The sequence below is a fragment of the Rhinatrema bivittatum genome, chromosome 1, assembly GCF_901001135.1.
Source record: "Rhinatrema bivittatum chromosome 1, aRhiBiv1.1, whole genome shotgun sequence".
Lineage (NCBI taxonomy): Eukaryota > Metazoa > Chordata > Amphibia > Gymnophiona > Rhinatrematidae > Rhinatrema > Rhinatrema bivittatum.
Genome location: NC_042615.1, coordinates 543,263,317 through 543,335,405, shown reverse-complemented (window position 1 = coordinate 543,335,405; position 72,089 = coordinate 543,263,317). Strand labels below are relative to the sequence as shown.

Here is a 72,089-nt window from a genome sequence, read left to right as displayed (position 1 = left end):
CCATTGACAGTCCAGGAGGTGGAATCAGGTCCCCCCCCAAGAGGGTGTGGATCTGAGCATTGGCACAGACCGCTCAGTGGAGCGGAAGGAGACTATTTAGATACAATGGATCTCTCTCTCCCCCCCCCCCCCCAAGCCAACACTGCCCACCAGCCCAGTTGCACCTTTTCACTTGGGTGAGACTTGGGGGAAAAATAAAGGGGGAGGATAATAATACTTGCTTAAGTGGGAATGAAAGAGGTCCCTTCTATTCTATATGGTGGTATACTGTGGGGGCCAACAACTCCAAATTACTAAATATTAAATGTTCTTCCTATCTTGTAGAAATGTATATAGTTGCATGGCCTACTAGCCATGAGTAGATTAGTGTGCTGTTTGATATCCTATTAGCAATGTACATAGTCATGTAGAAATGTATATGCTTGTATAGTCTAATAAACTTGTATACATTTGTAGACAATGCCAGCCTTATTCACAGTCGCATTTGTTTCCTGGGGTGATGTGAGGGAAATCCCACCCTCTAACACCTTCTTTCCCAGGTGGAGGCACAAGAAACTAAGAACATGAAAGGCAAGCACTGCAATCCTTGAAAGAAAGAGTATCACTGTCCTTTCCAAAGGATCTTTTACATAGGAAAACAGAGCAAGTTTGCTCATCAAAGACAGGGGCCAATGCAATATAGCGTGCTCAGCCTAGCACACAGATTTACAAAAGAAAGGAAGGGCTCAATAAAAAAATAAAAATAAAAACTTGTGGGCACCCTATATACACGCTGGAGGGATAAAATGTACGCTCTTATTCAGCATCCGTTTTCCTAACCCACGCACAGCCACGTCTCCAGGGTGACCGGTGCTTTTGACTGCTAGGGCTGCACAATTTGTCCCTTGTGTGTCCTTTCTAGCACGGCCACTAATTTACATACTGCATCAGGTGTCCAGGGGCTGTAGATGTGCGCACATTAGGAAAATGGGCACCCATTTTACCACGCACTTTTATTGCATCGGCCCCTCACTCTCTTACATACATAGCAGGATGAATTAGCCATTACATATTGGTGGCACCAAATGGACTTCTCTCACCTAGCTAGTAGAGTTTTTGCTCTGCTCAGCATATGCAAGAATTCCTGTGCAGACAATGCTTAGTAAGCACTTTCAGTAAATTTTAGAGCTAAATCTAGCTAGGTGATCAACTCTCCAAGGAGGCAGACGGGTGTTTAGTATGGCTGTCATTCTGTTATCTACAGAAAAATGCTGTTTACAGTAAGCAAACTTGCTTTTTCTCCATTAAGCAGCAGGGCTGAATTAGCTATTACATGTGGGGAGGCCCAAGCTGAGAGTTGCAGCAGAGCATTTACTGGACCCTACTGTGGAGAGTGGATTAATGGGAGAACAGGCTCGTAAAATTGCTTGTCTGAATTTACTGTCACTACTTGAGATATTGTCTAGACAGTAATGGGATGTGTAACTGATGACCATATTATAGTTTGGCAGATGTCTACAGGAGGAATGGCTCACCAGTGGTGGTAAATCCAGAGGGAACACAAGAGCAAGACTGCACTCAGAAATTATAGTACAACCATAACAAAAATAGCAACAAAAATAAAAATTTTTTGAACACCCATATGGACTATGCAACATTATCTGCACTTATTGTGGTTGTACTATAATTTCTGAGTGCAGTCTTGCTCTTGTGTTCCCTCTGGATTTACCCTCCTTATATGAGCACCTTGAATGGCTTCAATGGCCGACAACCAAAGCTTTAGTTATTCAGATGATGCTTTTAAAGCTGTTTTGACAGAAATGCCATTCTTCACGGACTCAGCTACAGGCGAACAATCAGTCTCTTGGCTGGATGCCATAAATTTACAAAAACACCTCACTCGTGCGGAGCTACATGCATCTACCCTGATAGAGTACTGTAGAGTAAGACGTATCCCTCTAGGTCTTCGAATTCAAAAAGAAACACGACTGCATGTTGAGAATTCTAGTTTTCTGACAAGATGGAACCAAATTCTCAATAAATGCTCCTTTGACCTCATGCTATTGATCATTGAGACGACAAAACAACTAACTACTTCTCTCAAGGACAAACTGGACATACAATTCAAAGCTATAAAAAATAGCTCCTCCATTGAGCTTTTTGAACAACAGCATTGATAATGATAGAGGTAGAAGTACTTTGTTACAGCACAAAGACCAATTGCTCTTGAGATCTTCGTTCCTGATAGGATAACAGTTGCATCCGGTCACTGTACTTAAACCTCTTATACGCCTCTTATAGGCTGTTAAGACATTGGCATGTGTTAGGCCTTCATAAGGTGTTTGAAGAGTTACTGTTATTTGCCACAAGCCAGGGCTCTAATATAAGAGACAAAGTTGTACAGGCTAGTTTGAACAAGGATAGCCATAGTGGGGAGAACATGGGTCAGCATAAACAATGTGGTGGTTGTTCAGTTTGTGCAAATACCATTGAAGGGAATTGCTGGACTGACATTAATACGGGATATACAATAAAACGCAGGGATACCACTGACTGTACATCAAATAACGTGGTATATGCCATTGTGTGCAATTGTCCTAAGGTGTATGTTGGGTGGGACAATGCTACTATTCTTCATACACATCGCGTAAGAGAGGGGTTGCCATCCTCATACATAAAAATTTACTATTTCAGTTTTTGAGAACATGTCAGGACGCTAAGGGGAGGTATCTCATAGTAGTGGGAACTTTATACCAACAAAAGGTGGCATTTTTTAACCTATATGCCCTGAACGTGCTTGCTTGCCGATTTTTCAGATTTCACATTAGTTGTGGGTGGGGATTTTAACTTAGTTGCCAATAAGCAGATGGATGCCAGCCCCCCTAAACTTGTCTCTGGGATGGATCAGGATGTAGGAGTAAGCCTCTTATGTCGGGAACTGCAGTTATTGGACGTTTGGAGGGTTCTGCACCCGGATGAACAGGATTATATCTTTTTCACTAATCCGCACCGCACATACTCTAGGCTTGACTATTTGTTAGTTTCAGACCAATGCTTTCCTAAGGTGATTGATGCTAGCATTGGCACCATCTCCCTCTCTGATCATGCCCCTGTGACCATGGTCTTGCGCTGTGGCCTGGACGCCAGGCCTCCATTCTTGTGGCGCATGTGGCTGGATCTGTACTTAGATCAACAGTTCCATCTTTATCTACAGGGCTGTTGAAAGATTATGTGGATACGAATACTACTGCTGTCACCCCTATGACGGTGTGGGAGGCAGGAAAGGCAGTCATGAGGGGGCCCATTATAGCATATATGGCCAAATGAAACAGGCAATGCAATGCCGAAATCCTGCAGCTAACCATGGTCCTTAAGGCTGCCCAACAGCACTACATGCTAGTTATGATGACGGATGCTAAGACTCAGGTAGACAAGGCCCAGGAAGCTTTAAGCTACTTGCTGCATCAGCAGGCATCTAAAGTCAGCCAGGTCATTACCAATACCAGCTCTATAAGCAAGGCAATAGGGCAGGCCGCCTTTTGACACACCTGGTGCGACCTCGGGGCCAGAGGGTGTCGGTGGTGGGTATCCAAGATGGTCAAGGCATCACCTGCAGCCATTGCGGAGTGGTTTTTGAACTATTATAAATTACTGTAAGGGGTCAAGTTAATGGGCGTAGACTGCGGACTCACTCTTTAGTACGATTCAGTGGCCGCAACTGACAAACACCCATATTGCCACTCTAAATGGTCCTCTAACCACTCAGGAAATTTTTGCTCTGATACAACATTTAAAGTTGGGCAAAGCAGCGGGACAGGACGGATTGGGTTCTGAATTTTTTAAGATATTGAAATTCACTGTCCTGTCCCCCTTGCAAAACTACTATAGTGCACTGCTGACCTCTAATCAGATATCTGAGATTTCCAACCATTCTGTTATTGTGGTACTCCCCAAACCGGGGACGGACCCCCCTGGAGGTGGGTTCATATCACCCCATCTCACTATTAAATGTGGATGTAAAATTTTTAGCAGCTATCCTGGCATCCCAGCTAAATAATATATTTCCATCAATTATTCATGACGATCAAACAGGCTTTGTCAAGGGCAGGCAGGGTGTTTGTAATGTGTGGCGCCTTCTGGCCATGCTTAGTTATCAAGCAGAGGCGGAGGCCCTGATCCTCAGCCTGGATGCCAAAAAGGCTTTCGATTCATTATCCTGGGAGTATATGTTCTGGGCACTGCAGAGATGGTTTTACTGGCGAATTTCTGCAATGGTTACGGGTCCTGTATAGCAAACCCAGTGCCGCAATTTTACTAAATGGGGCCTCTACAGATCCCTTCGCCTTGCACTGTGGGGTCCAGCAAGGTTGCCCGCTGTCCCTCTGTTGTTTGTGCTGGCCTTGGAACCTTTTGTCATTCGTCTTCGAGGCAAGAAACAGTTCAGTGGAATTAGTGTAGGGGGGACACCCCTTAAAAACTGCTTTCTTTGCAGATGACATTTTGTTAGGAAGCCCTGAGCCAGTGTGCCTGTCATTGTCAATCTTTTTGAGCGATTTCAGAGGGTTGCCGGCCTTACCATTAACTATTTTTTTTTATTTATGAATTTTCACAGTTTAATACAATATATATGATTGTTGAAATTACAGAACAAGTAGCAGGCAATATACAATTCCAATATTTATCCCAGGAAATCGTATAAATATTCTACTAACCACAGGAAAATAAGGGAACCCTTTCCTACTAAATATCATGAGCACAACTAATCGGTAATAAATCACATCAATAAGGTACAGTGAAATCCCCACTCAATCCATTCAAACCGGATTTTATTTCCCATGAAGTTTTTCCGGTTCTGGTTCCATAAAGGAATAGTCTCCCCCCCCCCCCCGAGTTTGACTACGCATCTACAGGGGTATTTTTAAAGGAAGAAACTCCCTTATCTATTACTTCCTTTTTTAAAACTAAAAAGTTTTTCCTCCGTATTTGGGTGTTTTTAACTAAGTCAGGGAAAATCCACATTTTCTGCCCATAAAATGTCTTGGTTCTGTTACAAAAAAAAGATTTAATATTATCTTTGTCAATTGTAAAGGCAAACTGAATTACCAGAGTGCCTCTACTTTTGATCTCGATTTCCTCTTGGGATTTCTGTAACAGATACATTAATTGATGTTTCTACTAGATATTCCTTCTCAGACTCTTGCACTCCTCTAGCTGTGGATGTAATTTGTTTATAGTCCAGTTCTTCCTGTCCTTTTTTCTTTACCCCAAGGTAAAAAGCCCTTACAATCACCGGGTGGCTCTGTTCTGGTATATTTAAGATTTTTGTTACATAAGATTTAAATAGTTCGATTGGACCCATATATCTAATAATTGGGAAGTTAGTTACCCTTAAATTTAAGGATCTAACAGTATTCTCCAGATTTTTTATTTTTCTCTGTAATTCTATTTCGCTTTTTATCTGATGTTCTTGAAATTTTTCTAGCTCCATAAATCTCTTATTTAAATTATTTTCCTCTGCTGATCTTCCGTCTTACTAATATTTTCTTTTAAAGAGGTATTTACTTTTCTCACTTCTTCAGTTAAACAATAGAGGTATCTAACTTTACATATATGTCCAAATTGTCTCTAGAGTTATATTACCAGGTTTAATACCACAGTTCTAATCAGATCTGATTTTGTAGAGTCTGTAATTTTAGTTATAGGTGTACTTGTTTCTTTGGGACTCATTTGAATACTTCCAACTATACTAGGTTCAGATTCTATGGATACTTGGGACTCTGTTTCTGTATGTAGTACCCGCTTTTCCTCTTCCTCCAACTTTCTTCCTTTATTTTCCATAACCTCTCGGATTGAACCGGCTCACTTCGAGGGACAAACCCTTCATAGCCGGATGGAGATGGAGTATCTGGTGCCCCTGGACTCAAAGATATTTCAGTGGCCCTTTGGAGGGGGTTTTGCTCTATAACCTCCCCCACAGCGGCCTGTACCTCAGGGGCTATTTGGGGAGTTCCCAACCACTCAGACAGTTCGTTGTCCAGGTTCTGTATTTGCAACACTAGAGATTGGCTTCAAATTTGCCTTCTTCTTTGTGTGTGGCATATTTTTAAGGACATTTTTTATTAAACCCTGGATATTTGAAATGCCTCAATCGGTTAGTCTTGTACCTTTGTCCAGACTGTAGGGGTTCTCTTATATGAAGAAGTTGAACCACAAAAAGTTAATATTCTTGCCTACCTGAGATCTTATTCACTTCCAGATCAATTCCAGGCTAAGCCTGTCATAACTGCGTGCTGCTTAGAGAGGACTGATTTTAAAGTCCCGCTTCGGGTTCCGGGCTCTGCCCCTCACAGCGTGTCACCACCATGTCACTCTGTCGGGGCGAGGGAATGCTTCTCTTACCCCCGGGATGGGTCCGCAGTGCAGGTAATAAAACATCTTTAGCAGCAACTTCTCCTACCATTAACTATTCTGTCAGAAGCTTTGGCTTTAAATGACCGGCTACCTGATACTTGGGAGGGCCCTTTCCCCTTTCATTGGGCCCCGAGTAAATTTAAAGACTTGGGCATATGGATCCCAAGGCACTTGGATCGTCTATATGATCTGAATATTACTGTATGTATTGCTCACCTTCAGGCACATCTACGATTGTGGACCCCTCTCCCACTGTCCCTTTGGTAGAAGTTAACTAACATGCGGTTAGTTAACAAGTACCATTTTAACTAACCATCATGTTAACTAACATGCGGCTGGATCTGTACTTAGATCAACAGTTAAAATGGTAAATGGTACTTGTGCCCAAGCTTTTATATCTCCTGCATATGGTTCCATGCTGGGTGATGGTCGGAGACCTCCGTCGCTTGCGCTCTAGTATACGTTTTCTATGGAAGGGGAGGTGAGCTCGACTAGCTTATACTGTATTAGAACGACCCCGGGAGCAGGGAGGCCTAAATATGCTGGACTTTCGGCTGTATAATGCGGCATGTCAGTTACAGTTCGTAGGGGAATGGATCACTGGGACCTATAAGTATTTTGAAAAAGGATTATTAGCTAGAATGGTTGCCCCTGGGTCTCCATTGAGCATTATTCAACAACGTCCGGGTGCTAAGTCTACAGTAGCTTATCTGTACTGCTGTATCCCTGCATTCGGGCTTGGAGGTGGCTCAGTCAACTCAGCGGGTGGACGGGCATTGTCTCCCTTCTGCTGCTCCTTCTGGGTAATGTGGATTTCCTGCCGGGTAGGGACAGTGGCGTTATCTTTCAGTCCTGGGTGGATAATGGGGTGGTCTTTGTATTTCATATGTATGATCCTGAATCTCATGTGATACTGGACTTTGCCACACTTGCAGGCACCTTTCAGTTACTGGTGCGCCAGTTTTATGCCTATCTGCAAGCACATCATTATGTGAAATCCTTTTCGTGGTCACCGGCAGAGCTGGTGGCTGAGACTGACTTCGCCACTAAAGTGTTCGACGTGGCTTGCCTTGCCAATTCCATTACTGGCTTGAAAAAGATGGGGCTCAAGGTGCAGCAAGCTGATCATCTGGACTATCTTGCCGCCCAATGGTCCTCTACTTTGGATTTTTTCGATTTCTACAAAACAGATGACCGTATTTTGTGGCCCTATATAAACAACTAGCTGATGTGAGTCTACAGGAAGAATTTAAAATTCTGCATGGCATTTACTATGATGATGTTCGCCGGTTCCAGATGAAGCTCACCCAATCTCCTCTATGTCTTAAATGTGGCAAGGCGGACGGCACGCTCTTTCATTGCCTGTTCGATTGTGAGCTGTTGAAATCCTTCTGGTCGTCCATCCTGGATACTATTACTCAATGTACAGACGCTGTTATACATAATATTGGTCGTGTGCTGTTGACGAGCTTGCTGTCTCACTCGCTTCCAGGGAGTAACTTGAAGGTGAAATTTGAGCAACTGGCTGTTTTGCTAGCGTGCCAGACTATACTGGCAGACTGGACAGATCCGAAAGTGTTGACTTCACTCGTGGCTTGGTTAGGCAGACTGGCATCTCTTCTACAGATGGAGGGAATGGACTTCCTAGCAGGCAAATGGAAGGATAAAAGTTACAGTGCCTGTTGGAATACCTGCTTTGCTCTTTTCCCACAAGAGCTATAGGATGGACTCAAAAATGGTTACATGTCTGTCTGGTCTTCAGGGTAGGTTAAGGGAGGAAGGGGAGAGAGTAGGGTGTGCATGGTGGATGTATGATTCTGGGGAGATTTCTTTATTATAAAATAATGGGGGTACACCCTTCCACAAATTTCTGAGTATATTTGTTACTGGCTAGTACTGACTATTCTATGTTCCTGTACTCCTGGATGTGTTTATGGCATGTGTTATTCATGGACGCTGTTCCTCTTACCAATAAAAATTTTGAAAAAAAAAAAAGAATACTTGTAGAATGGCCAGATCTGCCAGGTCCATGGCCTCAGCAACCTGGTGATGGTAGGCTCTTGGTGCTTGAGGAGTGGCTGGTGCAGCCTAGTAAGCAAACTCGCTAGGCTCACCTCTGTCATGTGGTGGATACACCCTGTGGTGTGACTGACTGGAGCTTTGTCTATACCAGTTGCCTTCCACACAAGTTGAGCCCTTGGGTTTTGACGGCCATCAGGTTTGGGTACGTTCCTAGGGTGGTGGTAAGAATGAGAGACCAAGGCCAGGTGAGGGCATAGCAGGCAGCAGACTGTGTAAAAACCAGTAGACAGGCTGGAGGTCAGGGGAGGCAGCAGACAGGTCTAAAGTGGAAAGTCAGGTCCAGGCGGCAAACAAGGAATGGTTAAGGATCCAAGCCAAGATCAGGAACTAGGAAGACAAGCAAAGGAAGGCAGGACAAGACAAGGGCCAAGACAGGACAGGGCCAACAACAACTAGGAATAGCAGGGAAAGGACTAGGCAAAGTACGGGAACATAGAAACAGGGCAGAAACACAGACACAGCAAGAAACAGGTCAGACAAATATGATTGATTTTTTTGATTGGATGACTAAAGAATTTGATCAAGAAAGAGTACTTAGTGTGATCTACTTGGATTTCAGCAAAGCTTTTGATATGGTCCCGAATAGGAGGCTTGTGAATAAAATGAGAAGCTTGGGAGTGAGTGCCAACATGGTGGCATGGATTACAAACTGGTTGACGGATAGAAGATAGGGAGTAATGATAAATGAAACATAGTCCAAAGAGAGAGCAGTGTTAAGTGAAGTGCCACAAGGATTGGTGTTGGGATTGGTTCTGTTCAATATCTTTGTAAGTGACATTGTGGAAGGGACAGAAGGTAAAGTTTGTCTATTTGCAGATGACAGTCAATGGATACGCCGGAGCCTCGGCGTATCCATTGACTGTCACCTTAACTGCAAGAAATTCATCAATAATACCCTCAAAGACTGCTTCTACAAACTGCACACCCTAAAAAGACTCAAACCCCTCCTACATCTCAATGACTTCCGTACCATATTACAAGCCCTCATACTAACAAAAATAGACTACTGCAACTCCTTGTTATTAGGCTTGCCTAAAAACACCATACAGCCTTTACAACTCCTCCAGAATGCAGCCGCCCGGATACTCACCAACACCCACAAAAATGATCACATAACCCCAGTTCTCAAACATCTACATTGGTTACCCGTAGCATCCAGAGTTGCCTTCAAAGCCCTCACCCTAATACACAAATCCCTTCACAACCAGAACATGCACTGGTACAAAGAACACTTCTCATTTCACAACAGCAATAGACCTACTAGAAAACAATATCTAGCTACACTTCACACCCCCTCACCTAAGCTCACTAAACTCCGCACCACAAACGAAAGGGCCCTATCCCTAGCAGGCCCGCTTCTTTGGAACAAGCTACCCACCTCCCTCCGCCAAGAAACTTGCCCAAAAATATTCAGGCAAAACCTGAAGACCTGGTTCTTCAAACACTCCTACACCTAATATTCACACATTCACCCTCACCCCACCCCCTCCAACTCCCTACCTCTCCCCTTCCCTCTCCCCCCACCTACTTTCCACCCCCTCCCTCTACTTAAAACTCCCTTAAAGTGAATTTTATCAGGACAACATATTGTATATAAAAAATTTGTTCCCAACCATGTGTATATATACCTCCTTTAAGTGTGGATACCCTCCTATATACCAGAATCTCCCCCCCCCCCCCCCCCCCCCTTTTTTAGATAACCTCTTGCTCGTATCCCACTTTGCTAATTTCTACTTGTATAATCTAATCTGTTATTTGTATGTTCTTAATGTTCCTTATTTAATTATGCAATAATTGTAAAGCCTGTTGCTAAGTTCTGTTATATGTAAACCGGCGAGATGTTCCCAACGTTCGTCGGTATATAAAAGTTATTAAATAAATAAATAAATGATACTAAGATCTGCAACAGAGTGGACACGCTGGAAGTAGTAAAGAAAATGAAACGAAATAGATAGCTGGAACAGTGATCGAAGATATGGCAGCAGGGATTCAATGCCAAAAAGTGCAGTCATGCATCTGGGATGCAGTAATGTGATGGGGCATGAAAGACTGTTGTGCATGGACCAAGAGAAGGACCTTGGGGTGATAGTGTCTAGCCATCTGAAGACTGTAAAGCAATGTTACAAGGCGATAGCTAAATCCAGAAGAATGCTGAGCTACATAAAGAGAATAACCAGTAAGAAAAAGGAGGCAATAAACCCCTTATACAGATCCTTGGTAAGGCCTCATCTGGAGTACTGTGTTCAGTTCTGGAGACCTTATCTCAAAAGGGAGATAGGATGGATGCAGATTGGCTGCAAGGCAGCTAAGAAAAAAAAAATACAAACCTGAAGGCCAGAAAAAAAAAACAGCTGCGTGTTCTCTTCAGATATCCTGAGGAGAAAATCATCTCTATTTTTTTTTTATTTAAGACTAGAACTTAAAAATGCCATGGGGCTGCTGATGTAGGAAGGCAACATTAAGACTAACTTTATCAAAATTTTTAGAAATAAATGAGCAGAGGTACATATCCAGGCTTGTGCTCGGATGAAAAAAAAAAAAAGACAGGGGAGGGAGACAGTGAGTGAGGACAGCACATGGTGCTGCTCCCTTACTTCTTCCCCCAAGGAGGCAAAGCACAGGATGCACTTTTGAATTTTAGGCCCTCCCCTACCCCCCCAAAGCAGAGAATAGCCAGTTGATTCCAACTGAAAGAGGTTGATACTGAAGAGCATAATTTTCTGCGATGGGAATTCGTAACCATCAGAAGAGTAAGGCATGAGTATCATCAGGTGGGTTTTGTTTTTACTTTATTTAGTTTTGGTTTTCCTCCTACTTAATATTGCAACAATTTTTTCTGCTTTTCTGAACTAGTTTTAAGAGTGCTCAGCTATTAACACCTTCGCCAAGCAGGTGTTAATTTCTGATCGCTAAATGAGTGACCAAGGATGGGCCACTAAGGCTTTTTTTTTTTGCATCAGGAGTGAATGCCTAATAGCCTCATTTACATGCATTTACATGTGATGAGCACTATTAGAATCACTCCGCGTTGGACGCGAGTTGCAGAGGCGCTAATCCCCCATATTGCAACTTCCAGCCACTCTGCTTGCTTGGTCTTCAAGGCAGACATGGCCTTGTCAGCCTGCAACTGCTACACCCATCACAGCCCAAACCGAAGCAAAAAACTGCTGCACACCGCAGCATGGATACCAAGAGCAGACACCTCAAAAATCTTTTTAAGATGGACCTCAAACTTTCTGTCTTGCAAATCCTTCAAAGGTGCAGAAATAGCCACCAGATATAGTTGGTTGTCTTCTTAGTATCTGCCGAGATGGAGGCATCCTCCTTCGAGACTCTCAAGGGTTCCACCGTGTCCTCACGCAAAGGATATAACTTACCCATTGCTCTACCCACTTTCAAGCCAGTCTCCGGAGTATCCCATTCCCTGACCACCATTTTAACTGACTTATGGAACAGAAAAGCCTTTGCTGGTCCCTCTTAAGCCATCCATGATCGGATCCATGTCCTTCTGATCAGACTCCATCTGCGGAACCTGGATGCCCAAATCCGCAAGGACACAGGGGATCAGGGGTCCCAACTCTTCTCTGTGGAACAGACAAATCACCTTCAGATCGTCCCCCTCCACAGCAGAGACCTTCTCCAGCCCCTGCCCCACCAGGGAAGGATCCGCCTCTAGAGAGCTCTCTCTAGACAGGAACCCATGTTCGGAATCAAAGAAAAATCATCCTTAGTGGCCCCATGTGGGCAACTCCAGGACTCTCCAAAACCCTGGTAACCCCAGAATTTCTTGAAACCCTGGACCATGGACCTTCCAACGCCCACTGTGGAAGCATGCCGCCCCATGGACTTCTGGGGTCAAATAAGCTCTGTGCAGCAAGAGAACAAAATTTGATAAGGAAGTGGAACAATCAAAGACCTCCATCAGGAGGTCCTCGTCCTCCCCCGAGTGCCCCTCCTAGGCCTCCTTAGGGCTCAAATCGGCCAATGACAGCGGTGGAGGAAGATCCCCCCTCCCCCCCCCGCAGCCTTTGAAGCAGCTGAGAAAGAATCAAAGATGGCTGCTGTTCCTGTACTCACCAGGAATGGAGCCGCTTCTTCCCCCGACACAGCTGAAGACCTCCCAAGTCCGCACTGCCTCATTGAAGCCACTGCAGTCGCTCCCGAAATGCCCACTCTCCCAGGAGGCACCAGAAACACTGGCCTGCTCGAGAAAAGCACGCGCTTGTCTCCCCATACACGGCGCATGCTTGAGGAAAAGCACCCGCAAGAGCCGTGGGAGTGAGCCCCTGTTCGGTGTCAGCCCCACTCTGCCACCATTGACAGGAAAAAAAAAAGAGACACCTTTTTTTTCAAAAGCTTGCCTCTTTTTTTTTTTTTTAACTTTACTATTGAGACAAAAAAGGTCTTCCCTGATATGAAGAGTGGCAGCAGGCTTTGCTAATGCTTGTGGAGGCAAGGGAAGCAGATTCACCAGCTTTCTGCCTCTAGCGTGGAAGGACCGAGCAATCAGGGGTCCCCAATCCCCTGCTCGTCCACCTCAAAACTAGGAGGGATGGCCCCACTAGGGTCTGCCAACCTCCTGGGAGGAATCCTCCAATCTTTTTCTCTCTTTTTTTTTTTAACAGATTCAGAATTGCAGGTTTTGCACCTCTACTATCTGCTGGAGACAAATACTGAAGGACTGCAGGTGACACACCAGGTTATGTGGCAGTGTCTGTGAAACTTTCTATGTCTCCATCTGCTGAAAGGGAGGCAAAAACATACAGGGAATAAACTGTTAAGCATCACAGAGTTGCACAATCATTAAACAAACCATAGCAATAATGGAAATAATAAAACGGTCCTGTTCAAAAGCTTGCATACACTTAGTTCTTAATATCATGTATTGCCCCCTCTTGTGCATCATGATGGCTTATTATTTTATTTTATTTAGAGTTTTTATATACCGGCAATCATGAAAACATATCTTGCTGGTTTACATAGAACGGGGGTGCAATAAATACAAAAAATGATAATAAATACATGGAACTAGAACTGTGGTGACAGAAGGTACAGTTACATTTAACAAGGGAAGCCGAACTTGGAAGGAAGAAGAGAGGAGAGACTAGTTAACAAAATACAATATAAATGTAGTATAGAATAAATATTAAATACAAACGGCAAGGTGTTTTATGAGTCATTGGATTGTGTCATTAGGTTGTGTCCGGAAAAGCTTGCTTGAATAACCAAGTCTTAAGTTTTTTCCTAAATGTTGGGAGGCATGGCTCCTGTCTGAGGTCTGTAGGAATGGAATTCCACAGTAGAGGGCCAGCTGTGGAGGTGGCGCGATCTCTTAGGGTGATGTGTTTGGTCGTTTTCGCTGGGGGAACTAGTAGGGAGCCTCTATAAGCATCTCTGGTAGGTCTAGTAGAATTATGTAATTGGAGAGGGAATTGGAGATCGAGAGTGGTGAGTTGATGTATAGTTTTATAGATGATGGTTAAGGCCTTATACATGATGCGGAAGTATATGGGTAACCAATGTAGCTCTTTCAAGACGGGGGAGATGTGGTCTCTTTTCCTTGTGCCTGTCAGAATACGGGCTGCTGAATTTTGCACCATCTGGAGTGGTTTGGAGTAGGATGAAGGTAGACCTAGCAATAGGGAATTGCAGTAGTCCAGTTTCGAGAATATGACTGCTTGGATGATCGTTCTGAAATCGTGAGCGTGGAAAAGAGGTCTTATCCTTTTTAGGACCTGGAGTTTATAGAAGCAGTCTTTAGTTGTTTTGTTGATGTGTGCCTTGAAGTTTAGCCGGTTATCTATTATCACTCCTAGGTCTCTGGTTTGTGTGGTAAGAAGATTGGAAGGAAGAGTACTGTTGTTTGTGTTTTCAGGCGAGATGAGTAGGATCTCAGTCTTGGAGGAATTTAAGATGAGGTGTAGGCTGTTGAGTAGTTGTTTGATTTTTTGGTGGCATGATTCCCAGTAGTCAAGAGCATTAGAGTAAGTGTCTTTAATAGGGATGATGATTTGAATATCATCTGTGTATAGGAAAAACTTTAGATTGAGGTCAGTGAGAAGTTGGCATAGAGGAAGAAGGTAAATATTGAATAGAGTCGGGGATAGTGAAGAACCTTGTGGGACTCCTATAGCAGAGTCAAATCTTGAGGATTCCTTGTTTTGGAGTTTAACTTTGTAACCTCTATTGTTGAGAAAGGTTTTAAACCAGGTTTTAAACCAGGAGGCTTGCAGCCTTTTATGATAATTTTGAATGAGGCCCTTTATTTTCTCATACACATGGTTACTGTGACTCCAACATCGCTCTAAGCTTCAACAGCAAGAGGAAATGTGGAAAAAAGGATTTGCACTCACAAAGACGGGAGTAGCTGGCTTGTTATGGCGGTTACTACCCCAAACCAAATAAGCCTGATACTTCACTTTCAATGCATATCCAGCATAGTTCTCTGCTTCAACGGCAGGGGAGAAGAAAAACTGATACTTCACACATCCAGCAGAGCTCTCTGCTTCAACGGCAGGGGGAAGAAAAAAGGGTTCGCACTCACAAAGCGGGGAGTAGCTGGCTTGTTACGGCGGTTACTACCCCAAACCAAATGTGCCTGATACTTCACTTTCGATGCATATCCAGCATAGCTCTCTGCTTCAACGGCAGGGGAGAAGAAAAACTGATACTTTACGCATATCCAGCATAGCTTCAACGGTAGGGGAGAAGAAAAAAGGATTCACACTCACAAAGCGGGGAGTAGCTGGCTTGTTACGGCGGTTACTACCCCAAACCAAATGTGCCTGATACTTCACTTTCGATGCATATCCAGCATAGCTCTCTGCTTCAAAAGCAGGGGAGAAGAAAAACTGATACTTCACACATATCCAGCATAGCTCTCTGCTTCAACGGCAGGGGAGAAGAAAAACAACCATAAGGGCTGTATAACATAGTCTGGGTAAAAACAAATAAGCATGGGTGTAGCTTGCTTATTGCGGCGGTTACTACCCCTACTACCCCTAACTAATCAAGCTAGATATTTCACTTGGATGCAGCTCCATCACTGCTCTCTACATTAATGGTGGGGGGGGGAAGGGAAATAGAACCAAGAGCTAAGAGAAACAGATAAGTATGAGAGAAAAAGGTGTGAAGCTTGCTGGGCAGACTGGATGGGCCGTTTGGTCTTCTTCTGCCGTCATTTCTGTTTCTATGTTTCTAAAGCTGCCCATTCCTCTTGACAAAAAGCCTCCAGATCCTGTAAATTCTTTGGTTGTCTAGCATAAACTGCATGTTTGAGTTCTCCCTAAAGTGGCTCAATGTTAAGGTCAGGAGACTAATTGCCACTCCAGAACCTTCACTTTCTTCTGCTGCAGCCACTGAAGGGTCAACTTGGCCTTATGTTTCAGATCATTGTCATGTTGGAAAGTCTAAGTGTACCCCCATGCACAGCTTCCTGGCTGATAAATGCAAATTCTCTTCCAATATTTTCTGATAAGATGCTGCATTCATCCTGCCATCAATTTTGACTAAATTCCCTGTGTTGATGTAGCTCACACCCCCCCAAAACAGAAGAGATCCACCTTCATGCTTTACAGTAGAAACAGTGTGTTTCTCTTCATAGCATTTATGGTTGTGACCATAAAGTTCAATTTTAGTGTCACCACTTTAAATTATTTTGTTCTATAAGTTTTTGAGGCTTCTCTAGGTGCTGTTTGGCATATTGTAAACAGGCTGTTTTGAGGAATCGGTGCAGCAATGGTTTTTTTTTCTGGTAACTATATCCTGCAGTCCATTTTTGTTCAAGTTATCTCCTTACTGTGCATACTGAAACACTCACACCACTATTTCAGTAGAAGTTGCTTGTGGGTTTTTCTTTGCATCACAACAAATTTTCCTGGTAGAACCCATAATTTTCTGCTTATTGATCAGAGTTTGAACAGTACTGATTGGCATTTTCAAATCTTTGGATATCTTTTTTTATCCTTTTCCTGTTTTATAAAGTTGAACTACTTTTGCTTGCAGATCCTTTGAGAGTTCTATTGTTTTCCACATACTTCAGTAACCAAAGTCAGTGCAGGCCTGGATGAAAGGCACAAGGGTTTGTCAAGAGCTAAGAAACACTGACTATACATAGACTCTAATTACAATCAAACAAGGCACAATGCCATCTCAACATGTTTGTATCACCTTAAATGTATATTATCAGCCCAAACATTCAAGGGAATGCAAACTTTTGAACAGGACCATTTTATTATTTCCCTTATTGCTATGGCTTGTTTAATGATTTCACAATTCTGTGATGCATAATAGTTTCATTTGAAACATTAAAAATAACAGATGTGTTTTATCTGATCACTCATGTTTTCTTAAAATGCTACACATCTTACAAATTCTGCCAGGGGTATACATACTTTTGAGCACAACTGTATATAGTAATAAAAATTAAAGAAAATACTACCATAAAGTATTCATAAAATATATCCAACTAACTTGTAAATAACTCATGCATAAATGTATCCAAAAACATTTATTCATTACATACATATTTAATAAAAACAATGCAGCGATTTCTAAACTATTTAGCATCCTAAGTACAAAATATCCTACGTCTAAATGTATCACTCAAATGGATTTTAATGAATTGTCATAGAATAAAATTCATTTAATTGTTAAACAGTTCTAACCACCAATGATATCCATGTGAATATCCCAACAAATATAATGAAAGTCCTTTTTATTTTACTTTTTTAAAAGGTCCAACCAGATCCTCGACAAACGCTGTTTTGCCATAGTTTGGCTTCATCAGGAGGATGAGATGGAGACCATGGACACAGAACTTGCAGATGAATACTGCATCAAACCAGTATGTCAAATTTAGTTTTTCTTCTAAAGCATTTCACTTCCTACTCACAGGTGGGAAACCCCAATATATAAATGTGGCCTGCCCTCAAGAATAGGTTATGAAGACCAAGAACTTCACTATTACTACTTAAATTCTTTATAAAATGAGAAATTACTTACCTGATAATTTCCTTTTCTTTAGAACAGTCAGATGAATCCAGAACAAGTGGGTTAAGCACCTCTACCAGCAGATGGAGACTGAGCTAACTGATGACACAGTACATATACCCCTGCAGTGACATCAGCCTGCCAGTATTGTCTTCAAAAGTAACTGTGGACAGACTAGCAAAACTGATTAAAAACAAGTATCCATTTCAATACTCAGCCAACAGGCAACACAGTCAAGAATGTATAAAACATTAAGACTAGGGATTGGATTAACACTTACCAGTAATCCCTGTAACACGTAGTCACACAAGAGGACCATAAAGCAATCATTCGACAGCAATGGGAGAGAAGCTGAATTCATTTGACTGTCCTAAAGAAAAGGAAATTATCAGGCAAGTAGTAATTTCTCATTTCTTAGCGTCCAGTCAGATGAATTCAGAACAAGTGGGATGTACCCAAGCCTCTCCCGCATAGGGCAAGAGGGTGCCTGCAGTCCAGTCAAAACCACATGTGCAAAGGCCACATCCTCCTGGGCCTGCACAACCAGACCTGGAAAAGGTGTGTAAGGACCACCACATTGCAGCTCGGCAAATGTCAACAATCTAACTTTTGCCTATGACACTGCTTGAGCCCTAGTGGAATGAGCCCTAATCTGACTAGGTAATGGCTTCCCTGCAACCGTGTATGCAGTTGTGTCTACTTCCTTAATCCAGTGAGCTATCTTAACCCATGAGACCAGCTCTCTTTGTCTAGTACTGCAGCGAAGAACAAGGTTTCCCCAACTCCAAGCCTTGTCTTGCCATAAACCTTTCCTTCAGATGACTCCAGGAGCGATACAACTGTGTACTGTTCGTTCCTTTTTACCGAAGGTGGTCTCCGAGTTTCACTTGAATCAGTCTAGTACTGTCGTGAAGAATAGTCAATCCGACTTCCAGAAAGGCTTAGAAACCTTCAAATACCTGACAATATGTCTCTTGACATCCAAGTGTCGCAACAGATGATGATACTCTACATCTCGCTGTCCAGAGATGGCTTGGAGTTCGAAAACCCTATGCATAGAGCAAATTACCACAAGGAACATCATTTTCAAGGTCAGTAACATCAAGGACAGGGTATACATAGAAACATAGACGCGACGGCAGAAGACGACCAAACAGCCCATCCAGTCTGCCCAGCAAGCCCTCACACCTATTTTTTTTCATACTTATCTGTTACTCTGACCGCTGAGGTCAGGGCCCTTATTTCTAACTTTTTGGTTCCAATTCCCTTCCACCCCCACCAACGATGCAGACAGCAGTGCTGGAGCTGCATCTAAGTGAAGTATCTAGCTAATTGGTTTGGGGTAGTAACTGCTGTAATAAGCAAGCTACTCCCACGCTTGTTTACCCTGCCTGTGCAATTCAGTCCTTGTTGGTTGTCTGAATATAAATCATCTTTACTTCATTCCCCCCTGCCGTTGAAGCAGTGAGCTGCGCTGGATATGTATTCCAAGTGAAGTATCACGCTTCATTGATTCGGGGTAGTCACCGCCGTAACAAGCAAGCTACACCCATGCTTATTTGTTTATCCAGTCTATGTAATTCATTCCTTGTTAGTTGTTGTCTGAATATAAATAATCTTTTCTTCATTGGTCTAAACATAGAGCCTGCCAAGAAATCCAATACCAAATTAAGACTCCAAAGAAAACCACAAGAGAGGATGGAGATGGTTCACTTCTTTCAGAAAACGGGCCACATCAGGATAAGCCGACAAGGATTCACCATTTACCTGACCCCCGAAACAGGTGAGAGCCACTACTTGCACCTTCAAGGAACTGAGAACCAAGCCTTTATTCAAGCCATCCTGCAAAAATTCTAAAATGAGCGGAATCTTGACTAAGAAAGAAAGAGTACCTCAATCCTCACACCAGGCCTCAAACACTCTCCAAACCCGCACATAGGCCAAGAAAATGAACATAAGAAAATGCCATACTGGGTCAGACCAAGGGTCCATGAAGCCCAGCATCCTGTTTCCAACAGTGGCCAATCCAGGCCATAAGAACCTGGCAAGTACCCAAAAACTAAGTCTATTCCATGTTATCATTGCTAATGGCAGTGGCTATTCTCTAAGTGAACTTAATAGCAGGTAATGGATTTCTCCTCCAAGAACTTATCCAATCCTTTTTTTAACACAGCTATACTAACTGCACTAACCACATCCTCTGGCAACAAATGGAGAACTCTCTAGCTCTCAGTAAGGTGGAAGTCACCACTGCAGAGTATCCCTACTATAGTAAGTAGGCCTTTTCAAGGGCCATATCGTAAGAGAAAATTGCGTCAGATCATCGTGAAGGACAGGTCCCTGCCGCAACAGGATCCTGTGTGCCAGAAGTCAAAGAGGTGAATCCACCAGGAACCTCCACAGATCCGCATACCATGGTCTCCTGGGCCAGTCTGGAGATACCAAGAGCACCATCCCTCTGTGTTGCTCAATCCTCCGAACCATCTGCCCAACATGGGCCATGGAGGAAAGGCATACAGAAACTTGTCTTCCAGCCACTCCTGTGCTAGGGCATCGATCCCCAATGACTTTGGATCTCTCCTGTGGTTGAAGAATCGCAGAACTTTCACACTGCGCAAAGTCACCAGGAGATCTAGGAATGGAAGATCCAGCAGTCCAGAATCAGCTAAAATGCCTTGTCCAACAACGTCCACTCTACTGGATCCGGACTCTCCCTGCTGAGAAAGTCTGCCCTTACATTGTCTCTTCCTGTTATGTGTGAGGCTAAGATCATCTGGAGATGCATTTCTGCCCATTCCATAAGTTGATCTATTTCCGGTGACAATTGTTGGCTCTTGGTACCTCCCTGCCGACTGATGTAAGCCACATTCGTTGCGTTGTCCGACATTATTCAGACCAATCGACCTTGCAGCCTGTCGCCAAACTGTAAACATGTCAACCATATCACCCTGGCTTGCAGCCGATTGATGTTCCAGAGAGACTCTTCTGCATTCCAGAGTCCTTGCATTGTCACCTCCCCAATCAAGGAGACCTGCATCTGTTGTCAGTTTTTGCCAGTCCAATGGGGCTAGGGAGACTCCCCTCCTTAGATGATCTGCCTGCAGCCACAACTGCAGTTGGGAGGAGACCTTCATCAGCAAGTGGAGTCAAATCAAATAGTCCTGAGACTGCAGGTTCCACCGAGACTGCAGAGAGTGCTGTAGAGGATGCATATACACCCTTGGCCCACAGTACCACTTCCAGGGTTGCCCCCATTAAGCCAAATACCTGCAGGTATTGGGAGCAGAGTGTTTATCAACCGATGGAGCTGCGCCAGCAACTTCTGAATTTGAGCTCTAAATTTGAGCTTTGAACTGAACCTCAAGATATTCCAATGACTGAGCAGGCTGAAGACTGCTCTTGGCCAAGTTTACTACCCAGCCAAGCTCCCGCAAGGGAAATCGCGAGTCACCAAGCAGCTCTCTCCCAGCAACTTGGCACGAATCAGCCAGTCGTCCATCCTCTCTCAACTCTGCCACAACTATTACCATTACCTTGGGAAAGGTTCTGGGAGCAGTGTCTAGACCAAAGGGCAGTGCCCGAAACTAAAAGTGGCATCCCAGAACTGCATTTCTTCTGGGTTGTAGAGGATGAAAGGACTGGAGTACTCTGAAAGGTATTTCCTCTATAGGGTCGAAAACGCTTGGATCCTCTAGCACGACCTCTCATGTTAAAGGACCGCTGCTCTTCCTTCTTATCCTCTGGAAAACAAGGAACCGGAGATTCACCCCACTTACTGGACAGTTTCTCCAACTCTCTGCCAAACAAAAATGAGCCGTTAAAGGGCAATTTGGTGAGGTTAGCCTTGGAGGTTGCATCAGTTGACCAATTTCTCAACCATAACAGATGCCTGGCTGCTACTATTGAAGCCACCCCTCTGGCTGAATTGCGTACCAAATCACAGCTCGCATCTGCCAAGAAGGCAGCAGCTGGTTCAATAACTGCTCTGGAGTTTACCCCCGAGTCATCAACCTCCTCGGAGAGAAGCAAACAAGAGTGAGCCATCAAGGAACAACAAGAAGCGAGCTGCAAGATCTTTGCCACTACTTCAAATGCTTAAGGATAAGTCTCAATCTTTTTATCATGAGCATCCCTCAAGGCCGCTCTTCCTTCCATGAGAATAATGGTCCACTTGGAGACTGCACACATAAGTGTATCTACCTTCAGAAAACATAAGTGCTATCTTACCACTGGATCCAGAGGGAACAGGCCTTCCAAAACCCGACCCCCTTTGAAGTTAGCCTCTGGGGCGCTCCTCTCAAGATCAATCAATTCTTGAATGGCCTCCATCACGGGGAAAACTTAAGAAGCTTCACACAAGGAAATGAAAATGGGATTTCTCTTTAGCTCAGACACTAAATCTGCCCCAGGAACGCCAAGCATTTTCAAGGTCTGGGAAATCAGAGCTGTCAGTTCACCTCTATGAAAGAACCATAACATAGTTCTAATCTGGGGGGAATTTCACCAACCTCAAGAGAGTTAGGATCGGCATCATCATTCGTATCTCTATTCGGAGGTCCCGCTGCCACTCTAGGAGTACTCCAGCACCTAACAGAAGGTCCACGCAAGAATTCTACCTGCACCTCTGCTCAGGGAGCATGGGAAAGGGCTGAGAACTGTGCCTGAGGAAAAGATTGCAACCCCTGGAAAAATTCTACCCATGAAAAAAGAGAAGTAGCCAGACCAGGAGGTACCTGAGGTGAGCTACCTTCCCCTGCTGAGGAACCACAACTAGGGGAGTTCCAAAATCAGGTGCTCCACCTGAGTCGTCTTTACCCAGACCTATATCCGGCTGGGAAGAACTAGGCTTAGTGAAATCAAAGGAAGACAATACTCGCTGAGAATCCAAACAGTGCCAGCACTCCTGGCCAAGACGCCCGAATATGACAAGCAATGCAAAAAGAAAGACGCTTAGGCTTCTTAGGTACAGGCGCCATTATGGCCGATAGTACGCTGAGCAGCGGCCAGAGGCGTGCATTTAGGGTTTTTTTTATGCGCACTCAACCTAGGCCCCCAAAAATTATGCATCCAACACTTATGTGTCACATACCTAGGTGCCCAATAAAACTTAAGTGCACAGTATTACTTGTGTGTAGAGGAAAGCAAACAGCCACTACAGCACTGCTTAATGTGGATGCACATACTACAAGGCCCAACTGTGCATCCAAAAACTGGGCGCACAACCAGGGTGCACAGCTAGATGTACACGCCAGACCAACAATCTTGTAGAGGGCAGCCTTAGAAAGCGTGTGAAATGCCACTGCAGCATACAGCAAAAATCCTCGGAGCGAGGCCAGCCTAGCCTAAGGAGGCTGTTCAACCCGCTAGACTGCCCATGTCACTTGACCTCCCACCGAGCGGATGAACGTTGGACTGGCGCACCAAGCACCAAAACCGGTTGAAAGTGGAAGTCCTACACAACAAAAACCTTTTAGGTCTCTATATAATTTTTTTTTTCAACATACTGGAGCTCAGCCTTACCTGGCTGAATACAGAGATGGTCTCCGTCTATGGGGGAAGAGGGCATGTACCGTTATTGCTGCGCTTGGCTTCCTGCACCCGCTGCCTTTCAGCTGCTCAAGCAGCTAATTCCATGCCAGCTGAAACCAGCTACCAGTCCAAGGCACTTGTCTGAGGGACCATGGAAATCACCTCAGGAATTCTCAACCTTGGGAGGGACCATTTGATATTACTGCAGGAGAGCAGGGCTAGTTTCCTTAATTCTCCTTTTCTTTAAAATGAAGCAATCCCCAGTGGGAAGATGCACGTCCACCATCTGCTGGAGACTGAGAATACTGGCAGGCTGATGTCACTGCAGGGGTATATGTACCGTGATGTCAGTTTGCTCTGTCTTCATCTGCTGGTAGAGGTGCATAACCCACTTGTTCTGGATTCATCTGACTGGATGCTAAGAAACAGCTTTCTTCCATTTCCATAACTTCCTTGGCAACTAACAAGCCTTGTTTATGTAGTTGCTATTTTTGATAAAAATCTATGCATGAATGCTCTTTACATGTTAGCTGGATATATATATAGTTTAAAAACACAGTAGGCAAAACACACACACTCAAGCCTTGCTCTGGGCTTCTCACTGATGAAAGAAGGCTGAGATGTTATAAATAAGCTGTTGAAAAAGCTTCAGAAAAGAACACAACACTTAACAGTTCAATTTCAAATATTCATAAATACAATCTTTTTGTGTCCTTAATGCCTTCGTAATCTTCACCCCTTGAGGAAGCCATTACTGGCGAAACAAAAGGCCTTTTGTCAGGGAATGATGAATTCTTCTCTTGCAAACTATGCTCCAAGCAAAATACAGGCACTTGGCACTTTTTCCTAATTCAAGTTAACATTTGGACTTGATACATATTCTATTTTGAGGCATTTACCTTTAATCTTTGGAGTTTGGTGATGTTCAAGCGGTATTTTAAATTTTGATATTTTGTAAATTTTCCTATTTATATACTTAGATTTATATAAATATCTTTTGTATAGGTGTACATGAGTTATTTAAATAAATTCCAATTCTAACAAAAAATTTTTTGAGATTATTATATTAGTGTTCCATTATTAATTGCACACAAACATACTGCAATTAATAATGGAAAGCAAATGTTGCTTACCTGATGTAACAGGTGTTCTCTCACAGGACAGCAGGATGTTAGTCCTCACAAATTGGTGACATCGAGGATGGAGCCCACCACGGAAAACTTCTGTCAAAGTTTAAACAGAACTTTGACTGGCCCCTACTGGGCATGCCCAGCAAGGCACTGACCCTGCAGCCAGCAGGGGTCTCCCTTCAGTCTGATTTTCAAAGCTACAGGCAGTGCCTAAAAAGTAAAAACAAAACAAACCCAACACCGCGGGGTGGCGGGCGGGTTTCGTGAGGACTAACATCCTGCTGTCCTGTGAGAACACCTGTTACATCAGGTAAGCAACATTTGCTTTCTCACAGGACAAGCAGGATGGTTGTCCTCACAAATGGGTGAGTACCGAGCTGAGGATGTCCTGACTTGCACCAAATGCACCCAATGACGTGCAACAGGCACAACAACTGGGGTGGAATTTGGTAAAGGGCATCCGCACCCTACCGGGAAGGTGGAAGGGTGTTGGTACATCACGTTGGAAAAAGGTTACGCAAGACAGATTGGCCGAAGATGGAGTCCTGTCTTCCAGCTTTGTCCAAACAATAGTGGGCTGCAAAGGTATGGAGAGAACTCCAGGTTGCAGCTTTGCAGATGTCAGGAAGCGGCACCGTTCGAAGGTGTGCCACTGACGTCGCCATGGCCCTCACAGAGTGTGCTTTCACACGGTCTTGAAAAGGAATGCCAGCTTGCTGATAGCAAAAAGAAATGCAGTCCGCCAACCAGGAGGAAAGAGCCTGCTTACCCACAGGATGTCCTAACTTGTTAGGATGGAAAGAGACAAATAATTGAGTGCTCTTCCTGTGAGCAACTGTACGGTCTAGATAAAAAGCTAGAGCTCGTTTGCAGTCTAGGGTATGCAGAGTCTGTTCCCCGGAGTTGGAGTGGGGCCTGGGAAAAAAGATAGGTAGTATGATGGATTGATTAATATGAAACTCAGAAACTACCTTAGGTAAAAATTTAGGGTGAGTGCGGAGTACCGCCCGGTCCTGCAGGAGCTTAGTGTAAGGCGGATAGGAAACTAGGGCCTGCAATTCACTAACCCTGCGAGCTGAAGTGATAGCCAAAAGGAATAACACTTTCCATGTGAGATACTTTAATTCACAGGAGTGCAGAGGTTCGAAAGGAGGTTTCATTAGACGACCAAGAACCAGGTTAAGGTCCCAAGATGGGGCCGGAGGACGTAAGGGTGGCTTCAGATGGAGCAAGCCTTTAAGAAAACGTGTTACCAGGGGTTGTACTGAAATAGGGACACCCTGTACACCGTTATGGAAGGCGGCTACCGCACTGACATGCATCCTAATGGAAGAGGTCTTTAGACCGGATTCTGATAGGTGCCATAAATAGTCCAAGAACTTAGAGATTGGACAGGAAAGGGGATCAAGGGACTGAGAAGTGCACCATGATGTGTACCTTTTCCATTTATATGAATAGGATCTTCTGGTAGAGGGCTTTCGTGAAGCTATCAGGACACGAGAAACCGAATCCGAAAGGTTAAAAGGCTGAAGGACTAACCTTTCAACATCCATGCCGTCAGGGACAAGGCTTGGAGGTTGGGATGGAGGAGGCATCCGTCGTTTTGAGTGAGCAGATGCGGATCCATTCCCAGAGGGATGTGCCTGCGGATGGAGAGATCCTGGAGTATGGGAAACCACACTTGGCGTGGCCAGTGGGGTGCTATCAGGATCATGGTTCCTCCGTCCTGGCGTAGCTTCACGAGAGTCCTTGACAGAAGAGGAAGTGGAGGGAATGCATAAAGCAGACCTGTCGTCCACTTGAGGGAGAAGGCATCTCTCGGCTGAAAGTGTTGGCTCCGAATGAGAGAGCAGTAATCGTCCACTTTGTGGTTCTGAGGGGACGCAAAGAGGTCTATGCGGGGAAAACCCCACTTGTGAAACAGAGAGGTCACTACCAGAGGATCGAGTGACCACTCGTGTGGCTTGAAGACACGGCTCAGCTGGTCTGCCAATACATTGTCTACTCCCGGCAGGTAAGTGGCCCTGAGGTACATAGAGTGGGAGAGGGCTTCCGCCCAGATCTGCGCAGCTTCCTGACACAGAAGGAAGGAGCCTGTGCCTCCCTGCTTGTTTATGTACCACATGGCCACTTGGTTGTCCGTCTGGATTAAGATTATCTGATGGAATAGATGATCTTTGAAAGTTCGGAGTGCATAGCGGATTGCGCGAAGTTCCAGGAAATTTATCTGGTGTTCGGCTTCCTCTTTGGACCATAACCCTTGGGTTTGTAATTCGTCCACATGGGCTCCCCAACCGATGTGAGAAGCGTCGGTGGTTAGGATTACTTGCGGATCCGGTGGAAGAAAAGGTAAGCCCTGAAGGAGGTTGACCTGAGTTGTCCACCAGGTTAAGGATAGGCGCAGGGCCTGTGTGACTGTGACTATGGAGGACAGAGGCTGAAAAGCTTGAATCCATTGGTGTCGTAGAGTCCATTGTGTTACTCTCATGGCTAGTCGGGTCATGGGAGTGACTTGAACCGAGGATGCCATGTGTCCTAGGAGAATGAGGAACTGGCGAGCCGTGGCAGTGTTTTGAGACTGGAGCTGGCGAGCCAGGGATATTAGGGTATGGACCCTCTGAAGAGGAAGGTAAGCCTTTGCCTGCAAGGTGTCCAAGTCTGCTCCAATGAAGGATAAGGTTTGAGACGGGACTAAGCAAGATTTCTCGTAATTGACAAGAAACCCTAAGGAAAGGAGTGTTTGAATTGTCAATTTTAGGGAGGATTGAGCTATGTGTTGGGAGGAGGCCCTGATTAGCCAATCGTCCAGGTAGGGGTAGACATGGACACCTTCCTTCCTTAGGAATGCTGCTACCACTACGAGACATTTGGTAAAGACTCGTGGGGCAGAAGCCAGACCGAAAGGTAGGACACGGTATTGATAATGGTCGTGGCCTACAAGAAACCACAGATATTTGCGATGGGATTGTGTGATCGCAATGTGGGTATAAGCGTCCTTGAGGTCGAGAGAGCACAGCCAATCCCCCTTTTGCAACAGAGGGAGCAAGGCGCCCAGGGTTACCATCTTGAACTTTTCTTTTTGCAGATACTTGTTGAGGGCCCGAAGGTCCAGAATTGGACGTAGCCCCCCTGATTTCTTTGGTATTAGGAAGTATCTGGAATAGAATCCTTTCCCTTGTTGACAAGGAGGGACGGGTTCTATAGCATTTGATTGTAGAAGAAGGGATACTTCTTGATGTAATTGAGTGAAATGGCTGGTTAGACTCCATGCCTGAAGGGGCGGGGAGTCTGGCGGAAGTGTTATGAAGTTGAGGTGGTAACCCTGTGCGATAATTGCTAGCACCCACTGATCTGAGGTGATCTGTTTCCAACGGTGTAAGAAGTGGAACAGTCGACCCCCCACAGGGATGTGTGGAAGAGGGAGATGGCATGTGCTCAATACAGGGAAGTCAAAGGCCCGCCGTAGGCCCAGGAGGTGGGGCTACAGTAGGTCTTTGCTTTCTTGGCTGACGAGGCTGAGGCCTGTTAGAGGACCGTGCAGGACGAGCCCTAGTTGACGGAGGGTAGTAGCGACGTGGTCGAAAGAATGACTTCTTAGAGTCCTTCTTTTGCGGTTGCTTGGAGGTCACCTCAGGTGGGACAGATGAGAGTTGTTTCAACGTCTCATGGTGGTCTTTTAACTCCGCCACAATCTGTTGAATTTGCTCTCCAAACAAATTGTCGCCTAAGCAGGGCAAATCAGCAAGACGATCTTGGACTTCTGGGCGAAGGTTGGATGACTTTAACCAAGCCCAACGTCTGGCTGAGATGGCTGTGGCTGAAACCTTCATGGAAGCATCGAATATGTCATAGGCAGTCCTAATCTCGTGCTTCCCAGCCTCAAATCCCTTGTGAAGAAGGGCTTGAAGCTGTGGTTGGTATTGGTCCGGCAACGTGTCAGCATAGTCTTGCATCTGCTTAAAGATGGCTCTGTTGTATTGAGTCATGTAAAGTTGATATGAAGCTATGCGTGAAATCAACGTAGCTCCATGATACACTTTCCGTCCTACACTATCCAGGAACTTGTTGTCCCTGGTAGGTGGGGTAGAAGAGTGCGGCTTAAGACGCTTGGCCTTCTTCTGCGCGGACTCAACCACAACAGAGCGATGATCCAGTTGAGGCTTTTGGAAACCTGGTGCTGACTGGACAAGGTATGTGGAGTCAGCTTTCTTGTTAACTGGTGACACCGATGAAGGAGATTCCCAGTTTTTCTTGAGCAGATCCAAAAACACCTGGTGTATAGGGATGGAAGCGATGATTTTTGGAGCATCCAGAAATTGAAGTAGTTCCATCATCTGGTGTCTATCATCAGCTTCAGATTGTAGTTGAAAAGGTACAACTTCTGACATTTCTTTCACAAAATTAATGAAAGATAGATCCTCAGGAGGAGATCTTTTTCTACTCTCTGTAGGAGATGGTGGCGAAGGCAGATCTGTGTCAGAAGAGGTATCATCATCATCACCCCAGGTATCGTAGGGATCATGTGTGGCTTGTAGCCCTGATGGACCTGGCTGAGGCTCTGAAGGCATCGATGGAAACCGAGGTGGAATCGGTGCAGTAGGTGGAACCAGAAATGGCATCGATGGCTTCGGTGCTGCCGATGGAATCGGTGCCTGGCGTGGAATCGATGGAGCCGAAGGATAAATCGGTGGAGATATACCAGAAGGTACCGATGGAACTACCCCGGAAGGGGGAATTCGAAACGGTGTTTCTCCTGCCGATGAGAAACCAGTCGGAGACGGTGGTGTTGTCGATGGCACTGGAATCACCGATGGAAGGGCCGTCACGAGTGCCTCCATGCGGCTCAGTAGCGGTGCTAGCGCTTGTATCAACGGCTCGGAGGTCGGTTCCCTCCTCGGTGGCGAAGCCGGTGCCGGTGTCGGTGCCGGGGGCGGCACTGGAACCGGTGCCGGAGACGGTGCCGATGGAGGTTGTAATTTCTTCATCGCTTTCTCGATGGCCTCCTGGACCAGCCGGTCCAGTTCTGCCCGGAGACCAGGGGTAACCATACCCGGCTCGACGGGAGAGGGAGGCTGAGGCAGGGCCGGAGGGACCACCGTAACCTGTGGGATCACGGCCCCCACACCCCGAGAGGGTGAGGGTTTCCTCGATGCCGGCGAACGAGACGTGGAGGGCATCCGGTCTGTTCGCGGCTTCTTTGTCGGTGGCTCGGCTTGAGCAGAGGTCGATGGCTGTGGATCCTCGACAGGCCGAGACTTATGCCGTCGATGGCGGTGCTTTTCTTTCCGATCCCCTCGCCCATCCGGGGAAGGGACGGGAGTCGACGGCCGAGAAGCGATCGATGGCGGACGGTCACCGGAGGGTTGACGATGATGGTACAACTTCGACGGTGCCGGTTCCGATGACGTCGATGCTATCGATGGCGTTGGGGTTGGTGCATGGAAGAGGAGCCCCATCTTCTCCATCCTGGCTTTGCGACCCTTGGGTGTCATTAAGGCACATTTGGTGCAAGTCAGGACATCATGCCCACTACCCAAACACATTACACAAACCCTGTGGGGGTCTGTGATGGACATAGTCCGGGTACAATCCGGACAACGACGGAACCCCGTTGCCATGGCTGAAAGCCAAAATTTAGGCTGGGGATCGGTAAGTGCCCACAGGCCTCGAGGGCCAAAATCGACGGCAGTCGATGGAAGAAGGCAAAAAACTTACCGGGTTCCGTAAGATGACTAAAAAATTTGTCGAAGGGAGACCCCTGAGGGGCAAATTTTCTTAGGAAATTAATTTCCAAATTCCTGTCAGGAACGTGGTTAGAGAGCTCCTTTCACCGCGTGGCAACTGCTGCGCGGAAAAAAGAAGACTGAAGGGAGACCCCTGCTGGCTGCAGGGTCAGTGCCTTGCTGGGCATGCCCAGTAGGGGCCAGTCAAAGTTCTGTTTAAACTTTGACAGAAGTTTTCCGTGGTGGGCTCCATCCTCGATGTCACCCATTTGTGAGGACAACCATCCTGCTTGTCCTGTGAGAACACTACATATAAATACACACACACTATACACATACACAGTAGCTTGTTAAAACTATTTGACCCCTAAAAAAATCAGATGTGTGGATTACAAATGACATTTACACAGATTCCTCCAGACAGTATGTTTATTGCAAACCAGCATGCTTGTAAATTTTCAAAGTCGCAAGTCATTATTTCTCTGCATTTTTTGTAAAATAAAAACTGGAAAAAAAAAATGCTGCTTGCATAAGTATTCAACCCCTGTGCTGTGGAAGCTCCCACATTTACAAAGATGAACGATATTGGCCTAACAAATGGCCTCTACCTGTGAATCATTAAAAAAAAAAAAAAGAGAGCTTTCTTAGATAAGACCACTTACTTCCAGTACCATTGGTCAGACTGTGAATCTGAAGAAAAGATATGAAAATGAAGACCAAAGAGCATTCTAAGGAAATTAAAGATATAGACATGCACAAAATAGGAAAAGGCTACAAAATATTATCTAAGTACTTGGATATCCCAGTGAGCACTATTGGATCAATTGTGAAGAAATGGAAGCTGCATCATACCACCCAGACACTGCCCCTCAAAACTCAGCATTAGAGCAAGGAGGAGACTTGTGAGGGAAGCCACAGAGAGGCCAACAATCATTCTGAAGGAGCTAGAGAGAGACAGGAGTGGAGGTGCACCAGTCAGCCTTATCAAGAGCTTTGCATACAACTGACCTGCATGGGAGGGTGGCTAGAAAGAAGCCATTACTGAAGAAAAACTACATCAAAGCACTTCTGGAGTTCGTCAAAAAGCCAGAGTGACCATGCTAAAATGTGTGATAAGGCATTGTAGCCAGATGAAACAAAAATGGAATTTTTTTGGCCAAAATTCAAAGCACTATGTGTGGCGCAAACCTAACATTACTCACTTCTCAGCAAACATCCCAACAGTAAAGTATGGGGGTGGCAGCATCAAGTTGTGGGGATGCTGAGCAGGACCTGGTCATCTTGTTAAAATTGAAGGACAGATGGATGGTGGGAGATACTGCAACACAAACTGCTTCAGTGTGTTAAACAACCCAAGCATAAGGCCAAAGCAACACAGGAGTGGTTGAACAACAAAACAGTGAATGTTCAACAATGGCCAAGTCAAAGTCCAGATCTCAATTTAATCGAGAATCTGTGGCACTATTTGAAAATTGCAGTCCATAAGAATCATCCAACCAACCTGAACAACCTGGAGCAAATTTACCAGACAAAATGAGCAAAAATCACTGCAAAATTGGTAGATTTCAAGCTGTTATTGCAGCAAAAGGTGTTGAAGAAGGGGTTGAATACTTATGCAAGCAGCATTTTTTGGTTTTTAATTTTACTTCATAAAAAATGCAGAGAAATAATGAATTGTGACTTTGAACATGAACTTTAAGAGCAGATTGGCTTGCAAACAAACACTGTCTAGAACAATCTGGGTAAATATAATTTGTAATCTACCCAAATCTGCTGACTTTTTAAAGGGGACTAATACTTTTAGCTGGACTTCTATTTGTCCTCCGGAGGCCAAAAAAGTAAATTTGGGTGAACTGATCCCAAAGCATAATATTCTCCTTCTCCTACACGCAGACATTCCTCCCCCAGCATTAAACAACTAGCCACTAATATATATAATATGCGCATGTGAGAATGTGATTGTGTGTAGCAGAAAGAGCTCCCACCTGGCTCTGGCAGGTCCACCCATCATATAGGTCACACCCTATCCTGGCTCCACTCCCCTCCCCTGCTGCTCTACAGTTCTACTTCCTTTTTGTCTACAAATTAAGCCCTGCCCACATGTAATGGCTAATTCGGCCTTGCTTATTGACGGAAAATATATAACATCCTTCAGCTGCTTTAACATTTTTTGGAGTATATGATAAGAGTAAAACAACATACTTTGTTTCAGTTACTGTTTCCTATTTTCTTTTTTATTACAAGAATTATAAAAAAAAACCCTTTTAATAGTACCAAGTCACTTTTGAATGCATAAATAGGAGCTGTGCAGCTGTGGCACTTCTTTGGCCTGGACTTATCAGTATCAGGCAGGTGTAAGTCTATTTGAGCCTGATGTCTATGGGAAGTAAATAAAATGCACATATGTATAAGGGTGAACACGACTGAAGGCATATTTGCTTACTGAGCATTTGAGGTAGCTGCTCATCCTGAATACTTTGAAATATCTTTGTTTCAGGCTGTGAGGGGTATCAGCTTTTAACAGTTTTTAGCTGGACTATTTGTCCTCCGGAGGCCAAAAAAGTAAAATTGGGTGAACTGATGCCAAAGCATAATATTCTCCTTCTCCTACACACAGACATTCCCTCCCCCATCCCACAGCATTAAACAACTAGCACCTATCAACCACATTTGTCTTCTTCAGCTACCCCAAAATATCTTTTTCTTTAATACCACCAAATAGTGTTTTGAATAGGTTCAATTCTTCAGTCATATGAAGCCTGCTTAGCTTTCACAGGTAAACAGGTTATTGAATTTTAAACAGAAGCATGATCCTCTTTTTATATAAAGATTTACTTTGTAACAATTTACATTCTGTGGCTTTAAAATTTTTTAACACATTTTATACCTGTTACATTTTTATTTAAAAAAGTGCATCCACTTTTTTCTCTACCAGCAACATACATAATCTGTTTGATTTGCATGGACTGTACTATCCTGAGCTGACAGAATAAACTAATTCAACAGATTGGTTGTTTCTATGCACATTACTTCCTGCCTTTTTATAACATTTGCCCTTATCCTCAAAATGGATTTCACAAGCAACCATTCAGTCCAATCGAAGCATCTATAACATACCTCCCCACCCTCCTTTGTAAGCTAAAAGGAATTTAAAAAAACAAAACAAAACACTAAAAAGGTTTAAAAATAAGCAAGACCCTAGTTCTGCACATTCTGCCTACCTGGTCTCACTCTCTCAAATTGCTCACTGGCTGCATCAGAGAAGTGCAGCCCTTCAGAACAAGCAAACAAAAAAAAGCCATGCATTAAAGTCCTTAGCACATTTCTTAAGACAAAAAATTCTCATTTACAAAACTTAACACACAAAATAAAACAAACACACCATTATTTTGTGAAGGGGGGAAAAAGATCTTCATTCAAAAAAAGAAGATTCAGCATCTTAAACCAGCCAAAGCTAACCATAAAGCAAAGTGCTATGTCTTTTTACCCGAATGATCAAACAAATAGTTTTTTTCAATGAGGCTTTTTGGCAGTCTTAATATAAGTGGTGGTCTCTCTGACAAATTCTCTTCACATATAGTCCTGGGGGAAGAAAAAGGCCTGGGCTGTTCAGCTGGTGCTGATTCAACAGTAGTGGGAATAGTTTCTATGCCAGAATCACTACTTCTATCTGCCATGGCAAGAGTTTGCTCATCTGAACTTTCATCGAAATGGAAGTCGTCCAGTATCCCAGTCGCAGCTTCTAAATTCATATTGCTGGTGACGGTATGAACATCTTCGTCCGACATAGCAGGACTGTTGTCTTTGCCTAAGATGTCCACGTCAAATGAATCTTTGCGCTGGTATGCTCCTGGAACTGCAGGTGTCTCGCTCTCATTTGGAAGATTAGTAGATGCCCAGTTACTGTCATCATCACATTCCATGTCTTCCTTCTTTTCAATTTCACTGTCACTATCTATAGTGATGACCACCGGGGAAGTATGCTTTGAGCTGGCTGATTGATGCCGTTTGTGTTTCTTTTTTTGCTTCTTCTTTTTTTTTTTATGATGCCGAGAACCATCTGTTGTTTTTCCTTCGTAAACTATCTCAACACTGGAGCTCCGAGTCTTTTTCTTTCTCTTGTGCCTTGATTCGCTACTGGCTCGGCTGTCAGTCAGGTCATCCTCATTGCAGCGATTTCCATGCCCCGATTGCGATTTAAGGGGACAGTTTTCTTTCCCTTTTAAATTCAAGGCACTTTGATGGTTTGTTTCATTGACTTGGTCTGCCTGTTCTAAGTGGCGAGTTTTGTACTTCCGTTTCCCACTGGGTTTTTCACTCCGTGTTTTCTCAGATCCACCAGCAGTCATCCGGGATCTATTACTGGATCGGCTCCTGGATCTGAATCTCTCCCGATAATACTGACTGTTTTTATTATGGATCCTCTTATTTTGAGGATTTTTCCTTTCAGAATAGCACTGTGTTCTAAACTCTGGACTAGTTGACTGTCTTTGATAAAGGCTTTTTCCACGAGTCTTTCTTCTGTAAGACTGATCAAAACTATCTCTTCCTCGGTTTCTAGTGAAGTAGGTACACTCCCATCGATAAGTGCTTCTATAATTATCAACTGGATAATTGTAATCACTATCCCTGCTTCTTGACCTTTCGCTGCCATGGTCAGTGCTCCGAGAGCCTGACCTGACATCATCTCTCGATACAGAGCTTTCACTGGTTAAGGACACAGTCTGGCTTCTTCTAGACAAGCTTTGCTCTCTGGTTGTTAACCTATTATTGTCTCTCCTGTCTCTATGGCGAGCACTCTCCCAGCTTCGTGAACTTCTGTGCCTTTCTTTGCTATGATGCTTCTTCTTGTTCCTGTGGTCTCTGGCATGGGAAAAGCGTGAAATAGAGTCTGGGCTTCTTGATCTTTCCCTCTTTTTTGAAGTATAATTGCTTTCCCTTCTTGTTGAAGACCTTCTAACACAGCTCCTTGAACAGGACAAATCAGATCTCCTTCTACCTTTATCCTTTTCATCTTTCCTTGAATTATTAAACTTAGAGGAAAAGGAGGAGGTCTCTTTTTGTTTAGGTTTTTCTATTTTCCTATCTTTAGAAGCTGTGGAACTTGTGGAGGAGGATGAACCACTGTCACTGTTATCACTAAAAAAGGTAAGCTGGTGTGGCTGCAGTTTTTTGTTATTCTCTGTTTTCTCCTCATAGAGAGACTCTTCAGAATCAGAGGAAAGTTGAACTAATTCTGGCGTTCTCTCTGCTAAAGGTTTAATGTAGCCAACAATGAGACAGTCATCCGAGGGAGAGGTGTTGTCCTCACCAACTACACCTGGATCAGCTTTCACTTCCACTTGAGCACCCACATTTCTAGTGCCTTCTTCATCTGAACTTTCAGATGAATCTACAAGAGAAGAGACTGTGGTTGGAGCAGGCTCCAAAGTTGAATAAGAAGGCCCTGGAGTTTCATCATCCCATGGGGCCTGGTCAATACTAGTCACAGATGAAAGCAAATCTGGGTCTCTAGAATCACCTTCATCAGGAGATATTGTAATAACAGAAGAATCAGAATGGCTCCCTTCTTCATATGAAGGAGCAGGGTAATCATAGTTTGCATGCAAGTCATAGGCATCTATGTTATAGGGGCAGCGGGCAAAACTGATGAATTCATGTAAAAAATGATCAGTACGATGGAGCAAAAAAGGCTTGAGATCCTCTGCAAACGTCTGACTCTCCAGATCATACCGTGTGACATTACTCATGATAATGTGCTGCACAATGTTGACTAAAGAACCATGGGCCCCAAACAGAACTAACAATTCACGTTTCAGCCACGGGACTAGTCTGTGGAGACAGGCAGGGTTCCGGCGGAAAAATTCAGCAGAAATTTCCCTGTAGCGCCCGCCATCCTGAATGCTTCTGACACGCACTCCAGAACGATATAGGGCCCTCCTGAAGTTAATTATGTCTTGTTCCTCAATGTGCCGTGAGGTCCTTCCCTCTGTATTTGCCTGCCTCCTAGAGGCAAACTGCCGAATTATTTGATGAATGCCTCCATCTCTCTGCAGGGTTGTTTGACCTACAAGACCTTCAAACAGAACCCCGTTATCCGGTGGTGAAAGAGTCCGCCGCACTGAAGTACTTCTGCGAGAGCGAATTGGTGTGCGGCGCTCCCTTGTCAGAGTGGTACGGTAGCGAAACCTGTGTCCCTCGGGGCTGGCAAAAGAACCATTCTGTGAAGGTCTGAGAACATACTCTTTGAAATCATTCTCTGCCCTCACACTGTGGAAGATAGAGTGGAATGGCTGCTTACACAGCGGACACTCAGCTTTGTTCTTTGACCATTCCTGGATGCAGCGAAAGCAGAACCTGTGTAAGCAGCGATCCAAGTAAGACATGTTGTCAAATCTGTCCAAGCAGATGGGGCACTTTGAGTCTGGAGAGGCATCGGTTGATACTGGATTGTGTTGCCGCTTACTGGTACCAGCTTTAGGTGAAAAACTGCTGCCCACTGTACGCTCCTTAGTTGCTGATGCCATCATCTGTTGGGTAAAGAAAAGAAAAAAGAAAGATATGGAAGCATATTTGACTTAAAAATAAACAAAAAAAAAGATTCATTCTGTCACAAGAGGAAAATACAAACAGATGAAGTGCTAGCAAATTAAAACTTTGAAAGGAGTTGTATATAGTCTTCAGAACAGAGACTGTACCAACTTAAAGCAGCAACACAATTACTAAAAATATTAATATGTCTGTTTTGTGGGGTTGTTTTGCCCTATTCCTCAAACATGTTTAGAATAAGATTTGTGTAATGAACATGGAGGGAAGCAGCACTGACAGGATGTGTGTAGTGGTGGCTACCTTTCAAGGCTTTGGCCAAAGCTACCTGAATCACCCAAGCAAATGGTACTGGGGAAAAGGATAAGCAGGGGATAAAATCACTGTTTCCCTCTGACCCCTCAATCCTATCCCCTCACAAAAACACACTGTTTTTGTGGGGGGATAGGATTGAGGGGTCAGACCTAACTGTATGACCTAAGGTACAGACCACTGTACCTTAGGTCATTACATTATGTTTTTAAAAATCTTTACTGCATGTTAAAATGGGCTGAGAAACATCATTAGAACGGATGTAAAGCTTAATAACATTCTTTAAAGATTTCATCTTATGACACCATGTCTCTGTCTAATGCTGTCAGACCATGAACTAGCCATGTCAAGCTTCCAAATCCATTTTTTCTATGAAATGTATAGAAAAAAAATATACCGTATTTTTCGCTCCATAAGAGAGACTTTTTTCCCCCAAAAGTGTGTGTGTGGGGGGGGGGGGGGGGGGGGGGGGGGAATGTTTGTGCGTCTTATGGAGCGAATATAAAAAAAGCCCCATCCCAACCCTTTAAATTTAATTAACTACAGCCCCCCCCCCACCCTCCTGACTCCCCCAAGACCTGCCAAAAGTCCCTGGTGGTCCGGGAGTGATCTCCTGCACGTGGGCAGTCTGCTGCCAGCAATCAAAATGGTGCCAACGGCCCTTTGCCCTTACTATGTCACAGGGGCTACTGGTGCCATTGGTCGGCCCCTGTGACATAGTAAGAGCAAAGGGCCGTCGGCACCATTTTGATTACTGGCAGCCGACGGCCCACGTGCAGGAGATTGCTCCCGGACCCCCGCTGGACCACCAGGGACTTTTGGCATGTCTTGGGGGTGTCAGGAGGGTGGGGGTTGTAGTTAATTAAATTTAAAGGGTTGGGATTGGGGTTTTGTTTTTCCCCCCACAGAAAGAGAATGATAAAAGTTTTCTGATCTGGGGAGTGGACCGAAATGGCACTCCCCAGACCTGAAAACGAAAAGGGGACAAAAAAAAAAAAAAAAAAAGTTATGCACTCCCCTAAGTTGCTCCATAAGACGCACACACGCCCGGGAACAGAGCCGGTTTAGCACACCATTTTTTTTTGTTAATTTTCCCCCTCTGAATCCTAGGTGTGTCTTATGGAGCGAAAAATACGGTATATATGTAATCAGTAACCCGATCAAATATAAACTGGAAATCACAAAGCAGTCAGATTTAAATTTTTTTTACATTTAATTGTCCTGCTTTAGCAATAATTGTTACATCAAAGAGACTGCCAGGAGGTTGGGAAGCAGGGCATTAGCACCCCCCTCCCTCCCCCAATATTAAAACATTCTCAAGCTCTGTGAAATGGCCAAAAAGAGACCCATCCTCAACTCATAGCTCAGACCCAAAATGTGGATGGTAAGCAAGTGCTAAGCAGTGATGAAACATGATGATTTTAGCAAGCAAAACAAAAAAAAAAAAAAAAAAGGCTGAAAGGCAACCTCAGAGACCTAATTTTTACAGAGTGATTTATCAAGAGAGGGTCATTTTAATCTGCTTATATCAAACAGATCTCATGCTGAGAAGAGGCAGGGTGAAGTTTTCACCATTTTATTTAGCAATACCAAGTCACTGTATGCTTAAAAAGTGAAAATCTCATGTCTGTGACCACAAATTAATAGTCATCACTATGGGGAGTTTTCATTAGAATTTCCTGCAGTCTTCTAGTAAAATCACTGCCAATCCAAGATGCTGCATATGTTTTTCTGTTTTGAGAAGAACATGGGATATTAAAATTGCTTACTCTGGTTTTTTTCTTTTGACTGTAGTACAACAAGGAGGTCAATCCTAAGTCAGCATGACGTAGAATGCATATGCTCGATTACAGCAGAGGGATGCTCCCAGTCTGAAAGAAATGAAAGGCCACAATGACAGCACACTTGGCTACAATTTTACCAGGATAAACAACGCCCTCCCCACCAAAATAAAAGATAATTAACCACTATTATCTTTAAATTATCTACTAAATTATCAAATTCTAATCCAAAAAGAAAGGTAATTTCCCTTCTAAAACAGACTGGATAATCAGTTTCACTATGACAGGGGTGAAAATCTGTGACTCTTTCATGTGCAAAACACAGCTCTTGTCCTCCTGGCCACATAGCAACTGAGTAGTACCACAGGGGACAGGAGGGGTGGGGCTAGAACAGGAAGCACACACAATAGAACAGAGAAGAACCATTCTGCTCCAGCCACCTCCCTATCTCCACCCTCCTCACCGGTGCTGCTGATTGCTGCAGAGACAGAAAAGAGGGCTGGAGCATGGATCAAAGGGTGTTGTCTTCTCATCCCAGATTCCCCCCCCCCCCCCCCCAATCCTCTATGTGCAAGCAGCAGCACTGGATGACAGGAGGGAGGCGAGGCTGGAGCTGACAGGATGGTTCCAGTCAGCTCCCCATTTCAGCCTTCACCATCTTGTCCAACCCCCACCCATAGTTCCCTCTAACCTCAGCGCATGAGCAATGGCTCATACATTTCGGATCATCGCTCACAGGTTTTACAAGGTCGCTCACATGCTTATTTTTCTTTGTGCTATTTACAGAAATGAAACACCAATACTGGCGCTCAAAATTTGTTGCTCCAAGAAACAAATTTGCACACACACCTAGTCACTCCTTAGAGAGGGAGCACTGCCCCCACCCCACCTGCTGCCTGGAGTAGAGAGCTCTTATCTGGTTTGCTGTCTGGAGGGGGAGTGGGATGGAGTATACACAACAGACCCAGAGGCTCACTTTGCTCCCAAGACTTGGGATTCAGCTGAAAGCAGTGGGGAGGAGGGAGTTACCCAAAGCTCAAGTCAGGAAAGAATAATTTGTGGCATGAGAAAGAAAGTGAATGTTGAAGATGTGAGGGGTGTGAATGCTTGAAGGAAATGCAGTGCAAGAGGGGCTGAATGCTTCTGGGGGCAGTGTTCTGAAAAAGGATTAATGCTACAATGGGTGGGGACTGGAGGAGGAGGAGCTTATGCTGTGGGGAAGGGGGAAGATGGGGGCTGATATTGTTTTCTTCCTCATTTCCCTGAAGTCAGCAATGCAAACTGGACCATCTGGCACATTAATCCTCCCCAAGATCCATGCAGCCACCTGTTCTGCAACAGTTGTGAGCAGAGCTTGGGTAAGAGAAACAGAGGGAGGGAGAGAGAGATGTGCTAGGGTGTTATATGAGTCATGTGGAGGGAACGTGAAGGAACCCGGGGATGGGGATAGAAGGGTTTCAAAAGAACAGAGAGAGGAGTGTGAGAAAGCCAGCAGGGAGGGTATGTGTGTGTGTGCAGGTAAGGCAGCAGTGGTGATTGGGGGAGGATGAAATAAAGTGGTGTCAGGGTGGGGCAGACGTGGTAATGAGGGGGTGACCATCATAGGTAGTGAAGGTAGAAGGGTGAGAGCGAGCTAGATGAGGTAAATGGGGAAAGGGAAGATAACCGAACCAGAAGGGGTGAGAGCTAGAGATGCTGATTAGAAGGGGGAAGGATTCAAGACATGCCAGAGGAGAGAGAGGCAATGCTTGGGGGGGTTATAGGAATTATGAGTGGGCAATGGTGGAGGGTGTATGCAAGAGAACCAGAGAGGGCACTGGAAAGGAGGGGTCAGAAAGAGAGAGAGAACAAGAGGGAGTAGGGTAGGGGAGATACTGGTGGTGGACAGAGAATGAGGGTGTGAGAGTACAGTAGCACAAGTGGTGCGGAGGCAAATGTTAACGTTGGAGCTGCAGAGCCACCGTCTCATTCTTGTGGGGTTTGGGGAATGTTATGCTGGGACTACCAAGCAAGACACTGGTAGGAACAGGATGGTGGACTGAGAAATACTGAGAGAGAGAAGAAAAGAGACATTGGGCAGAGCATTAGGAGAGAAAGAGGGAGATGCTGATCAGAGATAAGTGGGGGGACAGAGCGATACTGGTGGGGAACAGGGTGTGGAAACTGAGAAAGACTTGGGAGGATTGAAAGGTGATAGGATGAGATAGAGAGAGACTGGTGGGGACAGGTTGGGGGAACTGAAAGATTTGAGAGGACATGGTAGATGGGATTAAAAGACTAGCGGGAACAAGATGTGATTGAGAGAGACTGACTAGCAAGGGGACAGGGTTGGGGGATTGAGAGAGACTGGTAGGCAAATTGATAGACTGCCGGGAAGAGAAGAGGACTGAGAGAAACCAGTAGGGACAAGATGAGCAGCGGGAGAGGCGCTGTTGGAAGGGGATAGTCTCCTCTCCCCACCTACACTTCTCTATTGAAAACATGAGGATCTACGATAATCTGCATTCTAATTTCTTGGCTCTATGTGTGTAAAAGGTTGGCCACTCCTGCACTACATTTGCTAGTTTGCATGATTTTTCTCCTCTACCAAATGTAGTCCAGAATTCTGGTAAACAATTTATTTATTGGATTTATAAAATTGCCTATCAAGCTTTTCTTAGGTGATGTACATAAACATTCATAATCATTATATATAAAACCAAAACATTAAAATACAACATCAAGACTAAAAAATAAAATCAATATGCATGCCAGCATATTACAATCAGGCCTGTTCCTTCTGGGAGAAACTAATCTGCAGCATTGGGTACTCATATAAAAAATAAAACTGAAGGGAGAGGCATCATGCCATGATCTACTGTATTAAGATACTCACATAAAATACTAGTAGGAAAATCTGATTGAGAAATTGCTAATCATGCACTCAATTGTCTTTGACTACATCATAACAAATAAATTGTTAACGTAGTCAAGTGTGTCAGGCTAACTACTTAACAGGATTCAGTCATATTTAAAGCTAGCCTTTAACCGTTTTCTTAAAAGACTTTATACAATATTCAGATCTAACTTCATCAGGCACGTTATTCCAAAGCTCTGGACTAGCCACTGCAAAAGTACATTCACATCTCTCACATATCCAAAGCTTTTTTACTGAATGAACGTCCAATAAATTTTTTCCTGAAATCTAATAGGCAGGCGCTATTACTCCTTGAGCCTCTGCTCAATTTCCTTGAGGTACTCAGCAGCAATGCACAGCAATGATGCCCGTGCCAAATCTAACACTGATGCCTGAAGGGGCGCTGGGATCAACGGTTGCCTCCCTATTGCTGATCTTCAGCTGCCTGGGGGAGGAAGCTTCCCTGGGCCATCAAATCTTCTTGGGATCCAGGCCCAAAACAGACAAGTGCACCAGTCCTGAGACTGTGCCTGGGGATTGAGCACCAAGGGTGCCCTCAACTCCAGTAGACCACTGTGAGTAACTCTTGAGGCTACGGCTATGACTCTGCAGATGCCTCTGAAGAGGAGGTGTTAAAGTTCCCTTCAGACCCTTCTACTATACCAAAGAGAAGGCACTGAGGGCCTCTCCCCCGCAGGATTTGTAAGGAAAATAGCTGAGGTCATTCTATTTACATTACAGATGGAGGAGCCGTCCAGAACCAAGATGCTGGATATCCTCCAGGTTGTGGAGCCCTTTAAAGAGATTGTGGCAGTTCCAGATTATGAGATCCTTCAGGAGGGTACAGATGAGGATGTGGGAAAACCTCTCTCTGGTTTCCCTCAATTAGAAGGTAGATGCAATATTTTGCATCCAAAAAACTCCCTGATTTGACAAGTGGCATTTGCCACACCAATCTGTAGTGGTCAAATCTACTCTCAAAAAGGCCAAGAGGTCTAGAACCCTACTCCTTGGTGCCCCAGGGGAGAGATTCTAGGGCCCTGGATACTATTGGGAGAAAAGTGATTCAGGGAGCTATGCTCAAAACCTGCATAGCCTCCTACCAGCTCTACATGTGGAACATACTGAAGCAGGTGACGCCCAAGCAGCTTCCTCAAAAGCAGGAAGAAACCCTTCAGTCGCTGATGGACAAAGGGTTAAAGTGGAAAAAAACAAACATGTGGTCTGTTCAACTTAGATATTTTTGAAACAGCATTGAGATTCTCTGCCTAAGGGATTGGGGCCCACAGACTTGGCCTGTCACAGGCCTCAGATCTCCGCCCACAATTACAGGAAAGACCTGCCAATATGCCATGCACAGGAAAGAATCTCTTTGGAAATAGAGTGAAGGCTGCATTTCCACAAATCAGAGATCACTGTGCAATGCTCCAGTAGCTCTCCACTGGCACACAGAACCCAGTCTCTTCTTCCAGGAGGTATCCGAAGCCAGGGCAGAGGAGACACTATCCTCTGCCCTCTCTGTGCTGTATATAGCAGAACCCCTGTGCCCATTCTACACAATAGAGGGCACATAAGCTCCAGTCACCAACCCAGTCAACATCTGGGATGACGATTTGATTGGAACACAGCGAACGGAGCCAGGATCCTGGTACCCTTGCCAGAGGACCTTCCACTTGAGGGGAGGCTAAGGTTTTATGTAAACTGGTGGCCCAGTGTAACCTTGGATATTGAGTCCTCAACATTATTAGAAGTGAATACAGATGAAATATCCTGCTAATCGGCCTCCAGACCCCAGCTGATCACTAGTCACATTAGGAACTGCTTCTATAAGGAGCTTTCCACCCTCTTAATGGCCAGAATGGTTCTACCAAGGCAGAGAGGGTGGGATTTTACTCCAAATATTTCCTGATTCCAAAGAAAACTGGGGGATTCCATCCTATCCTAGACCTAACAGCCTTAAACAAAGTCTTCAAAAAAAATAAAAAAATAAAAGAATTTCAAGATGGTTTCCATGGGCATCTCTTCAAAAAGGGGATTGGCTATGCTTTCTCAATCTAAAGGATACTTACATGCACAGAGATTTTCCCAGGTCAGATGAAATATCTCAGATTTGTCACCTTCAGTACTGCATTCTGCCTTTTGAGCTAGGATCTGCCCCACATCTTCACAAAATGCCTAGCCTTGGTGGTGGCACACTTACACAAACTAGGGATGTGGGTACATCCCTATATAGATGACTGGCTGGTCAAAACCTTCAGGCAGGAGCTGAGGAATTGATGAGTTTGACTGGGTGTTGGAGTTGCTAGGGTTCATTGTCAAATATTCCAATTACCTCAATTGAAGTTTATTGGAACTCTGCTAGACAACTCAGGCAAAGGCCTTTCTTCCTCAACAGTTGGCTGACACCATGATGTTTGCAGTGGAAGAGATTCAGATGAGTCAGCAGATATCAGAATGGCATATGTTGAAGCTGCCGCGTCTCATGGTCTCAAAAGTAAATGTCACTCGCATGGCACATCACCACATGAGAAGAGTCCAATGAACATTGTGGTCTCAGTGGTTATAGGCCATTCAGGACAGCATCTAGGATCAGGGATTCCCTGTCCTGGTGGTGGGACAATTCCAATCTGGTTAGAATAATTTCCTTCCAAATTTCTCCAGTCTAAACTGTCCTCATGAAGATGGGGTCTGCACCCAGACCTTGTGTTGTGCCCAAGAGAAGTTATATCAAATACATTTCCAGGAACTCCAGGGGTTCTGCTATGCTCTAAAGGATATGCTCACGGTGTCAGCCATCAAAATTATCCTTGTCCAGATGGACAACCAAGTAGGGATGTACTACATCAAAAAGCATGGAGGTATGGGCTCATATCTTCTGTGTCAGGAGAATGTCCAACTGTGGGACTGGCAAACTCTCAGGGGATGATGCTCTAGGTCTTGTACCTGGTGGGAATGGAGAATGTTCTCATAGACAAACTAAGTTGGTCCTTGCAACCCTATGAGTGGTCCCTCAGAGGTTCAGCGATCAGATTTTCCAACGCTGGGACACACCAAGGTATTTCAGTTCACGTCCCCTTGTAATGGAAGGTCCCACTCTTGTTCCAGGCAGTGGGTACACACTAAACTAGCCTCGGATTCCTTTGCCCTAGATTGGAGCAAGGACTGATGTATAGATATCCTCCAATCCCTCTAGAAGCAAAGGTTCTCTTGAAGCTTAGAGGGGGGGGGGGCATCATGATTTTCAAAGCCCCCCTTTTGGAGAAGAGATATCTGGTTTCCACGCTTGAGGGAGATGTCCCCATCTGGTTCCCTGATGGACATCTCCAGATCTCATCTCTCAGGGCCAATACACGCTGCAATATCCCAGCGTTGTCTCCATCGCTCACCATTCGGATGTTGAGAGACTGAATTTTCAACCCCTTGAATTATGTTTTTAGTTTCAAGAAAGGCTTCCACTAGAAAGCCCTACAGATTTAAGCAGAGTAGATGTGCTGTGTGATGTGAGCAGAAAGCTCTAGATCCTCTCTCTTGCTCCACACAGCAACTGCTTGGATATCTTCTACAACTGTCCAAGTCTGGTCTCAAGACCAACTTCATAAGAGTTCAATCCATCCTGCAAAAAAATCCAGAATTAGATGAGTCTTTACTGAACAAGGAAGAATACCCCGCTCCTCACACCAGGCCTCAAACCCTCTCCAAACCCGCACTAAGCCAAGGAAATGTAGAACTTGCGAGCACGGAGTAAAGTGGCAATTACTGCAAAGAAATAACTATGCTTTAACTGGCGAGCCCTCTCAAGGGCCAAACTATAAGACAGAATCGATCAGTTCCTCGTGAAGAACTGGTCCCTGCTGAAGCAGATCCATGTGCAGTGGAAGACTAAGGGGAGCGTCCACCAGGAGTTGTTGCAGATCTGCATACCACATATGCCTAGGCCAGTCTGGCACTACCAGGAGTACTAGTCCCCTGTGGCCTTCGATCTTGCGAATTATCTTTCCCAGCAACGGCCACAGAGGAAAGGCATAAAGCAATCAATCTTCCAGCCAGATCTGTACAAGAGCATCTATTCCCAGGGACCATGGATCTCTCCTCCAACTGTAGAAATGTGAGGAACCTTCACATTTCAAGAAATCGCCAGCAGGTCCAGGAACAGAAGGCCCCAGCAATCCACAATCAGCTGAAATGCCTTAGCTGACAACACCCACTCTCCTGGGTCCAGAATCTCCCTGCTGAGTAAGTCCGTTCTTATGTTGTCTTTTCCTGCAATATGAGAGGTCAAGATCATCTGCAGATGACCTTTCAACCATTCCATCACAGCAGGTTTATTTCCTGCGACACTTGCTGAGGACCTGGCGATTGATAAAGGCCACGGTCATCATGCTATCTGACATCACAAGAACCGCTTGATTCCGCAGTCTGTGGCTGAACTGCAAGCATGCTAGCTGTACCAACCGGGCCTCTAGGCATTGATGTTCCAGCAGGACTCTCTGGCAACTCCAGACAATGAGCCCTCCAACCATGAAGACTCGCATCTATTGTGGGTACCAACCAGGCCAGAGAGGACAAGGGAACTCCCTTTCTCAAATGAGCCTCCTTCAACCACCACTGGAGGCTGGAGCAGATTTCCATCGACAAGTGGAACCGAACTGCATAATCCTGAGACTGCAGGTTCCAATGAGATAGCATAGCGCGCTGAAGAGGATGCATATGCGCCCTTGTCCACAGCACCACTTCCAGGGTAGCTGCCATCAAGTCGAGTACCTGTAGGTAGGACCACACTGTCGGGCGAGTGGCCTTCATCAACTGACACTTGAGACGTCAATCTCTGGATCCGAACTTTCGGTAGGAAACTTCTGTCCTGTCCCATGTTGAACCGGACCGCCAGATACTCCAAAGACTGGAATGGTTGAAGATTGCCCTTGGTCAGATTCACCACCCAACTGAGCTCCTGCAATAAGGAAATCATCTTGTGTGTCATCAGATGGCTCTCTTCCTGAGACTTGGCTTGAATCAGCCAGTCATCCAAATATGGGTGCACCAGGATTCCTTCTTTCGCAAGGCCACCGCTACCACCACTATAAGCTTGGAAAATATTCTGGGAGCAGTGGCTAGACCAAAAAAAGACAGTGCCTGAAACTGATAATGGCACCCCAACATTGCAAAGCGTAGAAAGCGTTGGTGTTCCAATCAGATAGGAATATGAAGGTCTTGGATCTGACAGATCCAAGGAAGTCAGAAATTCCCCTGACTGCACCACCATTATTACAGAGCGTAATGTTTCCATTCGAAAATGAGTCACCTTCAAGTGATGGTTGACCCTCTTGGGATCCAAGATGGGACGGAAGGAGCCCCCCTTCTTGGGCACAACAAAATAAATGGAATATTGCCCCATACTTTGAGATGTGGGTACTGGAACCACAGCTCTCATTCTGAGAAGCCTTTGAAGGGTGAACTCCACTGCCTGCTTCCCTTGTCACTCCCTGCAGAACATCATGAACACATGCTGAGGAATACTGCGAAATTTAACTGCATACCCTTCACGTGTCACCTCCAGGACCCACTGGTCCAACGTGATCTCAACCCACCTCCGATAAGAGAGCGAGGGATGTCCCCCTATTTCCTGTTCTGGAAGGTGGGTTGGCAAACCTTTATTGGGAAGCTCAGAAAGGTCCAACACCCCTGAGCTGGGAGGAGAGTCTGTGCTTTTTTTCTTTTCTTTGACTGAAGCGGTTTCCCGGGGGTAAGTGGTGGCTTGCCCCGACGGCTGAATTCTCTACCTACCGCTTCTATTTCCTGCCCGAGGGGGGGTGTGGCCTGAAGGAGGCGGAGGCGGACCCGGACGGGACGTTTAAATTTCTGCACTGCTGTTTCGAGCCCCGAGCTGGGAGGAGAGTCTCAGTGTTTTTTTACTTTTCTTTGACTAAAGCGGTTTCCCGGGGGTAAGCGGTGGCTTGCCCTGATGGCCAAATTCTCTACCTACCGCTTCTATTTCCTGCCCGAGGGGGACGGGACGTTTAAATTCCAGTATTGCAGCGGCGCGCAGCAGAGCTGGCGCGCGGCTAAGCAGGGCTTTGCTGGGCCTTCGTTGGGAATTCGTTTGGAGGACTAGGACTCAAGGGGTAATTATATCTTCTTATAAATTGCAGCAATAAGCTTTTCTCTACCTCTCGGCTCCATAGAAGTGATATTTAAAGGTATACTGGATTTTCTGATTTTTAAGCATTGTAAACACCAGACTGCTTTTTGATATATATTTCCTGGAAATGCCACACACAAAAAGGAAAGCTAAATTAAGGCCTCTTAGTGAGGTGGCATCGGTAGAGGCCAGACAAAAAACAGTACTGGATTGGTTAGATCCCCAAAATTCCCCTATAGGGCAGACTGCAATAGAAGATACATCAGAACGAGGTGTTTCTTCTTTGGTCAATGAAATATCTTTGAGCCCAGGGGCACCGGCTCCACCAATGCCCCCTGGGAGCGAGGGTCAGGTGGCCCAAAAAAAACCCATGGGTTAGTCAGGAGGGTGAGATGAGTTTCTTGGAGATACAAGGAGAAAAAGAAAGTCAATCTACTGACTTGCAGGTTATAGAGCATAGGCCATGTGAAGATATACGATTAAGTTTACTACAAAGTCCAACCGTGTTGCCCATTAATTCAAGTACACCAAAAATGAGTAATCCATCCAAAGATAATATAGAAGTAGTTATTAAACCTAATACTTTAATGTTTAAACCAGATAATATAACTATGGAAAGTCTATGGAGCTGCTTAGTGAAATTAGATTCATCTATAAATAAATTGACCGAAATAGTAATGAGAACCTCTAATTCTTCAGTAGTAAATACAGCTGAATTAGAAAAGCAAAAAGAGGCAGTAGATAAAATAGAGAAAAAAAACCACTCAGGTAGAAAAAATTCAAACGAAACAGATTGTTGAGAGTGAAGATGTGAGTAAAAGATTAGAAAAGTTGGAAAATATGGTAAGATCATTAAATTTAAGAGTTAATAATTTTCCAATTATAAAGAAATTAAATCCTATGAAATTATTTAGGAATTATTTATTACAAATATTAAAAATACCAGAGAAATGTTTACCGGTTATAGTAAGCACTTTCTACTTGGAGGATAAGAATAAGCTGGTAGAACAAGAACAAAAAGAATTAAGTGATAAAGTATTGGAGAATGAGACTAGATCGATAGATATTTCAGATTTACTTCAGAAATCTCAAGATGAATTAGATATAAAAATAAGGGGAACACTGTTGGTTCAATTATCCTTCTCAACGGATAAAGATAATATTATGAGATCCTTTTTCCGGAATAGAACAAATACTTTCTATGGTCAGAAAGTCTGGATCTTTCCCGATCTTATTAAAATTACACAGACTCGAAGGAAAATTTTCCTTCAATATAGGGAGAAAGTATTAGAAAAAGGAGGCTGTTTAAAACTCTTGTATCCATGCAAATACAGTATAAGAGTGAATGGATGTAATTATCTATTTTTTTATCCAATTGACCTAAAAAAACCTTCTTGAAAATTAATGACCGGTATAGAAAATGTATAAGAAAGGGTCTAGACAATGCTTGTTTCTATGTGTGTTTCGTTCAAATATATTAGATTGCACTTCTAATTTCCTAATGAAAATTAATGGATGATAGGAAGTTGACTTTGTGTTATTTCATGAAATTGTTTCCGATAGAACTTGTTATAGTCAGTCCTGGAAATTTAGTGTTAACTTATTTGCTGTTATTATTTGAAACAATAAATAAAGAATTAAAATAAAAAAAGAAAGGTCCAACACCCGAGCCCACTCCTCTCTTAGGCTGCCGGGGATGAAAGGCATGAAACCTACTGAAAGGCCGAGTTCACTGAAAACACATGGAACCCCGGAAATGATCACTCATACCAAAGGGGCGCTGTAACTGTTTCTTATCCTCCAGCAACCGAGGCACCGGACACGTGCCCCACTTACTGGCCAGTTTCTCCAACTTGCTCCCAAACAAAGGCGAGCCTTTAAAGGGCATCTTAAGATTGGCTTTGAAAGCTGTATCAGCTGACCAATTTTGCAACCAGAATTGACGTTTGGTCACTATCACCAAAGCCACTCTTGCTGAGGTACAGACCAAATCACAGCCTACATCTGCTAAAAAGGCGGCAGCAGGCTCCATAACTGCTCTGGAATTCCCTCCAAACTCTTCAGCCTCCTGAGAGAGAAAGAGACAAGATCTCGCCACTAGGGTGCAACAGGAGGCAACTGTCTCAAAGGCTTACTTAAAAATAGCCTCAATCCTTCATGTTCTTATGTTCTATCATGTACATCCTTCAATGAGGATAGTCGTCCCCTTAGATACAACACATACCAGAGCATCCAGTTTGGGAAAACGCTCTCTCAAAGCCAGGTGCAGGGGTACAGGCCTTCCAATGTCCAACTCCCTTTAAAATTTGCCCCTGGAGCATCCCATTCTAGATCAATCAATTCCTGGATACCATCAATCACTGGGGAAAAACAAGAGGCTTTAAGTAAGGAAACCAAAATGGGATTCTTACTTGGCTCTGACATAGCATCCGAACCAGGAACACCCAGCTGTTTCAAAGTCTGGGAAATCAGGAACAGCAGTTCATCTCTATGAAAGAACCGCAACATGATTTGATACGGTTCCAGTCCTAGAGGAATCTCCCCATCTTCCAGGGAATCAGGATCAACCTAATCATCAGTGCCATCCGGATTCCTGATGGGAGCACCAGAGGGTGCCGAGGCGAGCCCCGGCACTTAAGCACAGAACTGGAAAAGGGAGGAGCCACTGGCTGAGTGTCCAACCGGACAGAAATAGGGGAAGTGGAGGACTGCGCCTGAAGAAAGGCTTGTAAGCCTTGAAAAAATTCCACCCAAGAAAAAGCAGCCAGGTCCAGACCAAGCCCAGAAGGAACTGGAGCTGGTCCTACAGAACTGCCGCTGGTCCTACAGAACTGCCCTTGCCAGCAAAGAAGCCAGTCAAGGAAGAACCAAGATCTGGTGTCCCTCCAGTCAAGGCCGTGACCAATCCATCATCGGAATGGGAAGAGCTAGGCTTAGCAAAATCCGAGGAAAACAACTCTCCTTGAGCATCTGAACAGCGCTGACACAAGTTAGAAGACAAGTCAGGCTGAGAAGCCCTAATATGATAGGCAACACAAATAGGAAGAATCTTAGGCTTCTTGCTTACTGGCACCATCGCTGTGGTAAAAGTGCATCGGAACGGCTCGCGCTCAAAAATGAAATGCGCCCAAAAAATAAGCCCCTAGAAGAAAGCGCAGCAGATTGCACCCACAACCTATGTGCCAAGTGCATAAAAAAGTTTGTGCGCGTGAAAAGCGTGTCCCAACACCAAACGCTCAATGCGTGAGCAGAGCAGACATACTGCGCATACCAATGACCTATAGAGGGCAGCAGAACATACACAAAAGCGCATCAAAACGGCTGCTGCAGCCTACCATGTGGCATGCAAGAAAAAAGCTTAAGTGCGGGGCCTAGCCCAGGCTGCCCAGTTCCCCAACGGGACGGGACCTAATGTCAGCACGGCGTGCTGAAAACAGAGACCTGAGGAAGTCCTGAAAACTCTGTCTCTGATGAAGGCTGTGGGAGGAGAGGGCATCTGCCATCATTGCTGCGCTTGGCCTCCTGCATGCGCTGCCTTTCATCTGAACTACCAGCTTAGTCCACATCAGGAAACCCAGCTACTGGACTAAGGCACACCTCTGAGGAACCATGGAAATCGCCTCAGGAATTCTCAACTGGGGAAGGGAACTTTAGGTATCACTGCAGGAGAGCAGGGCTTTCTTTTCCTGAATTGAGAATTTCAAATTTCTCCTTTCAAAAAGCTCAAAGCAATCCCCATAGGGAGACGGAAAATACTGGCAGGCTGGGGTCACTGCAGGGTTATTATATACTGTGATGTCAGCTTACTCCGTCTCCATCTGCTGGCAAGGGAGCATAAACCCACTGGTCTTGAGACAATCTGTCTACACAATAGGAAAATGTATTTTCATGGTTCTGACATCTTGGGAACATTAATCTGCCTGTGGAATTTACATGATTAGTGAGATTTGTACAGTATTAGTCTCAAACTAACATTAAGACGGCTAAAACCTTTCCTAACCCCAGATGACTTCAGAACAGTACTACAACTTCTCATCTTCATCAACTTGGACTATTGTAACTCATTATTTGGCTTACCACTCCATCATCCTTCCACACCAAATTTTACAAAATATAGCCGCCAGAATCCTAACAGGAACAAAAAAAACACGAACATATTACTCCTATTCTTATATCTCTACATTGGCTCCCATTAAAATACCGAATTGAGTACAAAATACTGACCATACTACACAAACTAATACACGAAGAACAAAATGACTGGCTAGGTACAACGATCAAACTCCATACAACGCAACGAAACCTCCGCTCAACCAAAGGCCTCCTAACAATTCCACCCATTCGATCCACACAACTGATATCAATCTGTGAAAGAGCCATATCCCTCGGAAGCCCCAAACTCTGGAACACACTCCCAACCAAACTAAGAATACAACCCAACTTAAAAACCTTCAAGAAAGAACTGAAAACCTGGCTGTTCACCAAAGCCTACCAAATCACCCAATGACAATTATACATCATCCTCACTATATACCATGTTAATGGACCTCTGTATCCATCTATCTCAACCATAATATCCTTTATATGTAACACTATCTATATAACATCTCAACCATGTGAACTTGTATATTTAACCTATTTTCTTTAAATGTTCCTTTTACTACAATTAATATTTCTTTAAATGTACCTTTTATCAAAATGTCTATACTAACTCAATATACTCCATTCCATCAAAACTTGTAAACCGTTATGATGGCGAAACCGAATGACGGTATATAAAACTCGATATATAAACAAATTAGATCATGTGACAGTGCTTAAAAATACAATTTTTCACAAATGCAGCTTGCCAAATGAACTTCTGATATAGTCTACTAGATCAGTTGTTCTTAGTCCTGGAAATGACTAATAGGCAGGGTTAGAAAAATATTTAGAAAACTTAGGAACCAAACTACATTTTTTAAAATCTAAGGATTTCCTTATTTTGCTGCTAACTTTACCTTTTTTTTTTAAGGAATTTTTAGAGGGTGGGTTTTGCTCTTTTTTTTTTTTTTGTTATTGTGGTTGTTTACACTTTATCTCCTGCTATTTCCTCTCTTATTAGGCTTTATCCCCACCTCTCCCTGCTTCTTTCAGGAAGCATTGCCCTGTGAACGAATATACATAAGAAAACCACAGAATACCTTAAAAGACCGGATCCAGAGATCTGTTCCAGTCCACCTTAAGCCTCAAACAGGGAACCATGGTCTGGGTGGAGCCTTCTGGGAAGATGGGCCCAGGAAGGAAGGAATAGGAGGCCCCAGGGAATGAAGGAACCTAGAGAAAGCCCAGACCGAGAAACCGTAAGTGTTCATAAGCTGCAAAGGCGTGCAGAGCTGTTTCTTTTTCATTGTATATTAATAAAAGTGCATGGAAAACCAGCCAGAGCCTAGCCTGCATCTATTCTCTGGCCATTCTGACTGCACACAGTGCCACACTCCCAATCTAGCACACTAGTACAAGACCTAGCAAAAAGGGGATAGCTTCAGGCCATATCATCATTTTAAGGGATTCTTTATGGGAATATGAATTTTCCCATAAAGAATCCCTTGATACACCGATCACTACCATTTGTCCTGCTTTCCAGCAATATTGATCGGCTTCCGCTTTGCTTTTTGGGTCCATATCATCATTTTAGCCTGGAACCCAACAGAGTGATAGTGGCTTTTTGGGTCGGGCTGGGTCCCCGATATCAGCCGTTTCTTGAGCTGGGCCTGGTGGAAGGCCCTGAATTTTAAATGACTGTGTAACCTATTGCCCGGGCTTTTTCTAGCCCTGCTACCAGGTCTGGTTTTCAAGACAAACAAAATAAGTAAATTATTCTATTTTATAGATATTTATTGGGGAGATCCTGAAAATTAAACTGAATGTAATTGAGAACAACTATAAAATGCTAAAATCATCAGTGCCAAAAAAAAAAAAAATGAACAAAACCCAAAAAAGTGAAAGAATATTAAAGTCAAATACAATACATTAATCCCATTACCATTCGGTAAGTGGAGAAAAAATAAGGAAAAACAAATTTTCTAAAAAATGTTGTAATGACCATCATATAGCACTGGACCGACACAATGAACTTGTGCTTTAAAGTCCTTTCAATGTGCTGCCAATTATATTTTGGTCATATACTGATAAATGTGATTCCTTTTTTGTTACGCTTTCACAAATACATTTTTTAAAGTATATTTTCTTGTGCATATACAATTCAAGATATCATTAATGTAAAATGTCACTCGAGGATTAAAACTTATCTTTTTCACTGTATAAACAACTTTAGAGCACTGATACAGTGGCACACGTGTTAATTTCCTGGAGAACAAGCAAAAAATGTATTTTCGATAGAGAAAGAATGGGAAATATAAAATGTTTATCAACTTTTTTTTTTTTTAGCATGTGGTATCACACAATCATCCATCTTAAGTCTCAAACATCTATTAATTTGTAAATTAAATCTTTAATGATACTCTGAATTTGCAAGAGTTAAACATCCTCAAAAACTTTTCAAAAAATCCATAGATGTAAAGCTGTTCGGCCTTTCTTCACTTGAAAGTTGAGCCATTAAGATATGGTGAACCAACTGGAGTTTGCCCCGGAAGCAGGCAATTTCCTCTACTGTCGAATCACTGACGTCAGGACAATATACACAATCAAGCTGGGAATATTGCAGTTTCATTTAATCATCTTCACTGGGTCTGTCTACAACTGACATTAAAACTTTGAAACTTTTAATAACGTTCAATGACTGTAGACATTTAACAATGTTTTGATGAATTCTATGAAACTAAGGATTTTTAACTTTTGCATTTTCAGACTATTATTAAAGATTTAATTTACAAATTAATACAGATTGAGACTTAAATTAGATTTATTATATGTGCAGAAGCATTGGTTCCTTTCTATAATACAATCAATACTAAAAAATGTTTGATAAATGTTTTTTTTATTTCTCATTTTCTATGAATTTTGATGACTATGGGATTACTTCACTTTTTGATGGTTTATGGATTTTTCCCCCATGCAAACTTAAGTGCTGGGAAAAATGTAAATAATTCCAGTAATTACTTGCTTATCACAACTAAACTGTTCTCCAATCCCTGCTGGCAATATTAGCAGAAGGTATGCCACTACAACCCCTCCCTCCAACCACTATCTCTAATCTAACTCTATGAAACCCACTTATAATTACAAATGATTTGTCAGTTTCACTTTGCCAGTGTGTACGTATTTAGCAATATTATTAATAAACTTCATGCTACAAAACTAGGGATCTTTCTTAGTTTTGACCTCCAAATTTTAGTTTTGCCAAGCAAGTGTTCAAAATGTGATTTTTAATTGACATGCCCCACCCCTTCCAAAAAAAAAAATGGAGTCCTATTTTTAGGTTTAATTTGTATTTCAGATCAAACAACCCAGTATAAAAATAAAATAAAAAACCTCTTCTTACTCTCCACTGTAGGCGACAGGTATTTTGATAATTTTCTGATCACTTGACAAAAATCATCAGAATAATGAACAAAGAAATGGAGACACAGGTGATCAAATAAATGTGCAAGATACCAATCTTCCTTGATGCACTGTATTGCTGTCAAATCTCCACATGAAAAATGGAGAAATTACTACTTACCTGATAATTTCCTTTCCTTTAGTAAAGGGTAGGTCAATCCCAACGAATGGGTTATGCATCTCTGCCAGCAGGTGGAGCAAAAGCTGATGTCATGACTATATAGTCCGGTCCAAACATCAGCACACCAGTATTCTTTGGAACAGCCAAACTGTGAACAAACCTGATTAAATTCAAACATTATTAGCAACAGGCAGCCATTTGTGTTTCTCAACCAAGAAGAACACTGAGCTCAGCCAAAAAGAACATAGTAACATAGTAATGACAGCAGAAAACGACCAAAATGGTCCATCTAGTCTGCCCAGCAAGCTTTCCAAGGTAGTAACTGCCGTTCCGTGCCAGATAAGCTTTATTTATTCCCATCCTCCAGCCTTTAGGGATCCACAGTGTTTATCCCTTGCCCCTTTGAAATCCTTCACAGTTTTAGTCTTCAGAACTTCCTCCAGAAGGACATTCCAGGCATTCACAACCCTCTCAGTGAAGAAATACTTCCTGACATTGGTTCTAAGTCTTCCTCCCTGGAGTTTCAAATCGTGACCCCTAGTTCTACTAAATAGTTTCCAATGGAAAAGGTTTGTTGACGACCATGGATCATTAAAACCTTTCAAGTATCTGAAGGTCTGTATCATATCACCCCTGTTCCTCCTCTTCTCCAGGGTATACATATTCAGGTTCTTCAACCTCTCCTCATAAGTCATTCGATGGAGATCACCCACCATTTTGGTCGCCCTTCTCTGGACCGCCTCCATCCTGTCTCTTTCTCCTTTGAGATATGGTCTCCAGAACTGAACACAGTACTCCAGATGAGGCCTCACCAAGGACCTATACAAGGGGATTATCACTTCCCTTTTCTTACTAGATATTTCTCTCGCTATGCAGCCTAGCATTATAGCTTTGGCTATCACCGTGTCACATTGCTTCGTCGACTTCAGGTTATTAGACACTATCATCCCAAGGTCTCTCTCCTGCTCCGTGCACATCAGCCCTTCACTCCCCAACGCATATAGTTCTTTCAGATTACCACACCCCAGATGCATGACTCTGCACTTCTTGGCATTGAATCCCAGTTGCCATATCGTTGACCACTCTGCCAGATTCCTTAAATCCCATCTCATTCTCTGTACTCCTTCTGGCATGTCCACTCTGTTGCAGATCTTAGTATCATCTGCAAACAGACAAACTTTACCTTCTATCCCTTCCGCAAGGTCGCTCACGAAGATGTTGAACAGAACCAGTCCCAACACCGATCCCTGTGGCACTCCACTCAACACCATTATCTCTTCAGAGTAGATTCCATTTACATTCACCCGTTGTCTTCTATCCGTCAACCAGTTTGTAATCCATGCCAACACCTTGGAGCTGACTCCCAAGCTTCTCATTTTGTTGACGAGTCTTCTGTGTGAGACCGTATCAAAAGATTTACTAAAATCCAAGTTAATTACATTGAGTGCTCTTCCCTGATCCAGTTCTCTAGTTACCCAAAGAAATCAATTAGATTCTTCTAACAGGACATTCCCCTAGTGAATCCATGCCGCTTCTGATCGAGCAACCCACTGGATTGTAGATAGTTGACTATCCTTTACTTCATCAGTCTCCATTAATTTTCCCACCACCGAGATGATGCTAACTGACCTGTAGTTTCCAGCCTCTTCTCTGCTCCCACTCTTTTGTAAAGCGGGAGCACCACCACCACTCTTCTCCAATCACTGGGCACTACACTGTTTTTCCAGGGATCTATTGAATAGGTCACAGTGGATCCGCCAGAACATCTGAGCTCCCTCAGTATTCTGGGGTGAACCTCATCAGGCCTCATGGTTTTGTCCACTTTCAGTTTTCTTAGCTCTTCCCATACATTATCTTCCATAAATGGAGTTTCATCTATTCTACCCCTTTCTACAGTCTTGATAACAAGTGACTGTCCTTCTCCAGGGTCTTTCTTTAGTGAACATTGAATTTAAATATTTGTTTAATATTTCTGCTAATTCATCATCTCTCTCCACCCATTGATCCTTATCCCCTTTCAATTTCGCTATACCACTATGTAACATATCTAGAAAATTAAGGGCTAAAGAAACTACTTACAAGTTATCAAGGAGGAGTTCCAAGATGGCCGAATGAAGCGTGGTCGACGTGGACGCTCGCTCTTGCTGCTGCTACCAGGCTCGTAATATCGATCGATCCTGGTAACGTTTACCTCAAGAAATTACTTTATGGGACGGAAAAGAAAGCCAAGGACTGCTTCTTACCCCGCGATCTCTCCCGGCCAGTCTTTCACGGGACCCATGGACGCCCATGTCTCCCGCAGTACTCCTTTGCCGGGGAATCAGCCGCTGGAGAGTGGGGGAGGGGAATTTGAGCTCCCCTCTCTCCCTGGCTCTATATCACCATTGAGCCCGGCGCGAGGAACGCCTCCTGGTAACCCAGCGGATGAGAGACCCACCTCGATAGCTGTAGAGGCTCCGTGGACCCAAGTGGTACAATCGGTTTTCTCTGCGGGGGACAGCGAGGTGGGGGAGGAATTCGCAAGCCCGACGGCCATCTTGGGAGAAGGAACCAGGAGAAGAATGAGAGACGGGGGAGGAGAGGAAAACCTCAGAACCGACCAGTAGCCTATATGGACTGAATTAACAATTCCAGAACTGCTCTCTGTCCAAAGACCAGGTGAGATATCTTTAATCTCTATTTGGGATGCAATAGCTGAGTTACGTGCTTCTATATCTAAACAGCTGGCACCGATAGTTAAAAGAAGTAATGAAATGGAACAAAAAATAACATCTTTGGGAAATACAACAGTGGATTTAAATCAACAAATATCTACTATTAGAGTTCAAGCAACCTCTATTCAACAATCTCAAAGTTTACTGGCTAAGGATAATGCTAATTTAGCATTAAAAGTGGAGCTGCTAGAAAACAATATTAGAAATAAGAACTTGAGGATTATAAACTTTCCCAAAGTTCCTCTTGTTTCGCCACGGGATATGTTCAAGAGATACTTAATTGAAATCCTTAAAATCCCTGAAAATGCCATTCCACCAACATCTAAGGTATTTTATTTGCCAACGCCTAGAAGAGATCTAAGCCAGCAAAGGGGAGGAATGGAAGCAATACAGTCTGCAATGGAGCCACTAATGGACTTGACTGCAATAATTGAAACATCGGATTCAGACATTGCAATACCTGCTACACTTATAGTATCACTGGTCTTAGAGCCTGATCGGGACTGGTTACTGAAATTGTTTTTCAGGCATAGAACAGAAACCTTCCTGCGATTTAAAATAAATATTTTTCCTGACGTATCTCGCTCAACGCAGAAGAGGCGCAAGCAGTTTCTATTAATGAGGTCTATGGTACAACAGATAGGGGGTCATTTTGTTTTAAAATTCCCTTGCAAATGTTTAGTGAAACATCAAAATGTTTCTTATGTTTTCTTTGACCCTCCTCAGTTGTCACAATTCCTAATAGGGAAAACCCCTGAGAGTGGTTCTGAGGTAGAACCTCCACCCGTAGACCCTCAGGAAAGCGCTCCGTAAATATTAAATGTACTGCACCGCATCAGTCATTGAGCTTTCTATTATTAGTATTGTATTACAATTTCCTTGGGATTGTGTCTGGTTAACTCCCCTGTATTGAGGACTTTGAATGGTATTGTGTATATGAAGAATGTTCAACAATTTTGTATCCTGCTATTGGTTTATTGTAAAACAATACCTGTTTTTCTATTCAAGATTATTCTTGTATTTAATTTGAGAAAAATTCAATAAATAAATAATAATAATAAAAAAAAAGTTATCAATAAAGAGCAGGAATCATACTCTGCATCGCTCACCCTAAGACGGCTAACCATAAAATCCAAATCCTGCAGCCGAGGGCAGGTCTGAGATTGACCTACCCTTCACGAAAGGAAATTTTCAGGTAAGTAGTAATTTCTCCTTCCTTAGCATTTGGGTAGGTGAATCCCAACGAGTGGGATGTACAAAAGCTAATCCTGAAAAAGGCGGGAGACTGCCAGCAGCCCTGTCAAAACAGTTGGTGCAAAAGCGGCGACCTCCCTAGCCCTAACATCCAAGTAGTAATGCTTGGTGAAGGTGTGCAAAGATGGCCATGTCGATGCTTGGCAATTTCAGCAGGCAACAACAAATGAAGTTCCGCCCACGATACTACCTGAGTTCTCGTGAAATGCAGTCTAATCTGCTTTGGTAATGCAACTTCAGCAGCCATATAGGTTGCCGTAATCACCTCCTTTACCCAGTGGGCAATCATTGACTGTATCATTGGTGCTCCCTGCTTACCTCCACCATGAAGCACAAACAGGTGCTCAGACTTCTAAAACAGTCTTAGTCACCTCCAAGTAAAGCAGTAAATGACACTTGACGTCCAAAGAATGCAAAAGGATGTACTCACCTTCATCTGTGACCCTGTCCAAGGCAGACAGAGAAATGGACTGATTCAAATGAAAGACCGAAACCACTTTGGACAAAAAGGAAGTCACAGTTCGAAGCTGAACCGCACCCAGAGTCACACGGAGAAAAGGCTCACGTCAGGAAAGAGCCCACATCTCAGAGACCTGATAAGCCAAATAGATTGAAGACAGTTTTTTTGGTATCAAAGTAAGCAGCTGCAAGGAAAGGAGTACGCAGTAGCTTATAAAGTTGGACCTGCCAAGACCTCAAGGACCAAGTTAAGATGCCACAAATGCACTGGAAACCGCAATGGGGGATGAAGATATTTAACTCCCCGCAAGGAACAGGACACATCCAGATGGGAAGACAAAGGCACTCCCATTGACTCCTCCCCTGTAACAAGCCAGTGTCGTAACTTGAACCTTCAAGATAGGGCCAAACCCTTAAGCAAACGGTTCTGTAAAAATTTCAAAATCAAAAGGAATATCTACCTTGAGCAGTTGAGTACCACACTGAGAACACCAAGCTTCAAAAACCCTCCAAATTCTAACGTAAGCTAGAGAAGTAGAAGATTTCCAAGGCTGAAGAAGAGTGGAAATTACAGAAGGTGAATAACTGCACTTTAACAAGCAAGCCCTTTCAATGGCCAAACCTTAAGACAGAATCAACCCGGATCCTCATGCAGAATGGGCTCCTGACATAGCAATCCATCCGAGACGGCAGCCGGAGGGGACTGCCCACCAGAAGTCTCTGGAGATCAGTGTACCACAGCCTTGGAGCCCAATCCAGAGCCACTAAATAGGACGATGTTGGTTTCACTTGCAAACTTCTATACTAGCCTGCCTATCAAAGGCCAAGGCAGGAATGCGTACAGCAGGGCGCCATGTGGCTACTCCTGGACAGGAGTGTATGTCCATCGCTTTTGGGTCCCTCCTGCAACTGAAGAAGCATGGAACTTTAGCGTTGTTGGAGTTTGCAATATATCTAGATCCAGTAGTCCCCAGCGGTCCACCAGGAGCTGAAAAAGGCCTAGTTTGTGAGCTCCCATTCTCCTGGGTCCAAGATTCTCCTGCTGAGGAATTCAGCTCTGATATTGTCCTTTCCGGCAACGTGAGAGGCAGATATGCTTAGGAGATGCTGCTCTGCCCATACCATGAGTGCATCTATCTCCTCTGACACCTGTTGACCCTTGGTTCCACCCTGATGATTGATTTAAGCCACCGAGTCTCTAGCTGTTCAGCTAACCACAGGCACACCAACAGAACCACTCGTGCCTCCAGTTTCTTGATGTTACACTGCTGCTCCACTGCACTCCAGCACTCTTGCACCACCAACTCTCGACAGTGAGCCTCCAGGTCCAGAGGCTTGCATCTGTTGTGAGGACCAATCAATCCTGCGTCAGAGAAATTCCTTTCCGGAGATAGTCCACATGTAACCACCAGTTCAACTGAGATTTCACCTCTAACGGAAGGAGCAGCCTCATTGCATAATTCTGAGACTGCGGACTCCATCGGGAGAGCAAGGCACACTAAATAGGGTGCATGTGTGTCCTCACCTAGGGAATCACTTCTAATATGGCAGCCATCAAGCCCAGGACCTATAGATAAGACCACACGGTCGGACGAATAGAGTTCCAGAGGGATCAGCCTCGCAGCATCAATGAGTGGATCCGTCCAGCAGAAACACTCTGCCCTGCCTTGTATCGAATTGAACCCAGACATACTCCATGGTCTGAGATGGCTACAAATTTCTCTTGGCCAGATTCACCACCCAGCCTAGTTCCTGTAGCAAGGAAACCACCCTGCAGGAAATACTAAGACTCTCTTCCAATATCTTGACTTGAATCAACCAGACATCTAGACAGGGGCGAACTAGAATGCCCTCCTTACGAAGGGCAGCTGCACCACTACCATGACCTTGGAAAAGGTGCTGGGTAATGTGGCTAGTCCGAAAGGCAAGGCCTGAAACTGGTAATGACAATCCAAGATAGCAATATGGAGAAAAAGCTGATGTTCCTGCTGGATGGGAATATGCAGATACGCCTCCATCAGATCCAAAGACATGAGGTATTCCCCTGCTTGAATTGCCATTATGACCAAGCACACCATTTCCATCTTGAAATGAATGACTTGTAGATGTCGATTGATGCCATTGAGATCCAGTATGGGCCGAAATGACCCTTCCTTCTTGGTCATATCGGCCTGTATTTCACTGCGATTCGGGAACGGGAATCATTACTTTCAGAATCAACAGCTGTTGTAATGTCACTTCCAATTTTACCCTCTTCTGAGGGGAGTTGCATGAAGAGACCATGAAGGCATCCGGAGGAATGCAAAGAAATTTTTTAGAGCATAGCTATTCCAAACCACTGAGAACTCATTGATCTGAAGTAATCTGAGCCCACCTATGATAAAACTGAGATAGACGACTACCTTTCTTTTGCAAACCTTCATTGGGAAGACAGAGGGGCTCCACCTCCGGAGCTCATATTCTTTCGAGGACCTCGGGGGCAAAAGGACTGAAATCTGGAGAAAGGGACGGGGTCTCTGGGAAGAACCTCCCCTATAAGACCGAAAAAGCCGGTAGGTCTTGAGAGCGGTCACTTGCCTGAGAAGTCCGGGAAACTGGCTTCTTATCCTCTGGCAAATGCGGGATGTGAGTTTCTCCACATTTACTTGCCATTTTTTTCAATTCCCTGCCAAACAAAAGCGAGTCTTTGAAAGACAGCTTAGTCAGTTTGGACTTTTGAAATACTATCTGCGGACCAGTTGCACAGCCAAAGCTGTTGCCTGGCCGCAATAACTGAAGCAGCCACTCTGGTGGCTGTGCGTACCAAATCACAGCCCACTTCAGCCAAGGTGGTGCCCCCCCCCCCCAGTTCTACTATAGGTCCTTAACTGGACCCAATACTGCCAGACTCTTGACAAAGACACAAGTTAGCCCGAGCTACCAAGGTGCAACAAGAAGCAATTTGCAAGTTCATTGTCACTGCCTCAAAGGCCAGCTTCACGATAGTCTAAATTCTCCTATCCTGAGCATCCTTCATACCACTACCTCTCTCTACCTGTATGGTGTTATGTTCCATGACAGAATACATGAAGGGAAACACAACTGCTCTCTGGTCTGCGGACCTAAGGGGTATAAACCCGCTAAGACGCGTCCTCCTTTACAAGGACACTTCTGGTGCATTCCATTCCAGGTGAATCAACTCCTGGACTGCATCCATGAAGGGAAAGAAACAAGAAGCCTTGCACAGGATGACCAAAATAGGATCCTTCTGAGTCCCCAAGGAGTCAGGCCATTCCGAGGGTCTTCAGGGTTTGAGATATCAGACTGGGCATCTTATCTCTCTGAAAGAAATGAAGCAGAGCTCTATATGGCTCCAAATCTGGGGGAATATCCTCTTCCGCATGAGAAAAGCCCCAATCGTCATCATCCTGATCCACCTGCATTCAAGCTCTGTCAGACCACACTGCTCTACAGCGCTTGATCGTAGAGACAGGCGGAGGAGCACGCGGAGCATCTAGACCTACCTTAGCAGGAATTGCTGCTTCAGCAGACCGGCCTTGGAGAAATGTCTGCAATTTCTGGAAGAATTCCACCCAGGAAAAAGGAGGTCGGTTCTACTCCTGACCCCACAGGCCCAAATCTGATGTCCTCTGAGGACTCGACCTGTGGACCAATCAGGGGAGGAGACACCCCTGTAGTGTTTCCCTCGGTCCCAACTCCCCTTAGACTAAGGAATTGGGCCATCATCAGCAAAATCGGAAGGAGGCAAATCTCCCTGAGCATCCAGGTAGCACCGACACAGGCTTAAAGAAAGCTCCGGCTGAATGGCTCTGTTGTGGCAGGCAGCACAGATAGATAGGTACTTAGGTTTCTTCGATGCGGGCGCCATGCTATAAGTGCACAGCCCGAAGAAAGCTCGTGCCTAGCTTTCCTCTGCGTACAAATGTGCCTAATATGGATGCACGATGTTACAATTTTTCTCGCTCTCTCCTTGAAAAGGGCTTGGATGCACGTCCAAGCCCACACGCATTGGCCACTCGACCCATTGGACACCTAAAATGGGCGCACAAAATGTGCGTCCAGAAGGAAAAACGCCCAATTGCATGCACAAATGAGAATGGGCACACACCTGAACACACAGACAGTCTGCACAGACAGTCTGCAGAAAAAAAGCATGCAAAAGTATCCTGTGGCCTACCGCGTGCAAAAATAGGAGAATTCAGGAAGTGGGGCCTAGCCAAACGGCTGCTCAACCCACCGTGCCTGCACTCTCTCCTCACAGAACTCCCAAGAAACATGAATGGGACAGCCAAATGCAGAGGATACCAATCCTTCTCCTGCTGTTTTTCTATCGCTGACTTTTTTTTTTCTCTTTTCAAAAGTTAAAAACATTTACCTGAGCTCAGCCCTCCTTGGCTGAGAGCAGGAACAGGTTCTGGCTACCGGGGGGGAGGGGGTGCGCTAAAGCCTTCATCACCAAACCTCTCTCAGCCTTCAACTGCTAATTGGAATTTAGGTCCACACCAGTCAAGGATACCAGATTAAGGCACTCGTGAGGGAGGGACTGCACGGTATCACCTCAGGAGGCAAGCGGTGCTACAGACATTTCCTTTCCAAACTTTTTTTTTTTTTTAAACTCACAGGCAATCCCCCCTCCGAAGGGAAATGCATGTCCATCATCTGCTGGAGATAGAGTATACTAGCGGGCTGATGTCAGGGCGAGACCCAAATGCTAAGGAAACAAATATGCTTGCAAAATACACAAAGAGCTTTATGGAGGACTGTTTTAGTGAAGCAACTGAAAAAAGTGGACCAATTAAGAAATTAAAGCCTGCAAAGCTGGAATATAAAGCAGTTTAAAAAAAAAAAAAAAATCTCCCCTCCCTTTCCCCAAGGTTATTCTATGGTCATGATAGGAATCAAGAATTTTTGCCTGCCTCGAACAATATGCTTGTATTAATGATATCAAGTTCACATTAGAGACACTGTGTCACATGCCAAACTTATCAGCACAGCTTTTATTTTATTTATTTTTTTAACTAATTTTGTCCCATTTTTCTTTTGCTCTCCCATTCTCCTCCCACTTTTTCCCTGTCAACCTGTCCTCCTTGTTTCTGTACCCCAGTGACTGCTCCTGGCTTGGGGGCCACTGATCTTTCCAGCCCAGGACCACTGCTGCTCTTTCTGGCCCTGGAACTTCTATTGCTCATCCATTCCTTGGCCCGTCCTCTTAGCCTGAAGCCAGTGTGGCTCTGGTGGCAGACACATGGTTTTAAGCACATAAGTTTTTCCCAGCCCTGTTTAGCCTAGCCATCATCCTCAAGTGTAATCTTAGACATGAAGGCTGGAAACTATGTTCCAATTCTGTTTTGCCTACAATTCTAGATCTTGACCATTTTTAATGTCATCAACCCAGACTGCTCTCTGCTTTCCTCTTTCTTTTGTCCTCCTTTGTGTTCTCCAATTCTAGATTATCTAATTTGCCACCAGAACCTTCAAGTACATGACCAGCAAACCTCATTCTCCTTTTGATCAGGTCCCCCACCAGGGCTCTTCCATCATCTCATGCACTATGGGGTAAATTTTAAATGAACGTGCAGGCATCCATGGGTACGCCGTTTCCGATAAGCACACATGGACACGCCAATTTTATAACATGCATGCGTTAACATGCGAATGTTATAAAATCCAACACCCGTGTGCAAGGGGGGGGGGGAGGTATTTTGTAAAAAAAAAAAAAAAAAAAAAAAAAAAAGTGCGGTGATGCGATCAGGCCTTTGCCCATGTCCCTATCCCCCCTAACTAACCTTCCTCCCTTTTCCCCCTCTCCACCCCGACCCCTAAACCCACCCTAACCTATTTTTTTTTTTTGTTGTAGAACGTACCTGCTCAAAGGAGCAGCAGTAAGTCCCGCACGCTGGCAGCTGGTCGGCGCACGCTGGAATAGCGCTGGCCTGGCCGGCCCCTGCTCTTCCTTTGCCTGCCCATTTTTGCACAGCCGGCTCTTCCCTGTGTACCGTGACATATGCGAGTGGCTGTGGGTGCTCTAAAATGCCACATGCTTATCTTGTGGTTTTTACTCGCGTCAGCTATTTAAAAAGTATTTGTATTTAAGATCTTGTCCTTCTAGCTAATTTTCAGAGTTCTATAACATACTTCAAATACTTGCATTTCTTCAAGATTTCTTTATTACAAGTCCACTAGCCGTTAAGCTACATTTAAACATTTTTTTTCGGTCCATTTCCTTCCCACTCCCCCCTCCCCCCCTCTAGTCCCCCCCCGTCAGCTCATCCACAACTGGCAGACCGGGGGGGGGGGGGGGGGGGGGTCCCGTCGTTGCCGCTGCTACTGCTCCTCCCGCTCCTCAGGATCCAGTGCCATTTTTTTTTTCGGGCACGCTACGCTCTGACCGACGTGCTCGCCCGCGCATGCGCGGTAGAGCTGCTCTCTACTGCGCATTTGCGGGCCGTCAGTCAGAGCCCATTTATAAGGTAGATGTTTCACATCTATATCCTGTCACCGAGATGTAAGCACTCACTTGCTTTTTCTTTACTTTTAAATCCTTACAGTGCAAAAATTCATTTTTTACTTTCCCAATTCTTTCTATTTCTGTTTAACAAGTTCCATCCACTGTGATCTGTGTGCAAATCAGCATTTACAGGTGAATTTTAAAAAGGAGTTACATATGTAAATGTAATATACCATCAGAGCAATTTTAAAAAGCCAATTACACGTGTAAAGTGCACTTACACTTGTATAAACTATGGACAATTCAATAACATATACTGTAGCAATTTCCAAAAGCCCACCTGCATGGGTAAAGTGCATTTCAATGTGTAAAACCCACTTTATTTATTTATTTATTTAAGGTTTTTTTATACCGGCATTCATGAACTCGTTCACATCATGTCGGTTTACAGAAAACAGGGGTGCGGATAATACAACCAAAAAACATAAATAACATGATGAAGAGAAGCAGTTACAATTAACAAGGGCTAATGAACTGGGAATGTAAGAAATAGAAAGAGATAGAGGAGAATAATTATATACAAAAGTTCAATATAAATATGGTGTCTCATATGTACAGTCTCTGAGTAGAGAGTTTGTTTATGGTGCATCTTAGGTAGAGTTCGAGAAGGCTTGCCTGAAAAGCCATGTCTTGAGTCTTTTCCTAAAGGTTAGGAGACATGGTTCGTTTCTGAGTTCTGGAGGGATGGAGTTCCATAACTGTGGGCCTGCGGTGGAAAGGGCTCGGTCTCTTAAGGTGCTGTGATTAGTGGTTTTCGTGGGTGGAACAATGAGGCATCCTCTGTAGGCTTCCCTGGTCGGTCTTGTGGATTTGTGGAAGCGGGGAGGAATTTGTAGATCGATTGTGGTATGTTGGTGAATGATTTTGTATATCAAGGTGATGGATTTATAAATGACTCTGAAATGAATTGGTAACCAGTGGAGGTCTTGTAGCACTGGGGAGATATGGTCTCTTTTCTTAGTGTTTGTCAGTAGACGGGCTGCTGCGTTTTGGACCATTTGGAGCGGTTTTGTGTATGAGGAGGGGAGGCCAAGTAAAGTGGAGCAGCAGTAGTCCAATTTTGAGAAAATGAGGGCTTGGAGGATGGTTCTGAAGTCTTTGGCATGGAAGAGTGGTCTTATCCTTTTTAAAACTTGCAGTTTATAGAAACAGTCTTTGGTGGTTTTATTGATGTGGGCTTTGAAGTTTAGTTTATTGTCGATTAGCACACCTAGATCTCTTACATGAGTGGTTTGTAGGTTGTTTGGCAGAGAGGTTGTGAGATTGTTATCAGGAGTTATGAGTAATACTTCAGTTTTGGCGGAGTTTAGTACCAGATTGAGGCTGTTGAGGAGGTTTTTGATTTCTAGGTGACAGGATTCCCAGTATTCAAGGGTTTTTGAGTATGATTCTTTGATGGGGATCAGGATCTGGATGTCATCTGCATAGAGAAAGTGTATTAACTTGAGGTTGATGAGGAGTTGACATAGTGGTAGGAGGTAAATATTAAAGAGTGTAGGGGATAAAGAGGAACCTTTGAAGCATGTAATGCTTTTTAAAATCAGGCCCTTAGCTAGGTTTAATGGGAAGGCATCATGGCAAATTATAAACAAAACGGACTTTTCACAGTGGCCAAGTGTTTTGCTTCAGATCACTGAACACACCTGGCTGCTGCTGATCAGCACCTTATTTCAACTATGAGGTCAGGGTGGTAGGTAAGGAGGAAGAAGAAATGTTTATAGTTTTGTGCCTCTGACTTAGCTTCCTGATATGCAGCATTATGCAGGTGAACGATGCCTGTGCTGCAAAAGACTTGAGCTTATCTATTTTTTTTTTTTGGTTGGCCAGCAGACTTTAAGCAGCCTCCTAAATTTCTTCAGTGAAAGCTCTGTGGGCAAGTTAAAATTTAAGTAAAACATTACAGCTTTCCTGTTACTTTAACAATAAAGGAGAGCTAGTATTGGGGATAGAGATCATTTGATGTCTTTGGTAAGAAGGTAACCATAACCATTAAGATCTACATCTACAAAACAAAAAGGCAGTGACATACCTTACTGTGCTCATAAAAGGTAGTGGTACTACAAGTTTTTGGAGGTGTGTGTCCACTCTTCTATGGAACACCTGAAAGATAAAAAATAACTCAGTTTCATACTCCCAATTAAGTGCCAAGAATAAGAGATGGATGGTGGTTTTAAAATAAATCTTTGTACATCTTGCCGAAGTTTACATACCTGCTACCCATTTACAATTGTAAATTTTGACTCTTCTATTTTTAAATACTTTAAAGCTGATATCCTTGAAGCAGCCATGTTGGACAATACCACAAATGAACAGTTTATTTTTGTTGTGAGTCATTGTCACAAATGGCTGTATTTTGGACGTAGCACAATGCTATTTTCGTAAACGAGGGTTGTGTTGGCTTCCATCTCTCAAATGCACTGGGTAGCAGATTTGTAGCAAAGATCGCTTCTTGCTGGAGTGTCTAAACTGTCACACAGGTCTTGGACAACAGTTTTCATTAGACCAGTGGCCCCTGTTTTAAGCATGTGAAGCATGAGTCTCCACATTCCAGCCCCAACCCACTCTCTGGCGTGAATACACGGACCCGAAGCACGTTGCCCCATATAGTCTAAACAAATAAGACAAGGGGAACCCAGGCGAAAACTTGTTTTTCCTACCATGTTTTGAAGAAATCCCTCTAGGGCCGTGCACCCACCCCCGCCGGGACGAATCTGTCCCCAACTCCCTCCACAGCCAAGCACTCTCACCCTACTAAAGATCAAGAAGCTGCTGCTATTGCCCGAGAAGAGAACAGGAAATTGTCCAAAACCGCTGGCTCTTCCACGGGGAGCTAAAGATCAAGCACTAACTTCCCACCAGCTGCTTTTCCGGCTCTCCCAGCACCGCCCTCTCCTTCCGCATCACGCAGCCACGTGAGCACGCAATAAGCGCGCGCGCGCACACACGCACAGAGACACCCACTACGCAGGCGCAGCAGGCTGTAAACACCGGCGACAGGAGAGACACCCAGGTTACTCCTGTCCGAGGGGACTCCAAGTCATTTATATTTCAAACAAATTAAAGTCAGAGTGGGGGGGCAGCACATCAGTTTACACTTAACACGCATACCCCGCCCCCAACAAAAAAGCTAAAGCAGGCCTAACGCGCTCACTGTGTTATCACAAGACGGGGATGAAGAGGCGCACCGCACGTCACCGAGGAGCGGAGCTTATATTCCAAGCTCCGGCGCGCACTCCCAGAACTGGAAGGGGCAATCGCCCCCCCCCCCCTGTGACATCACAAAGCAGAGGAGTCCTTTATAAAATCAACATACACACACCCACCCTCAGCAGCGCAGCTTCCAGAACCTCGCCGAGAGAATGAGGGAAAGCGGCGCCTCTTACCGCTGCTGCTGCCTGACTGCCTGCCGTATGCTCCTCCGGGGCGTAACAGCCAAACCCATCCACAAGAGAATTCACCTCGGAGAGTGTCCGACCGCAAACTGCACCCCTCACACAAGAGCTGCGGGCGGGAGAGCCACGCGCACAGCCTGCCGGGAGTGAGAGAGACAGAGAAAGAGAGAGCCCCCCCACTGCCGGCACCAGTAACCCCCCACCCCTCCCCGCTACTCCGAGTCACACTCACGTGCCGTCACAGCCTCCGCGGCCTCGTCAATCCCCATTTCCCACAGCTCCCCGGGGAAAAGCTGAGCACACCTGGGCAGGGCGGCGGCGGCAGTGCCCCCTAGCAGCAGGAGGACCGCAAGCGCCCCTCTGCATGCTCAGGAGGAAACAAAGGCAAGCCGAGAGCGCCCGCGGAAGGAAAGGACCCTTTTCAAGGAGAGAGCGAGAAAAATTGGAACATCGGGCAAAAAAAGAGGGTTCGGTGGGCCACCGTCTGGTTAATCCATCTTGGATGTTGTCATTCATCTCGCTTCAGCTTTGCACTCCTAAATCATTCATCCGCTCTAAACAATACAGCTTTAAATCTCGACCCGCTCCCTCACTAATTTAAAGCCTTTAGTTAAAAAAAAAAAACAAAAGACCAGCTGTCGCTTACCTCGTCGTGCCCAACCTTTCAAGAAGGGACCGAGGATTAAAGTGGAGAGAGGGGAGAAGCGCTGCTGTCTCTCTGCACAGAAACCCCGAGATGGCGCTCTCGAAAGATTGTGCCGCCCTACTAGCTCGGCTCTTTCTTTTCTTTCCCTGCCTATACATCAATTCCATGCGCTGTTGCTATAGAGAAAATAAGCTTGGGGAGAGACTGGCTTTGGAGTATTATTGACGGAAGGAATAGCGCGGCTCATTCGTTCCCCTTTTGTTATCCCAAGAACACGCGGAGGGAAACTCCCGGGCATTCAGCCTAATGCAAGTCAGTAAAGGCGTCTTGGAGTGGCTTCGTTCGCCCTGCTTGGCTGCACAGCGGAAATCTACATAGTACAGACAGCCGAGTCCTCGCATGAGCCACTGGTTTAACTCATAGGCGTCTAAAACGATGGCTAACGAAAGACGGGAGGGATTCTTGTTTACGGATCGAACGTTATCGCTAGTTTTAGGAGATAAGTATCTTAGAAAACACAGGGATAATGTCCATTTATTTTGAAGTTCCTACGTTTGAATGTAAGGCATAGTGCGATTTTTCTTTTTTTAATCCTTCTTACTCAAAGGGTAGTCCCATGCTGATGCTTCAAGATAAAACTCCAGCCAAAACAAACAAAACTAAGAGGAACGGGCAATATATATCCAAGCGGTCTGCCCGTTAGCATGTCAACTCTGCTGCATTTCACATAGATAAGTTACCCTGTTTTACCCTAATCCTTGGTTTAAAAACTCCTTAATGTTTTTCCTTTTAAATCATTTTTCATATTTTGTAAATTCTCATTGTACTAGTCCTCTGCATGCTATAGACCAATGGTTCTCAACCTTTTTTCAGCCAGGACATACCAGACAGATGGTTCTCACATGCGTGCAACACAAAACATGTGACTGTCGCGGGGCTAAATGTAAATATACATTCTGCATCCTCAGGAACCCCCTCGACCCCCAAAAATGGGTGCAGAGCAGAACTAGGGCATTATCTATACAACTTACCATATAAAAAAATATTCTGGTTCTGATGACATCTCAGTAAAAGCAAAACAAATTTCCTTTACATGTAGGCGCAATACCCCTCCTTCTGAAAAGACAGTAATTTACCACTAATGCATGTCCCATTGAGAAAACACAATAAGATAGATACAAATGACTACATGCTAGTAAAATACCTCACCTTAGTCACACACCCAGAACTGACCTTCACCACAAATTATAAATATGGAGACAAACTGGAATGAAAAACCAAAACAACCACTCTGCATGCAGTGCAAGCCTGGAGAAATATAGCACCTAACAGTCCCAGGACCTGCAATAATGCACACAAACGAACCCGCACAAAGTTACACTTGTATTATGGAACATACTCAAACAACCCTACCTATGAAAAGGCAACACTACAAATATTTAACCAGGCCCTAAACACTAATACACCCCCTTATTAGGAAAACAGAATAAGTCAAGCTGCTATAGATCCCCACACAGAAATAACTGTAAAACTATGTTACAAAACAGCTGATGAACAGAATAACATCCACCAATTAAACTCATAAAAAGTATTAAAAATTATCCAAATATCAACAATTCAAAACAGACATCGCACAATACCCAATAATTAAAATGGCAGTCAATCATGAAAAATAAACTTAAAGCCAGATTTACTTACCCTCTCCAGCAACTCTGGTACTCCTTTCCCTTGCAGGCCAATAACACACACCAGAAGCAGCAATAGCTGCTGAAGCTCTGTCCTCAAGGTCCTTTTCCTTAGGGCCCACAACCAGTCACTTATATACAGTCTCTCTTCCTCTCACACACAGACACCAGTCACCTCCCTGACCAGTCTGTCTCACACACAGAATCACATCACCTCCGACCATAGTCTCAATCACACACAAAGCTGCCATT

General features: G+C 44.4%; 1 protein-coding gene across 9 annotated transcripts; it reads right to left on the bottom strand.

The window, feature by feature from the left end:
- Positions 1 to 31,891: 31,891 nt before the first annotated feature.
- TOPORS (TOP1 binding arginine/serine rich protein) lies at positions 31,892 to 70,047 on the bottom strand. Of its 9 annotated transcripts, none has more exons than XM_029615618.1 (5): positions 69,739 to 70,047; positions 68,144 to 68,214; positions 52,700 to 52,832; positions 38,473 to 38,574; positions 31,892 to 36,375 (listed from the first exon to the last, which is right to left on the bottom strand). In XM_029615618.1, the coding sequence occupies exon 5, from the start codon at positions 36,373 to 36,375 to the stop codon at positions 33,319 to 33,321; it is 3,057 nt and encodes a 1,018-aa protein (XP_029471478.1). In that variant the 5' UTR covers positions 38,473 to 38,574; positions 52,700 to 52,832; positions 68,144 to 68,214; positions 69,739 to 70,047; the 3' UTR covers positions 31,892 to 33,318. The 9 variants fall into 9 exon arrangements, with proteins under 9 accessions (XP_029471478.1, XP_029471454.1, XP_029471444.1 ...); XM_029615594.1 differs by lacking the exon at positions 69,739 to 70,047 and adding an exon at positions 69,498 to 69,659; XM_029615584.1 differs by lacking the exon at positions 69,739 to 70,047 and adding an exon at positions 68,862 to 69,014.
- Positions 70,048 to 72,089: the final 2,042 nt, after the last annotated feature.

Bases quoted from the DNA above. Each gene is read 5' to 3' on its own strand.
- TOPORS (XM_029615618.1), bottom strand. From the start codon at position 36,375: ATGATGGCATCAGCAACTAAGGAGCGTACAGTGGGCAGCAGTTTTTCA.